The sequence below is a fragment of the Cyprinodon tularosa genome, unplaced genomic scaffold (genome assembly GCF_016077235.1).
Source record: "Cyprinodon tularosa strain WSP-4 unplaced genomic scaffold, ASM1607723v1 ctg453, whole genome shotgun sequence".
Taxonomy (NCBI): Eukaryota; Metazoa; Chordata; class Actinopteri; order Cyprinodontiformes; family Cyprinodontidae; genus Cyprinodon; species Cyprinodon tularosa.
The window spans coordinates 53,833-125,921 of NW_024039178.1; the positions used below are offsets into that span (position 1 = coordinate 53,833).

Below are 72,089 nucleotides of genomic sequence, written 5' to 3' on the forward strand. Positions count from 1 at the left end.
GTGGCTATAGTAGTCACATTTTTTCCCCGCAATTTGTGAAACACGGAGAGCGTGAGTCAAGTGTCCATTTCCAACCAGGACCCACTGTATCTCATCTGCTAAGCTGTGCTTGTTTTCTGGATCATGCCCTTAAAGCAGCTGCTATTGGTACTTACCTTGAAGTTTTCTCTCATTTCCAGTGAAGTCCTGGACCAGTGCTTCTGTATCCATTTTTATGTAAGTGCCTTGTCTGTTTCAACACTGAGTCGGTCGTGGCAGAATTTTATTAACCCTGAGCATCCTTCTGGCTCAGATCATGCAAAAACACTACCAGCTTCTGGCTCAGATCATGCAAAAACACTACCAGCTAAGTTTAGGCTCTGTTGCTTAGTTGGTCAAAGTGCCTGTCTAGTAAACAGGAGATCCTGCAATTTCCTGATTCATATATTTTATAAAACATCTGAACTGACTGTTTGTTATTTTCTTTCTTTTTTATGGCTTAATGAGAGCAGTGGGCTTTAGGCTGCCCTACAAGGCTTTAAACCTGGGTTTGAATGGAGAAAAAGCCATTCTCAAGCACATATGAAGGAGCCTAGATTTATATTTATTTTTGATTATGTTCATGGTGACCCCACTTGGGACAAGCATGTAAAGAAAATGGATGGATGGATGTTCATGGTGTAGAATTCTGCTTCACAGCAGCAGGTTGAGCCAGGTTGACCCTGCACATTTTGAGGGTCTGCCCCTCAAAATCTGCCCCCGGACCAGCCAGGTCAAGATCCACTATTGCATTCGCACCAAACATAAAAAAGGATGGCGAGAAGATCTGGGTCGTTAAATTAAAATATAGTAACAACAGATCGGTAACTACAAATTTAAGCATAATTCCTATATATTTCAAAAAACTTGCACCAATTATTTAAAAGATTGGATGGAATTTCAACAGACCTGGAAGCAGATTTCTCATCTCCATCAGAAACCGCACATATGCTGGATGCTGATAGGGATTTTTTTAATATGTCATTTAATTAAGCATTCATTTCTGCATGTTTTGCTCCTACAAATTTAATGATAACATTGCGTATTCTCTCCTTGAGTTCCGGGGAGAAGTCAGAGCGCAGCAATATGGGAGAAACAGCTGAGGCTGTAGGCCTAGCTTTGCGCAGGCGGTCTGGAGCCGAGTGGTTATGGAGGATGTTAGATTTCTGGGTAACAGGAGAAGTGGTGCAAGTGACGTCTAGACACTGTTGTCGGACAACATGCGGTAATTCATAAATGTTTTGTAAGTGTTAAATGTTTTGCAGGTTGGGTCCGGATCCAGTCTGCTAATCTGTGACTTCTAAGCTAGAGGATCTAGCAACTCAGATCGATCTTCACCTCCTCGAATGGCACAGAGAGCGGAGAGCCCAGCAATAAACAAAATCTGGCTCTACCCTTCCTCCTGCGCCTGTGGCTAATGTATCCCATTTGACTCGCCTCAAACTTCTGGTCCAGAACCGAGGCAGCTGGGGCGCACCCGTCTTTCCAGGATGAAGAGAGATCGACGCTAAAGCTGTGCCTCTACTGCGGTGGAGAAGGACACCGGGTGAGATCTTGTCCAGTAAAAGGACAGGCTCAGTAGGAGGGGGAAGAATCCTGCTGAGCCACTCCAGACTATCTGTCTCCCAAGAATCTCTTCTACCTGTGACAATATCTGTCCATTCTATTAGTCATAACCTGTCAGCTTTCGTGGAGTCTGGAGCTGATTCTGAGTTTATGGATGCCAAACAATTTGGCATTAAGCTTCTTCCTTCACTGGAATCTCACAAGGTTTTAGCCTCTGATGGTCATCTACTGAATCAATCCTTTCTCATGACTGAACCGACTGAGGTTGTGGTGGGTGGTAACCATGTTGAACAATCATCCTTTCTAATCATTGATTCACCTCAGTGTTCCTGTTATTTTAGGTTTAACCTGGTTAATGAAGCACTTAATCAGAAATGGGAAAAATACATCTCCAAAGCCAGTGCAAAATTTCCAAGGTGTTCTGTTATGTTTTTTGTGGGTTCTTAGAGAGACGAGGCACAGCCGTGTTCAAGATGGGACGGAACAATTCTTTATTTTTCCCCCTGGAAACATATCAACAAATTGGTTCCTACCTTGATACCACTACATCCCCCTTTCTTAACAGGAACAATACATTTTTAAAACATAGGTGACTCTTACACAGCACTGAGTCCTAATTTACATTGTAAACCATTGTTTCTGCTTTTTTCCCTTTTTTTTACACGTCTGTATTCAAACTAGTTTTATTTATAACAAACTCAAAATACACTTTTTTTGTTGTGTGTGTTTTTAACAGTTAACTTTCTATTTACCTGCACTTCATAACAACCTCTTTACACCAACATTTCTTGAACAGATTAGGGGATGGGTAGATGGCCCAGACCCCTGGACCAAAAATGGGGATTATTCTGCCCCATAACCCATCTCGAGTAACATAGTCTTTCATGTACCCTGGTGGTTTTCTGACTCTTGTAGGATAGCATTTCTCAGGATGTGGAGACTGTTGACTGGAGTCAGGGAGTCTCTCAGTTCTTGGTTCAGTCTCTGTCAGATGGTTTTCTGCCGATGGAACATTAACGTGCAGCTGTGAAGCCACTGGTGTTTCAGATAGATGATACCTGTTTCTCCTGAGGCTGCCAACTGGTGTCTCAACGATGTAAGACCTGGGAATGCCTGCAGTGGACACCACCGTTCCTCTCTTCTGTATGTCCCTGACCCAGACATGGTCTCCTGGTTGAAAGCTAGCATGTCAAAAGCTCTGTGTCTCCTGATGTAATTCTGTGTTTGTCTCAATCTATAACTCTTTTCTGTCTTTCTCACTATTCCTAAGTAAGCTCTGTTTGGTTCCAGCTGTGAAGGAATCAAAGGGACAGTAGTGCGTATTTTATGTCCCATAAGTAGTTCTGTAGGACTATACCCATTGGCTAAGGGTGATGCTCTATAAGCCATCAGAGCTAAATACGGATCACTGGACTTTTTAAGTAAATTTTTTATCGTCCTGATTGCATGCCAGGCATGGGCAATGTGGAGTCAACAAGTCATCTCCATGTCATGTATTTAATCTACCCAGCCAATTAACCAGGTGAGTCCAATCTGCACAGGTTAATTCACAGTGAAGATTGGACTCACCTGCTTCAGTGGCAGGGTAGAACCAATACATGACATGGAGATGACTTGTTGACTCCACATTGCCCATGTCTGTTGCATGCTGTACTTCACCATTGCTTTGTGGAAAGTGAGGACCAGATGTAATATGTGAAAAGCCCCAATTTTGTGAAAACTTTTGGAAAGCTACAGAAGCAAATTGCGGACCATTGTCTGAGCGCACGGTTTCTGGAATGCCATGTCTGGCGAAAATAGATTTACAGTGGTCAATAACAGCCTCTGAAGTGGTAGATGAATGTTTTGCAATTTCAAAGAACCTGGAAAAGTAATCGACCAGTACTAGGTATTGATTCTTGCCAAATTGAAACAAGTCTGCACCAACTTTACACCATGGATGTAAAGGAGAGTCTGAAGCTAACATGGTCTCTTTGTTCTGAATTCTCTCACGTGCCAACGTGTCACAGTTATCGACTAGTTTTGACAGATCTTTGCTGAGACCTGGCCACCACACAGATTGTTTAGCACGTTCCCTGCATTTTGTGATGCCTAAGTGGCCCTCGTGTAGATTGTTCAGAATATCAAGTCTCAGTGACTTTGGTATTACTAATCTACACCCATGTAATAATAGAGCATTCTGAACCGTAAGCTCACCTGCAAAAGGTAAGTAGGGTTGAAAAGTCTTTTCAATGTCAAATTTGTTTAGCCAACCACTTATACAAAACTGCTTCAGTTGTTGCAGAACTTCATCCTTGCCTGGTGCATTTGTATTTCTTTGAGTCTCTTCTCAGTGGCTGGGATGCTTGCGACTATGGCGTCTGCGTAGAGGTCAATCTCCTCCTCGTAAAGATGATCCCCGGAATATGCAACTGGTCCTCTTGATAGAACATCCGCAGTGGCTTTTTCATTGCCTGCTAATGTGAGAATGTGAATGAGAATCTCATGAGTCTCATTCTCAACGCTGAGTACGTGGAGGAAGTTCATCCAGAGTTCTTGAGCCGAACAGTGGAACAAGTGGTTTGTGATCGGTTTGAATGTAAAAATCTTTCACAATCAATGTTAGATTTCTGTTTCTGTTATGTTTTTCTTTTGCTCCTTGATTTCTAGTGTTTAGTTTTCTCCCATCATGTTTCATTATTCTAGTTATTTGATTATTATTATGTTGTTTACTTATTAGTGTTAGGTTCCTGTTTCTGTTTTTCTTTTGAGTATTCTGTCTCTCCTTGATTTCTAGTATTTAGTTTTCTGTTCACCATGTTTCATTATCCTAGTTATTTGATTATTATTTTGTTTTCTTATTAATTCAATTCAGTTTATTTATATAGCGCCAAATTCACAACACATGTCATCTCAAGGCACTTTACAGTTCAACCAGATCATACAGTCAAATTGATACAAAGTTTTCTATCTAAGGAAAACCAGTTGATTGCATTGACTCTTTGACTCAAATACAATCCCTCAAACTAAGCATGCTTGTAGCGACAGTGGAGAGGAAAAACTCCCTTTTAACAGGAAGAAACCTCCAGCAGAACCAGGCTCAGTGTGAGCGGCCATCTGCCGAGGCCGACTGGGGTTCAAGGAGACAGAAGCAGAGACACAAAAAGCAGCTGTAAAAGGCGGCCCCGTCCAGGAAACACACAGCCAGGCAGACGAGCTCCGAGCCAGCTCCCATGCCAGAGGACGAAGAGAGCACATCCACTCAGTCACGGTCAGAGAAACAGGACCACACTGGAAAACAGGCCAATCTCCAACATTATTAGTTCCTGTCTTCCAGCTTTTCATTTGTTATCTTCTGCTGCCCTCTTGTGTCCTCTTTCTCTTGATCTGTTTTCTGTTTTGCTCTCACCTGTTTTCAATTTCCCTCATTAGCCTCTCCCTGTCTCTGTCCCCTTTAAAAGCCCTCCCTCTTCAGTTCCTGTTTGCTGGATCGTTGTCTAACTTCCCTTCAACCTCTGATCAATCTTCTGTCTGTCTTAGTTCTCTTCCTGGTTCTTAGTTTTGGTTTTTCCCTGATGTCTCCTAGATTCTGGTTCAAGAGATATTTTAGTTGGATTTTTGACTCCTGCTTTGTGAGATATTTTTGTTAGATTTTTGACTCCTGCCTCTGCGCCTGTGAACCACCAGCCTATGTGCCTGAGAACCTTAATTAAACTACTTAAATTCATCTCAGTCACTCGTCTCTGCATTTGGGTCCTCACACCAACACCACCATTTCATGACAGAATGATCCAGCCAACATGGACCCAGCAGAACCATTCAATGGATTTCTTAAACTCCTCAGACAGTCCATAGAAGACCTATCCACCATCACTCCACCCTGGGAGTGGATTTCAGCAGGAAGTTCACTTCTCACCGAACTCAAAAATTATCCAGGACACCAGATCTTTCGTCAACAAACCGGATACATTGATCAAATTAATTGGAACATTCAGGGCACCTTTGCAAAACTATCCAATAAACCTTCACCACCCAGACCACCTCTCCTAAGATTAACACAAACCTCCGAACCCGTACCTCCATCTTCTGCTGCTGTTGGTTCCCCCCTGCCATCTGCCTCCTCCAGGCGTAGGAACCGCCACCGGGGCAAGAAGACCACTCCCTCTCCGGCGGGTCAGCCTGGCGCTTCCACTCCTTCTTCGGCGGGTCAGCCTGACGCCTCCACACCCTCTCCGGCGGGTCAGTCTGGAGCCTCCACTTCCTCTCCGGTGGGTCGCCTTGACGCCTCCACTACCTCTCCGGTGGGTCGCCTTGACGCCTCCACCCTTCTGGTAGTTCAGCCAGCTGCAGGTCTCAGTCCCCATCCTCACCAGGTCAGTTCCATCCGTTTCCGTAGCCACCTTCTAGATCAACAGTTAGCACCATCTATCAGAAAACTCAAATTAGGTCCACTAGTCAAACCCCAAGCAGTCAGAGCTCCCCATATACCAGAGTCAGACCTCTGGAGCTTCTTTTACGGGGAGAGGGAAGATCTTTTCCCCTTCCTGCCACCTCCATCAGCTCCCCGCCAGTTAGACCCAGCTCCAGAACTCGTTAGCATTCCAGTTTCCTTAGCTTCAGAGCCCGTCAGTGTTCCAGTTTCTCCAGCTTCAGAGCCCATTAGCATTCCAGTTTCCTTAGCTTCAGAGCCCGTGACCAATCCTGTTTTTCTAGCTTCGGAGCCCAACAGCGTTTCAGTTTCTCTAGCTTCAGAACCCATTAACAGTCCTAAATTCCTAGCGCCTGAACCTGTTAGCGACCAGTTAGCCTAGCGCCTGAATCCGTTAGTGAACCAGTTAGCCTAGCGCCTGAACCCGTTAGCGAACTCGTTAGCCTAGTGCCTGAACCCGTTAGCGAACCAGTTAGCCTAGCGCCTGAACCCATTAGCAAACCAGTTAGCCTAGCGCCTGAACCCGTTAGCGAACCAGTTAGCCTAGCGCCTGAACCCGTTAGCGAAACGGTTAGCCTAGCATCTGAGGCCATTAGCAGGCAAGTTATCTTAGCTCCAGAGACCCCTGAGCCTGCTCTGTGCCGTCCAGAGACCCCTGAGCCTTCCCTGTGCCGTCCAGAGACCCCTGAGCCAGCTTTCAAAGAGGCTTCAGAGTTCTTGGTATGTGGAAGTACACCTCCAAGAGTCCCTCTGTGGGCGCTCCAAGCCTCCAAGAGCCCTCTGCGGGCGCTCTAAGCCTCCAAGAGCCCTCTGCGGGCGCTCTAAGCCTCCAAGAGCCCTCTGCGGGCGCTCCAAGCCTCCAAAAGACCTCTGAAGGCGCTCCAAGCCTCCATGAGCCCTCAGCGGGAGCTCCAAGTCCGAGTCTGAGCCTGTTCCGGAACCGCAGTTGGTGGCCCCCTCAGAGCCTGTTCCTGAGCCGCAGTGGTCGGCCCCCTCTGAGCCTGTTTCTGAACCGCAGTCGGCGGTCCCCTCTGAGCCTGTTCCTGAACCGCAGTCGGCGGCCCCCTCAGAGCCTGTTCCTGATCCGCAGTGGTCGGCCCCCTCTGAGCCTGTTCCTGAGCCGCAGTTGGCGGCCCCCTCTGAGCCGGTTCCTGAGCCGCAGTTGGCGGCTCCCTCTGAGCCGGTTCCTGAGCCGCAGTCAGCGGCCCCTTCTGAGCCTGTTTCCTGAGCCGCGGTCGGCGGACCCTTCTGAGCCTGTTCCTGAGCCGCAGTCGGCGGCCCCCTCTGAGACTGTTGCTGAGCTGCTGAAACGGAGGCGGCGTCCTCCTCTGAGGTTCCTGCCGAAACTGAGACGTTGTTCTTCTCAGAGGTTCCTGCAGCAACGGAGATGTCGTCCTTCTCAGAGTTACCTGCAGCAATGGAGACGTCGTCCTCCTCCGAGGTTCCTGCAGCAACTGAGACGTCGTCCTCCTCCGAGGTTCCTGCAGCAACACAGACGTCGTCCTCCAATGGCCCCCCTTCGTCACCTGACCCACAGCCGGCCTCCAGAACGTCTGCCACGCCTCCGGCCCTGCGGCCGGCCTCCAGAAGATCTGCCATACCTCCGGCCCCGCGGCCGGCCTCCAGAACGTCTGCCACGCCTCCGGCTTAACACTGATTTATTGATTTGAGTGAGATCCGAGCAGATTCTCACCTGTTCACTTGTGCGCTTTGGAACCACCACCATAGCTGCACACCATTCTGTAGATTGCTCCACCTTGGAGATGACTCCTTGTTTTTCCATTCGATTCAGCTCCTCTTTTACTTTTGGCAGTAGAAGGAGAGAGATACGACTGGGTGATGAAACTGAAAATGGTTGTGCTCCAGGTTTAAGAACGATGTTGTATTCTCCTTTCATTGTGTCTAGTCCTGAAAAGAGCTCGGGAAACTCCTTTTTAATAGTCTCTTTAGAGTCCAAAGTAGTTACATCAAGCCTTGCAACTAGTTGAAATGCTGTGGCTGCTTGCCTACTCAGCAAAGATGTATTTAGTCCTTCAACCACATAAATGTGTTTCATTACGTGTTTGTCTATTCTTTGCAAAGTAGCTTTGAATTTTCCTTAAACCCTTAGTTGTGATCTACCTGGTCCCATGAGCACTTTTTTAGTTTTCTGTAGTTCACTGTACAGTCCCTTCTCATACATATGTGTTGGGACTGCAGTCACATCAGCACCAGTGTCGATTTTAAACACTGCACTGTTATTGTTAATTTTTAATTCTATCATCCATGGACTGTCTGCATAATAACTTCACGATGTTCCTAAAACTGCAATCTCCTCTGAAGAAGCATCCTCTGGGTATGCTGCCACATGTACTTCATGCACTTTCTTTGATTTGCACACCCTTCCAAAATGTCCTTTCTTTTTGCAGTTATTGCATATGACTCAGTGGCGGCTGGGGAAAAATATTTTTGGTGGGGCTGATATAGCCTAGAGTATGTCTCCAACTAATCCGGAATAAGAATTCAAATAAACAATTGGACAATACATACAATTTAACAGTAATGACTTAATTTACTATATAATAACAGTAACAGTGATGATTTGGGTCACTGTGACGGGGTTCTTTGGCCTCCAAGATCCAGGCTCAGTCGGGTTACCGGTGTTGGTGATTTATTGTGCTCAAAAACTCAAAACAGGGTGCAAAAGAAACTAAACATGTACAAGATACTCTGGGCCTCAGCCTCCCTCCAGTTACCAGCAATGTAACAAAGAAACAGAAAACAAAAATGGCCGCTTTTCTTCCCACAGCCCTCATTAAATAGTTTAAGCCCCTCACCTCAGGCTCTCTTATTTCTGATTTCTTCTCATTAATCAGTTTTGTCCACCTATTACCTCCACAAACAATTGATATACAAAAACAAATAATTTTTACAACTTAATTCTTTTACACAGATTCATTGACTTATTCAATTACACCAAACTGGGTTTGAACCCAGCAAAGACGCAGCCAGACTGAAGATGACAAGTCCCTGTAGCATAAACACGTACACACACACACACACACACACACACACACACACACACACACACACACACACACACACACACACACACACACACACACACACACACACACGGCTAACCCCACTGAAATATTAAGTGTGCACCCTCAATACGCCAGCAGGTAACCAGGAACAGCTTGTGTGTTTTAAGTTAATGGAGCTACTGGGCTCAGCGCGAGTGAATTGGTCCTCACAAGCACAATATAACAGGAATGTGTGTGTGGCGCGCAAAGTTAGAGGATGTTTTAAGCGACGAGGTGGATTCGTCACAGTCACAATAACCATGACATGAAATTTTCCTACCCTATAACTAGGGTTGGGAATTGAAAAGATTTTCACGATTCCGATTCCCTTTTCGATTCTATGAAACGATTCGATTCTTAATCGATTCTTTTTTCGATTCCAATTTGGGGGAAAAAGGAGAACAAACAGTTTGATTATCAGAATCAACTTTGTTTACTTAACTATTGCACAATCTTACAAACTCAAAAAGATCAAGATGTCCACAGGAAATGTGAAACTGGAGTAACATCTGTGTTTAAATGAAAAATGAATACAAGAACAAACTTAATAACCAACAATGTCTAATAACAAATGATGGGATAATAACCTATTTTAAATAACAAAAAATACTAATTATAAAACAGTAGTAGGGAAAATTAACAGTTCTTTTGCAGAAAGATGAGCATATCTGCTTTTTCTGGAAGGATACGGGATCTTTCAGCGCTTATGGTGTCTCCAGCCGTGGAGAACACCCTCTCAGATGGGGTGGAGGAAGCCTGCACACAGAGGTAGTTTTCAGCCAGTCCAGATAGCAAGGGCAGCATATCTTGCTTGTTCCACCACCACAGTGTGGCGCTATCCCTGCAGGGGATGGAGGGCAAGCTTTTATAGAGCTGGATTTCCTGATCTACCCTCTGGGCTAAGGAAAGATGGGGCTTTGATTCACAAAGTGACCGCAGCACGTTGTCTTCCTCCTCGAATAGTTCTTCCAACTTGCGTAAGTTGCGTAACTTACGTAAAAAAACGTGACGTAAGTCGTGCTCCCCAGAGCCGGCGCTCTCGGCTCTGGTGCTGCGGGAATCGAAAAAAGAATCATTCAGCGAGCTGCCAAACGATGCCATGGAATCGAAAAATACGGAACCGGTTCTGAACAGGAACCGGTTTTCGATTCCCATCCCTACCTATAACAGGGATGTTCTTCTGGCAAACGGGTAGATAAATAAGGATCTCACCGAATTTGGTGGAAGCTGCATCTCGTTCGTTACATTCGCCATCGTCCCTCTAATTGTCTGCACCTGCGCTTGGGTGCAGAAGCCTGTTAAAGTGCAGTATTTTCAGAGACCCAAGACCATAAAGTTCTGAGACGCTGATTGGCCATTAAATTCACCTAGCAATAGTACATGATTGACAGATTCTCTGCAAATGTGGGGCTGTCTGATCACAGCCCCAAGACAGAGACGGTAGGAGTCTGTCTGTGGAAATCCACAAATGAATGACAGTAGATAGGGAAATGAAGTTTATATAATTTGTTTTGCTTATAGGTACACACTCCAGAGAGTAAAACTGACATTTATGAGTTAATTTCTAAAAATATAATTTACGTTTCTCTCTTCTTATCAGGGAGGGCGGTGCCCCAGCGCCCCCTATGGGCCGGCCGCCACTGATATGACTTCTCTTGCTGGACATTGGAGAAATGCGTGACCTTTTGCGTCTCCGCACCTTGTGCAGGATCAGGCTTTTTTAAACATCTGATTTGGTTACTATTTGTTTTGTTTGACTCTGATGCCCCCTTGTGACCTTGAGTGCACACTGTTGAGCTGCGTATTCACAACTTCTGCATTGAAGTTTGTCTTTAATAGCTCTTGCTGCTTCTTAATGAGTTCACTCTGTTTAACTTTTGCAACTGCTTTAATAAGAGTTAATTCTGGATCCATTTGTAATTGTTCTGAAAAACGCAAATCTCTGAGACCGACCACAAGCCTGTCTCTCACCATCTCGTCATGTAGTGGGCCATATCCACAGTGCTCAGCTAAACAATGCAGCGCGGTGATGAAGCTGTCTGCCGAGTTGCCCACCTCTGGCTGCCGCTGATTAAACTTTACTCTTTCGAAAATAATATTTCTTTGAGCTACAAAGTGAGTCTCAAATCTTTGTTTGATTGTCTCGTAGTCACTTGCTTGTTCTGGACTGAGATGTAGGGAAACTAAAATATCCTCTGCTTCTTCCCCTACACAGTAAATTAGCGCATTTACTTGGTTTTCGTCGGCTTGTATATCCAGACCCGACGCCACCCGAAATCTTTCAAAGCGTTTTATCCACTTCGTCCGATCTTCTGCCTTGAATTAGAACTGCTCTGGCGGTTTTACTTGATATTTTGCCTTTTTTAAATTTTTTTTTTATTTATTTTTTTTATAGCCTGTGGTATTTACGCTCTTCTTTTCAGCCCTTCTTCTTGAACAGCACTCCTAAGCACATTCTGACACCATGTTCTGTTATGTTTTTGTTGGTTCTTAGTAGGGGTGGAACGGTTCACAAAATCAAAGGTTCGGTTCGGTTCACGGTTTCGTGGTCATGGTTTCCGGTTCGGTTCGGTATATGTTGATTGTTACACCGAAATCCCATTAAAATTAATGAAAAAAAAAAGAATTAATGAATTGTAATTATTTTTAATGATCCGCAGAAACCCTGGATCATTTGCTGCTTTGAATTTAATCATCTCGCGCATGCCCTCTACGATCTCCAAGGAACTCAGAGCGGAGCGGACGGGAGCCACAGCAGAGGCTGTAGGCTTTGCTTTTTGCAGGCGGTCTGGTGCGCAGAAGGGCGGAGCGGAGGGGAGCACGACGGAGTATGTGGGATTTTGGGGTTAGCATGACATGTTGGTCATGTTGTTGTTAGCATAAACAAAACGTGTTGCACAATGCTTGCACACTGTTGCACATCTGGAACTCCCTGTGGTGACAGCAACATTGCATGTCAGCCTCTGGATTTTGACTGAACTATAAGACCAGGTTAATGACTCACACATTTGTTATCATCCACTTCCAGAAAGATGTGCTTTCTAACCTGCTGTCTCCACCCACGGAGATTGCTGCCTTGGACGCCGTTCCATCCAGTTTAGTTTTCAATTACTGGGCTAAGCAAGAGGATAAAGGATGAACTTTGAACCCGCGACTACCCTCAGACCCTGAAACAGCTGGAGGACCTGGCCAACCGGATTCATCTATGTCTCACTGAATGTTGCATAGAACAGAGAGCTCTAATGTCAGCAAGCCTTCAATCGGCTCCTCACTCCGCTTCCATTGCAACTGTGGCATTTCCTGGTCGGGCTCTGGATTCTGTTCAAATTCTGCTTAGCCAGAAGAGTCGGTGGAGAAGGAGAGAGAGGAATATTATCTAGATCTTTCAAAAGTTCCAGAGAATTACCATGAGCTCAAGGAAGTCTTCAACAAAGGCAGGGCCACTTCATTGCCCCAAAATCAGCCCTACAATTGTGGGATTGACTTGTTGCCTGGGACTATGACCCTTAGAGGGAGGTTATATTCCTTATTGGCTGTTGAATCCGTGGTTATGTGGAAGTATATTTCTGATTCTCTGAAGGCGGGGATCCTTCTTCCTCCGCTGCAGGCACGGGGTTCTTTTTTATGGAAAAGAAGGACGGCTCACTAAGACCCTGTAGAGATCATAGAGGAGTTAAAGAAATATCAATTAAGAATCATTACCTGATTCCTCTGATTAACTCTGCTTTTTACCAGATTCAGGGAGCCATAATTTAGACTAAGCTGGATCTCTGTGTCACTCTCCGAGGGCGGCACTGCGTTAGAAGGAGGTGAGGCAACGCAACAAGACTTGGTGGAATATGTTTTATAGGTGCTGCAGTTCACCAATACACCGACACCCATTTTCTTTTACTGCCAAGCACAGCAGCTGGGTTTAGCTTTTGGCCACTCCCACTCCACACCAGGTGAAGGGGTGACAAAACAACCATAAATTATTTACAAACCCAACACAAAATAAAGGGTACAAATAAATATTTACATGCATGCAACTTAGAAACAACTAATCCTAAAGTCAATCAAGAAATGAAATCAAACTTAATATAACTTAACTTTAGAGTATTATCCTTCTTAGCTCACATGGTATGCTCCACCCTTCTAAGGAGACACACCAGGAAGGTAAACCCCAATTAACACAACACAAACTGAAATAAAGAAATGAAACAAAACTATATGTTCCATAAATAAATATCAATTAATAGGGATGGAGCCTCTGCTCTCCATCACACTCTGCAATGCATACCATTTGGTTACGCACTTGTGAAGCAGGTGAATGGAAGACAGCATTCAACAGCCCTACAGGGCGTTATGAGTACCTGGTTATGCCTTTTGGACTCACTAACACTCCACTTGTCTTTCGACCAGTGGTGGCTGGCCAATAGAGGGTGCAAGGGCGCTACCCCACCCATCCAATGACCTTGATTAAGACATAAAAAAACAAACAATATTTTTAAATAAAATTTTATATATTTTGAAATATATTTCTTTTGATGTGCAAGATAAATATTTAATCTTTGATGATGATAAAGCTGTTTCATTCATCGGAGTGGTGACGTATTTGAGCTCTGTGGTGCAAGAATCTTTGGCCATTGACTCTCGTTAAAAGTTGAACATGCGCAGTCACTCCTCTGTAATGCAAAAGGATAGCTCACCTTTAGCTGACAGGAACTGTCTTCACAGACGTAGTGTGGCTGACTGACAGGTCGAGTCGCAGAAGTAAAGTCCCTTAAGGCAAACTTAACAAGAGAAGCTGGATGTGAAATAGTTTGGACCTTCATTAGCTAAACATCAAAATTAATCAGCAGCCCAAAGACAGATGGAGACTTTACACTCTGTCTTTTTCCAGGACCTGGTTTAGCTACAAGGCTTAGCTAACTGTATGCAGCAAGGCAACGGTTTATTCATTTCAATTTCATTCAGCTCATATATATATAGTGCCAATTCACAATACATGCCAACTCAAGGCACTTTACAGAGACAGTTCAACCACATCATCCAGTCAAATGAATTCAAAATTTTCTATCTAAAACCAGTTGATTGTATCGACTCTTTGACTCAAAGGCAATCCCTCACACCAAACATGCTTATAGCAACAGTGGAGAGGAAAAACTCCCTTTTAATAGGAAGAAACCTCCAGCAGAACCAGGCTCGGTGTGAGTGGCCATCTGCCAAGAACGAATGGGGTGCAAGGAGACTGAAGCAGACATACAGAAAGAAGCAGAGATACAAAGGAACTTGTCAACCAGTCCACAGGCAGCCCCTTCCAGTAAATACACAGCCAGGCGGACAAGCTCTGAGCCAGCTCCCACATCAGAGGATGAAGAGAGCTCATCCAGCCAGTCACATTCAGGGAAACAGGACTACACAAAAAAAAGGCAGAGCTCAACCATCTACAAACAAAGGTGTTAATGGGAGCAGCACAGCTGATATTTCTCTCCAGAATGGTGTCACACCCAAACAGGAAGAGGCCAGATGAAGCTACAATGACAAAAAAGCAGAGAGAGCATAACGTTAGAGAATGAACTTGTCATGATGTTACAAAGTTCAGACCCAAATGCAGAAAACCGAACAGAGAGACCAGGGAAAAGGTTTCATTGAAGAAGTTAAACAGAGGGAGAAGTGTTGCTCTGAACACTGCTCAACCGGAACTGTAAAGTGAGGGGAAGACACAGCGGTTAGTTCAGGCTCAGTGGGGAATTTTACTCATGAACTTCGAGAAGAGGATTTGGTTGCCGACTCACGGTTCCGGAGAAGTTGATGAATCCCTGAATCCTGTTTGTGTGCCGTGGTTCCATTTTTTTCTGATTCGGTGGAGGGCGGAACAGGATGCGGAATGCGGTTGATAGTTGGTGAACGGAGAAACTGACTGCCACTCAGATTTCCTGCGGTACTTGAACGGGTCGTAGTGGAGAATTATCCCTTTCTCAGTAAGAAGCTCAAACAATCTCTTGGGGAAAGTGGATCCAAACCTCCTGTTTGAACCCCACCTCAGTTTGAAGCTCAGTTGATCCTTCCAGGGAGTGAAGGTCCAAGAAATCCAGTTTGCAGGATGACTTCCTGCCAAGAGGCAAAGACAAAACAAAGTTAAACTCAGGTTGACAAAAGCTCAGCTTGACTCAGCAAAAACTCAGCTTGGCTAGAGTACCCTAAACTGGCAAACACTCTGGCATCGAGGTAGTGGCAGTCAGCAGCTTAAGAGCACTCCGTTTTAACGAGGAAACCATCAGCAGGTGTGTGAGGAGGCGGACCAGAACCAGGCTTCTCCTGGTGGATGAAGGGAGACAAACACAGAAACACAAACACAAAAACAGGAGTCCTGACAGAACTAACAAATTCTGTTTGAAGGTCCAGAGGCTATTCTGTCTGGAGCTTGGCCATTTAAGGCTTTATGTGTAGGATTTTAAATTCTATTCTGGATTTAACAAGAAGAAAATGAAGAGAAGCTAGAATAGGAGAGATATTATCTCTCTTTTTAATTTTCATAAAAATTCTGGCTGCATTATTTTGGATCAGCTGAAGGCTTTTAACTACAGTGTGTGGACTTCCTGATAGTCAAGAATTGCAATAGTCAAGCCTTGAAGCAACAAATACATGGACTAGCTTCTCAGCATCATCCTTGGAATTGAAATGACAGGTCCTGATAAAAAATAACACCAAGATTTTTTAGTTTATTATCTGAGCTCAATTTAATCCCATTCAAATTAATTGATTGATTAATCAGCTTCCTTTTCAAAGACTCTGGTCCAAAGAAAGTCATCCAGGCTTATATGTCTTCAAGACATTTTTGTAATCTACGTAATTGATTAGCTTCATCTCGATTTATGGACAGATACAGCTAAGAATCATCAGCATGACAGTGGAAATTAATCCCATGTTGTCTAATAATTCTACCGATTGGGAGCATATATTGTAAAGAGAATTGGTCCTAGCACTGATTCTGCTTCTTTGGCTGCCTGCCTCCTTTATAAATAAAGACACTTATGATTGATTTAAAGCACTTTTCAGAAAAGGCAAAGAAGCATGAACAATCTGGCTTTCGCATGGAAAATACTATAATATAGTGTATCTTTTTTAGTTTTGTCACACCATATTGGACCATGCAAAACACAGATTTGTCTTCACAAAGCCTCAGAAGGGTAAATTTTATGTACAAAAAGTAAACCTGTTCAAGAAATTACGTTTTTTTGTTTTTTTTGATAAAGGATTTTCATAATGTTTGTTATTGTTGGCATTCATTTAAATATACTGGTTTGATAACTCTTATATGTTTGATTTGATTTGATTGTTTTTGGTGTACGTCTATTTTGAATGTATAGCTCCCCCCGGAGTGATTATCTAGATGAAATTATCAACTACTCACATTATCTCGAGTCCCACGAGAGCAGATGTCAGATCTATTTTGTTGTACAATCTGCAGAATCAGCTTTGTGAAATTTAAAATTTCATACATAATTATGACTATCCTAGGTTTTGTGGTTTCTCTGGACCATATACTGTAGCTATGGATCCGACTAAGGTGAGCACAGTTACTGACTAGCCTTATACGAAATTACAGTCAAGTAGCTGCACCCTTTCAGGCCCTCACATCATCTAAGATTAAGTTCTGTTGGAAGGAACAGGCTGACCGAGCAATTCAAAAACTGAAAGACTTGTTTACTTCAGCACCTGTTCTGGTTTCCCCCAATCTAGATAGACAGGTCATCATTGAGATGGATGCCTCCAGTACTGGAGTTGGCGCTGTCAGTCAGGAGGCCAAAGATGGCAAAATTTACCCCTGTGTGTGTTTCTCCATGATACTTACAAATCCTGAGAGGAACTATGATGTGGGGGATCGAGACTTTTTGTCAAGCTGGTTTTGGAAGAATGGAGACATTGGTTGGAGGGGTCCAAGGTTCCTTTCTTGGTCTGGACTGATCACAAGAACTTAGAATACCTGAAGTCCGCCAATTAACTTAACACTAGATTGGCAAGGTCGGCACTCTTCTTTGGACGTTTTACCACTTTCTTTGCATGGAAATAAGAATGTAAAACCTGACACACTGTCCAGGGTGTTTGAAGCGGACGAGGAGAGTTCCATAGTGCAGAGGAGTTTACTTTAATCTGTAAGATGTGCTATTCCTATGGTTGATTGAGAGAAGGAAGTTATGGTGGCTTTCTGTAACCATCAGCCCCCGTAAACCTGTCCTATGGATCGTCTGTTTGTTCCTGAGGTTCTGAGAAAGAAGGTTTTACATTTCTGTCAAGGTTCTTGTTTATTTTGCCTTCCTTGTTTAACCAGAAAAATTGGGGTTATTCAGGCACAATTCTGGTGGCCCTCTCTGTTAACCAATGTACAGAAGTTTGCGGCAGCTTGTCCCAGTTGCAATCCAGCCAAAACTTCCAAAGACCCCTACCTACTAAGTCCCATCCCTTGTCCACTATTGCTATGGATTTTATCACCGGTTTACCCAATTCCGAAGGCGATACTGGCCATGATCTAGGCACCCCAGGTTGGGTTTTTCTCTTTTTTCTCTTATTTGCTATGCTCCCCCCTGCACTCATTATCTCTGATCTGATCCATCTGATCCTTCTGCTATTTATGCCACCGGTTCCCAGCCATTGGTGCTAAATAATCGAGCATCTAGCAAGACTACTTCTAACGTTCCTGAATGTGTTTTGTTCTACCTGTTTCTGACCTTTTTTCTGCCCCTGGACCTCTGAGTTTCCGGCTACCCTGTTCTGCTCTGTGTCTTCCTGTCCTGTGTTTCAGGACTGTTACCTAAATTCTGCCTGTTGCCAACCTTTGAACTGTCTTCTCACCACGGCTTGGATTTCCCCTTCTGGATCCCTCGGTTCCACCGCTTGCTCTGGCCGCTGCTAAGCGCTGCTTCTCTTCTTTCCTGCATTTCTGGTACTGGCTCTTGAGTTCTGCCCCTCTGCACTTCACTCCTTCTTCTCAGGTCAGACTGAACTGTGCCAGTGAGCCCACCTCAGCTAAGGAGCAGCCACATGCTGTTTTGAATAAACGCCTTTTAAGTTATCGCTGTCTGTCTCGTCTGAATTATGGGTCCTATGTGCTGAGCCTTCTGACAATACTGTTATTCTTACCATCATCTGTAGGTTTTCCAAAGTAGTCCATTGGTTCCACTGCCCAAACTCCTGTCCGCTAAGAAAATTGGAGGAATTCTTGTGTGAGAGGTTTTCCGCCTCCATGGTCTCCTCAAGGACATAGTCTCCGACTGAGGTCCCCAGTTCCTGTAATACTGGAAAGAATTCTGCGCTCTGCTGGGGATCTCTGTCAGTCTATCATCAAGATTCCATCCTCAGGCCAACCAAGAGGTGGAGACTACACTTCTTATACTCTGTGTGTCTGATCCTACAAGATGGTCCAGTCAATTGCCATGGACTGAATATGCCATTAATTCTGCTCCTTCTAGCACCACTGAGCTCTCTTCATTTTTTATTGTGTTTGGTTTCAGCCACGGGTATTCACCATTCAGGAGAAAATTTTAAGCTTCCGTCAGGCCGGTGTTCTGCTTTGAGGTGCCAGTGAGCTGGCACCTTGGTTCATCAGGCCATTACCCATTGCCAAGGCGGTGAACCCAGTGGATGTCCACCACCAACCCCTCACTCTATGAGAAATCTCCCCACTTCTCATGTGTCCTGGAACAAACACTTTGCCACTGCCTGTCCCTATTCTGATCTGTTTGCCTGAACTGTTTTCAGACTTCTGACAGATTTCTGCCAGTCTGTGAACCCAACCAGGAAATGTTTCTAGACTCCGTTCTGGATTTTCCTTCGGCTCCTCTTTGGACCTCTCATCGGCTAGTCTGCCCGGTTCTGATCTCCTGCCTGTCCTCCATCCTTAGATGTAGCATTTAATTTTGTCTCAAACTTGATTGGATTAGTTAAAAATGTGAGCAGTCCCGGGCATTCTCATCTTCATACTTTGGACCTTGTGCTGACATATGGCATTGGATGTGAAGAAATAAAAGTAACTTCTCACAATCCTGCCCTCTCAGGCAACTTTTTTTGACAACCTTCAAAATTACTACAAAAGAGTTCTCCTTCTCTAAAAGAAGGTTTCAAAGGTTATGATTTTGTTGATGGGGTTGGTAGTTCTCTGTGCACTTTGTAGCAACATGCTAGGAAATTGCAGAGAAAATGGAGCTCTACATGCCTACGGGAATCCTACTTGGTCTCAAAAAAATGTGCTGCTGTATAAATTTACTCTTTTTAAAGAGCAGCACATTTCTCCTCATTAATAGAAGAAAGTAAGAATGATCACAGCTTTATTTTTAATACAGTTGCCAAACTCACCCAGAGCCATAGCCCTGTTGAACCGTTCATCCCACCAGCTCTTTATCTATCTGCACATGGCATTCTTTATAAAAAAAGATTCTATTAAAAATGAGATCAATGGTGTCATGGTCTTGCTTTCTGTTTTTCCTTTGATCTGTGTGTTTCATTGGTTTATTTCCTACTTTGTGTTTCTAGATTTATTTTAGTTCTCAGGTTTTTCTGTTTTTGTACTCTGTTGCCCTCTTGTGTTTGTTCCTTTCCCATTGGCTTCCCCGTTGTCTCTATTCACACCTGCTCCTTATCAGCTAGTTAGCCCTGCCTTTGTCTCACCCCCAGATTCCACATACTCCGTCAGCGCTCCGCTCCGCCCCGCTGACGTACGTCGTGCGGAGCGCTTGTCTTTCATGGAAATCAATAAGAGCTGTTCCACATCCACCGCTACTCCTCCGCACGTCTCCGTCCACGTACGTCTTTTCCGTCCGTCACCGACAAATTACGGAGCCGAGCTATTTTTTGCTCCGCTCCGGTCCGGCCAGATCAAGATCCGCAATTGCAATCGCACCAAACAGGAAAAAGAACCTCGACAAATTCCGGTTCGTCAAATTAAAATATAGTAGCAACAGATTGGTGACTAGAAATTATAGCACAATTCTTATAAATATCTAAAAAGAAAAAACTAACACCGTTTATTTAAATGATTGGATCCAAACTCTTGGTTATTCACCAACGAGGAAGCAGATTTCTCATCTCCATAAAAATATTTATTTTATACCGAGGGACTTAAAGTTTAATCAAATCCATTCAAAAGAAACTTCTTATTACAGGAATGAAAACAGATGCTGAGTTGTAGAGAACAAGTTCATTAAAGTTTTGAATTATCCTTATCCCCGTTACAAAAATCTACAAAAATATATATATATATATTTGGGCAGAAACTGAACATATGCTGGATGATGGTGGGATTTTTTTAATATGTCATATTAAATTAAGCGCTCGCAGGGTTCATACAGGAATGAGTGACTCTAATTTAATGCTATTTTAATGCTATTAGAAATTATTTTAATGCCATCAACAAGAACCATGTACACAAGTTATTAGTGTACATGAAATATGAAGGAGCTGTAAGCACAGTTCCATGACTCCTGTATGTATGTAAACACACACACACACACACACACACACACACACACACACACATATATATATATATATATATATATATATATATATATATATATATATATATATATATATATATATATACGTATATATATTCTCTAGCTTTTTCTCCGCCTCGAGCTTCCTTTCCGAACATACGGCTTTATAAACAGTTCCACGCAAATTAATAGCGATATAATATATCTGACGAAATTGTTTTAGAAGCATTTTTATTAAAGAATCATAAATGCAACGATAAACATATTTAATTAATTTTAGTGCCGATTAAGGCCTTGATTAAAAAAAGAATTATGAATTGTAATTATTTTTAATGAGCAGCGGAAACCCTTGTTCATCTGGCGCATGCCCTCTACCATCTCCAAGGAACTCAGAGCGGAGGGGACGGAGCCACAGCGGCGGCTGTAGGCTTTGCTTTGTGCAGGCGGTCTGGGGCGCAGCGGGGCGGAGTGGAGCGGAGCGCAGACGGAGTATGTGGGATTTCGGGGTCAGTCAGCTATATATACCCTCCCTCTGCTGTCACTCCTTGTTGGTTCCTTGTTTTTTACTGTTCCTGTCATCGCTGTTATCTTCTCACCTAGTCACTCCCTAACTCCTCGTGCTTGTTTTCCCCTGATGTCTCCATGGTTCTGCTCTGTGTAACATTTTAAGTTGGATTTTTGGATTTCTCCTCAATTGTTTGTGTTAACCATTAAAACTACAAGAAATCACCTCAGCCTCTCTGCCTCTGCATCTGGGTCCACAAAAACCTTCAACACTACCCTGACAAATGGCACCCCTCTAAATATGATTGGTTTATCTCTGGAAAGTGAGGCAGCATCTGAGATAACTATAAAATCTGAAACGTGCTTTTTATCCCGTTAAACTCTTAGAGTTAGCAAAACTATTATGTTCATCTAAGCCTTCAACTTTTATGTTAGATCCAGTTACAACCAGATAATTTAAGGAATTATTCCCTTTGATCTCTGCCTCCATCTTAGATTTGATTAATCTATCCCTGTAACAGGGGTATGTACCTCAACCTTTTAAGCTAGCTGTAATTACACCCTTGTTTAAGAAACTGCCTCTTGCTCCGATTGACGTGATCAATTATAGATGTATATCCAGTATTCTCTCTTATCAAAAACTGGGACCACTTACACCATAACGAACCTTTTGAAGAATATCAATCAGGTTTTAGAAATCATCATAGCACTGAAACAGCTCTGTTGAAAGTAACTAGTGATATTTTCATGGCCTCAGATAAAGATAACTTGTATCTGTGCTTGTCTTGTTAGATCTCAATTCTGCATTTGATACAGTTCATCATAATATTCTTTTAGAAAGACTTGAATATTTTGTAGGAATTAAAAGAACAGCACCAGACTGGTTTCAAGGATATATATATATATATATATATATATATATATATATATATATATATATATATATTTATATATATAATTTGTTGTTTTGTTGTCAAGAATATGGCCTGAAGGTGTCTATCAATAAATGACTTGAATATTTTGTAGGAATTAAAAGAACAGCACCAGACTGGTTTCAAGGATATATATATATATATATATATATATATATATATATATATATATATATATATATATATATATATATATATATATATATATATATATATATATATATATATATATATAATTTGTTGTTTTGTTGTCAAGAATATGGCCTGAAGGTGTCTATCAATAAATGACAGTTTTGCCAACCTCAGGTCAAGTATGTCGGCCACATTGTGTCTGCTTCTGGCATTGCTACTGACTCAGAAAAAATAAAAGCAGTTCTTAACTGGGAGCAGCCCACAGATCTTAAGAGCCTTCAGTCATTTTGGGGTTTCTGTGGCTACTACAGGAGATTCATTGCTGACTACTCATCCATTGTGAGACCCCTGACAGACTTAACCAAAGGCTACCCTCCTGTTAAAAAAGGAAAGAAAGTAGTTAACTCCAACTCTGCCTACCTTAAGAAATCTGAACCCTTTGGAAACAGGTGGACTTTGGCTTGCACTACTGCTTTTAAGAAGATAATACAGTGCCTTACCAATGCACCAGTCCTGGCATTTGCAGATCCAACTAAGTCCTATATATTACATGTGGATGCCAGCTTTGATGGGCTAGGTGCTGTACTCAACCAGGAACATCCAGAAGGCTTGCGTCCAGCAGAATTTGCCAGTCGAAAGCTGAGAAACTCTGAGAGAAATTATCCGGTCCATCAACTCGAGTTTCTTGCCCTCAAGTGGGCTGTTGTCGATAAGTTTCAGGATTACTTGTACGGAGCCAAGTTTACCGGGAGAACTGACAACAACCCACTGACCTATGTCCTTACTACGTCCAAACTTAGTGCTACAGGTCACCGATGGTTGGCTGCACTGTCCACCTATGATTTTGGCATACAGTACAGGCCAGGCAGGGAGAATGTGGATGCCGACCTGCTTTCCAGGAATGCAAACTCCATAGAGGAGGGGTGGATACCCCCATCTGGAGTGAAAGCCCTATGCAAAACTGTAAGTGTCTCTGGGCTCTCTGAAAACATGCGGTGTGTGGATCAACTGGGTGTATCTCCATCTGCTATTCCGGATCTGTATGTGTACCCCATCTCTCTTGGTGAGAACCCAGTGCAACAGTTCAGTATGACAGACCTAAAAAATGAGCAAGACTCAGAAGACGCTATTGGAAGGATTAAAAAGGAGATAAAATCTGGACATTGGCCCTGTAGTTTCCAGACAGATCATCAGGAGGCCATGCTGCTACAGAGAGAAAAGGAAAAGTCGCAGATAAAGAATGGACTGCTGTATAGGAGGACTTCAAGGCCTACAGGGAAGGAAGTGTTCCAATTGGTGCTTCCACTAAAACATCGGCCTCAAGTATTAAAGCAGTTGCTTGATGACTTTGGGCACCTTGGTATTGAAAAAACAACGAAGTTAGTGCGGGACTGGTTCTATTGGCCCAAAATGGCACACGACATTGAGCATTATGTCAAGAATTGTGGGTCGAGGCCCACTAGACCTGGTCTGCATCGACTTCCTGTCAATCGAGCCTGATTCTCGTTGGGTTGCCAACGTTCTTATTATCACCGACCATTTTACTCTGTATGCTCAGGCAATACCTACCAGCAATCAAAGAGGAGATGCCCATGATGCTTGGTTAACACATACTCCAACAGTCCAGAGATTGTCCCTTGCTAATAACAGATCGGATGTCATCTCTGAAAAAGATCCTGGTGGATCAATCATGTCATACAATGAAGATTTGTTGCTTGACCATGATGCAGCTGTAGAAAAGGACACCAGTGGTGTTATACTTTCATCAGAGGACCCTGTGATGGTAACAAGGCTGGAAGTGGGAGACGTCCCAACATCTAGTGTGTCTGATGAGGAAGTTGACTCTACCAGTGTTTCTTCTTCTAAACGACTGGTTAAGCCAGTCATCCATTTGAGCTACGACGAGCCTGAAAAGCCTACAGACAGGCCATTGGTCATTGTTCACCGGGGAATGAGGATATATATATAGCCAGAGAGGCTGAGGAAGGTCCTAATGTTGCCTGTCGTGCACCCTGCAATGTCCCAGTTCACAGAGCAGGGTGCAGTTTTGAGAGTTTACAACATGCAGATATGTCTGATGGGGACATCTAGATGTTTATGACGGGGAGGGTGTAACCCATTGGGCTCCCACCTGAGAGAGTTTAACTCTTTTATCACAAAGAGAATTGTCTGATGGGGACATCTAGACATTTAGGACAGGGAGAGTGTAACCCCCTGGGTTCCCAGGAATATATATGTTGTTGTTTTCAACAGATTTATTAAATAACAAATTTAATTTATGCAAGTTAATATCTTAAAATAAGATATAATAATTTCCAAGTATTTTAGTAACAGCTTGAAATGAGCAAGAGTTCAATGAATAGAACATAGTCACTGTTAAAAAAGTATATGGCAATTGTTGTTCTAACACACAATTGTATTGTAATCCGACTCAGAAATATAAATTTGACATCTAACAAATAAATACACGTTTGCCCAACTCAAATTCTCAGAAGTTGGTTTAACAAGGAGTTTTAAATCGCCTATACAAGATTTTTTGAGTTCCCTCAACTGTAAACTCATGGGCATGCGCACTGCTTATGTTCATGGACACGCCCACTACGGTACGGGGTTTCCTATCCCTTTCTTCAAGTGCACAGCCGTTTTCCCTCGTGTTTGAGAAGATTGGCGGACATTGTGATTTTATGCATCTGGAGAACCACGGAGGAACGACCCTGGGACCTACCAGTTTTCTGAATCTTTTCTTTTCCCGGTGAGTGCTGCAAAGTACAGACAGTTAGAGGTTAGCTCCGTGAGTTAGCATTCCCTTGTGGTGTATTGCCACCGAGTTGAAGCATGAGTTTACATGTTTTTCACGTTCTGATGAAAGGAAAAGCCGCGCATGTGCGCGTTTATAATGCGCGTGTGCGCGTGCGTGTTTATGCCGCGCATGTGCGGGTGAGTGTTTATGCATAGAGAAAAGAGTGTGCCTGTTATTTTCATTGTACAAATGAAAAGAGACATTAAGTTGAGTGTAATAACTTATGAAATTTCTAAATTTTTTTATGTAGTGCAGTGTTGTTGCACTCAGGCACAGAATATTACAAGACTACATTATTTTACTTTCTTAATCCGATGTGGGTATTTACTGTTATTTACATTATTTACATGTGGATTTTTGGCTTTCATGATTTTATTTGCTTTACAAGAAAAACAGTGACATTAACATTTTATATGTTAACCCTGTAATGCAGCAGTTAATTCGTAATGAGTTAGAAAATTTACATTACACACTGAAATGTATCATACTTGGAGAGATATAAACTGTACAGTTAAGAACAAGAAGTGAATGGATTTAACTAAGCCCTGTTGTGCTATGCAGGCCCGGTTTTTTGGATACCCTGGATTCTGGATTCTCTCCTTAAATGGAGATGGCGTGCCAACCGTGTGAACATCTGGATTTGGACTGAAGAGAAGTATTTGGACTGAAGAGGACTTTCTTTTCTTGCATTCATTGTCCTGTCGGAGTGGTAGGACTAAAAAGAAAAACTCAGAGATAAAAAGGGAAAACCTTTTTCTTTTTCCGTTGGGAAACAAGACATTTTATTTCATTTTTTTTTTTAAAGGGTGCACCCAATTTAAAGAGACTACAATTGAAAAAAACAAACTGAAGGCCGTCCAAATTTGTAAACCTGTTATTTTTTCATATATGTTAATACACTTACTTCACAAAAAACTACCTGTTTGTTTTCCTCTTACTAAAATGGTGTCTTACTGTTTTTTCCCTCATCATCACTCTTACGAATCTAGAACATTCTGGTCCAGTGTCAGGTTACTTTGATCTGTGCAGTTAAGATTATGTTGTTGAACATGGTTTTATACTGTATCTATTGATGCAATGTTTGGCTTGAAGCAATAAAAATGTTGCATTAACATAATTTTTTGTGTGTTGAATGATTGGTAGTGAAGACGATTGGTAGGACTAAAAAAACCGAGTTGATAGAACTCAACTTGCAGATAACACTACAAAATCTGAGTTTGTAGAACTCAAAATCTATATGTCAAACTCATAAAACAAAGTTGATAGAACTCAGAACTTAAAGGTGAAACTCAAAAACCTAAGTTGGTAGAACTCAAAATTTCTATGTAACACTCCAAAAACCTAAGTTGGCAGAACTCAAAAATCTTTGTAAACTCAACCACAGTGAATTTAAGTAAGGAAAACTCAAAAAACCAAATGCATCACGTTGCCTAGAAAATTTAAGTTCTGTCAACCTCTATTTTTTTTTCAGTGTATAAAAATGTTGTGTTCTTTCACTTTAAGAAGGGAAAATATTATATAGGTTTTATGCAAAGTACAGTTCAACACGTATGGAAGCCCATTAGATTCATAATTAAAGAAATAAATAAAAAATTATGAAATAAATACAATTTTGATAAATAACAAACAAATATATAATATGGTCATGAAATAAAAACAAGGTAATGTTATTATGAAATATATATTTTTATTCTTTAATATCTACTTATTATTATATTTATCATAATTGAATATTTCATGATAATTATTTTCACAATATCAAAATATCAATATTTATACAATATGCTTTTTTAAATAATTACTTTTTATTTCATTTTCCAAGATTTTGGAAAATAAAGAACTTTTTTCCAAAGTTTGTCTTTATTCCATAATGACATTCTCCACAATGGCCTTTTTTATTTCATAATGTTGTTTTTCAGCAGAATGACCTCGTCTGTCAATCAAAGCAGGCAAGGCAGAGCCAGTTAGGTGATTGGCTGCTCCGTTACTAAGACATGAGCAGCAGCACTTGCAGTATCGATTCAAGCGCAGAGACTTATCACCAACTGGAGGCCAGGAGTGAGTGGCTCGTTAGCGATGAGATGGCAGCTGGAGAGAAGTCAGTTGCAGAATTGCTCAGAGAAGTTGCGAATAGATTGGATAGTAACACGAATCCTGCACCTGAGCCTGAGAGAGGAGCGCTGCAGCACTGTGTTTCTGACCAGGTGGTGCCTGGACGTTCACCTAACAGTGCAGCATCAGCGTTCCAAACTGCTCGAACTAATCGATCTTAAAGCTGAAGTCTGTAAGTTTTTAAAAATCACTTTTTTGTCATATTGGCTAAAACTGTCCCTATGCCCAGACAGCACTACATGTGATATGTAACCTGTGAAAAAAACTGCTTCAATTGGTCCCGCATACTGCCTGTATTTCAATCTGGAAAGAATAATTCGGGACGAGTCAAAACAATCAATCACAGCCAGAGGAGCGTCTGATGGAGTGTCAATCACAGCTCCCCCCCCCCTCACCGCTTAACCTGCCGCAGCGCCCGGCTGCCGCAGTCAGGAGGACGCGCGTGGAAGTCATGGCGGAGAGACAGCCACCAGCGAAAGAGAAACTGCCCTTACTGCCCCTGCCGACAACTGCTTACACGGCAGACTTCGGTATAACCGGCATCTTATATCTAGCTGCTTGGAGGTGAGTGTTATCGCTCTTACCGGTTCACACTCCATGCCGCGTACGCTGCTTGGACGCTTCTGGTCGCATGCGGTAGCCGCGCAGGTGCTTTGAGAGGGGTGGGGCTTGGAGGTGGGGCATGAGTGAAGCAGAGAGGGTGGGGGAGTGGCGTGAAACCTGTTTTTCTTCAAATTTTCAGTCGAAGTCTGCTCTCTTCTCAATGTTACAGACTGCAGCTTTAAAGGACCCAGCGGAGGTCCAACCCCTTAGCTTTGATTGACAGACGAAGTCATTCTGCTGAAAAATGACATTATGAAATACAAAAGCCCATTGTGGAAAATGGTATTATGAAATAAAAAATGACTTTGGGAAAAACTTTTTTATTTGATAAAATCTTGGAAAATGAAATAAAATTCTTAAAAAAAAAAAAAAAGTATGATATGAAATAATTATTATGAAATATTCAATTATCATAAAAAAAATAACAAGAAGTAAATACTAAAGAATAGCTATAGCCTATGTATTTCATAATAACATTACCTTGCTTTTTATTTCATGGCCATATTATAGCTATATTTGTGTGTTATTTATCAAAATGGTATTTATTTCATAAAGTTTTTTATTTATTTAATTATGAATCATTCGGGGTTCCATAAACACGAGGTGCGAAAGATTGCTGTTTATGTGTTTTTTTGGTTCTGCCTAAGGTCAGTTGCTATTGGGTGATTACACTTTTCCTGAATTCTGATTGACTGGGGGGCGGGAGGAAGAGGAGAACGGAGAGAGAAGAGACTCGGTGAAGTTGTGCGGGAACTTTTATGAGCCGTTTTTATTGGAAAATCGGGTAAAAACTGTGCAAACACTGAGCTGTTGCACTGGCGCCAAGGGACAGCTGACGGACCGAGAACGGAGCCGCGGTGAGCTGGATGCTGAAGGTCTGCACCGGGGTTGGTGGAGAGAGGGAGAGACGAGCTGCACCTGCGCTGAGACGGCCGGTTGGATTTGGCTGCGTTTCCCTCCGCCTTTACCGAGAAAGGCGTGGATTACCTGACCATCTGAAACAGGCATCCCCAAAGTTAGTCCTCGAGGGCCGCTGTCCTGCGGGTTCTTCTTCTTCTTATGAGATTTTATGGCGGTTGGCAAACTTGTGAAATGTGCATTACCGCCACCAACTGATATGGAGTAAAACAAGGAAACAGGAAACGATTCACCCCCCCCAAAAAAAAAAAAAAAAAAAAAAAATACAATAAAATAACCTGTGTAACTTAAACCCACATAATACTAAATTATACTAAATTACATTTGCCCGTATAATTTTAATTTACTCTAGGTCATCGTACCTCTGCCAGTTTCTGATGGTCCCATTGGTCTTTCCATCATGCTTCCAACCATCTCCCAGTTCATATCTTTAACATCCAGATATTTTTCTGCAGCCTTCACTATTATTTTGATTTTTTCTGTTTTTTTTGTCGTCTGAGCAGTACAATTAATCACTTCCACCATGAAAAGAACAAAATTTGTCTTTTTAACAATTAGTGAGTCTTCATCAATTTTTGGAGATTTCTCTAGAGGTTTGAAATTTGCCGTGTGTTGAACTGTAGGTTTGGGTTTTTCTGACTGAGATGGGATCCTTTTTGCAGCTTCAGCATAAGTTATTCCAAGCTCAAATTTCATTTTTTTTATTTCTTCAGACCTTTTGCTTGCTTCACAGCCGCGATAAGCAGCAGTATGTTCTCCACCACAATTACAGCATTTTATTTTAGCTTCTTTTCCACATTTACCATATTCATGTTCTCCTGCACACCTTCCACACCTCTGTTTCCCTTTACAAACTGCTGCAATGTGTCCGAATTTTTGACATTTGAAACATCTCAATGGTGGTGGATTGTAGATTTTGACATTGTAACTGATGTAACCGATGAATACTTTGCTTGGTAATTGCTCTTCCTCGAATTTAATTAGTACAGATAAACTGTCAGATCTTTCTCCGTTTCTTGTTGTTTTTAACCGTTTTACTTCTTTTACTTTTGCACCGCTTATGTTTTCCAGAATCTCTTTTTCAGAAATTTTCAGAGGAACTCCTCCAATGACTCCCCTGCTGATCTTTTTGTTCTCCATTAGGCTGCACTGAACTCTTATCCCGTCAATTTTGTTAATACGTATTGCTTTGCCTTGCTGGGCGCTGTCTCTGCAGTTAATTAGCAGGTCTCCACTGTACAGAATTCTGGCACCTCTGACTTCTCCAACAAGTTTATTGATGGTTTTTGTTAAGTGAACCGGATTCCAGTTTGTAAAAGAGTCTGCCTGATTAACGACTTTGAATATGACTTTGAATTCATTTTGTTGTGCTGTGGAATGTATGGATTGATCATCACTGGATTGTTCTGAACTAGATTGTCCTGCGGGTTTTAGAGGTTTCCATGCTTTAGCAGAGCTGATTATGATGATTGCAGTTGAGCAAAACCCTGTTAATCAGCTTTCAATTAAAATCAGCTGTGCTGGAGCAAGGAAACCTCTAAAACCTGCAGCAAAGCGGCCCTCGAGGACCGACTTTGGGGATGCCTGACCTGAAAAGACGAGGCATCAGGAGTTAATATAAATTCGTCACTGTGGATTGAGGACCAGTGGTGAGTGGCGTCCATATTAGGCCTGCAACGGAGGTCATTGACTGTAGTGCCAGCTTTCATTTGTTTTATTTTTTTTTTAGGTGGGCCCACTAATTAAAAACTGTCATTTATTTTTCATTGAATGAAGTTAGTATTCAAGGACTCATCGGTGGTCAGGACTGTTAAGAATTATTTTATTTAGAACTCCAAAAGCATTTAACAGAAGAGAAAGTCCCTGTTTATAAACCAGGTGGTTGACAAAGCCTGTGGTATTTTATTTGTATTTTGTTTTATTTTTCTAGTTTGCTGGGGAAAAAAAAAAAAAAAAAAAATACCTGTTTTCATTTATAATTATTCAGTTCGACAAAGGGAAATTCTAAAAGTTCACATGTGGTCTGCTGTAATTTGCATTCTGAAGTTGGTCAATAAATACTTTACCTTTACAAAGTCTCATTATTTGTGGGTCAGACTTGGGCAGTTTGTTACAGTTTAATTCTTTATGACAAATCATCACCTGGGGGTTCACTGTGAAAGTTTGTGAAATTTCTTTGTGGGTAACATTAAATAAATAGAACCCAGTGCGCTAGATCTATCCGTAGATATAAGAAAGCGCGACAATTAGATAGCATGGGATTCATTTTAATTGTGCTGATATCTGTATATAAGTCCAGACAAAACTAACCTATTACATCGCCTTGTCTTGAAGACTTAAAAACCTGGGTGAGTCTTAACTTTTTGCTTCTGAATGCAGACAAAACAGTTATTTTCTTTGGACCAGAACCTTTAAAAAATAAGCTCATTTGTCAGTTGCATCATTTGGATTGGATTAAATAGATCTCAGATAATAAAAAGATCTTGGTGATATTTATGATCAGGACACATCATCTAAATTCCATATCAAACATGTTTCTCAAATTTCCTTCTATCAATATTACAAAAATTAGAAATTTCTTTTCCATGCTCTTGCTGATAACTAGTGTTAATTCAAGGCTGGGCTATTGTCAGGAAGTCCACAAAGTGTAGTTAAAAACCTTCAGGTGATCCAAACGCTGCAGCCAGAATTCAGAAATTAATGTCAGTGCTCCCGACCACTAGTTAGGACTGAAGAAACCACTTGGATGAGAGGCAAAACATATTCTAGAAAACTTCATGTCCAGTTGTCTAAAATGAACTTTTTTCAAATTTCAGAATTCTGATAAAAAATTCAAAAGAGAGCATATTTCTCCTATCCTTTCTTCTCTGCAATTGCCACCTGTTTGATAGAATTTAAAATCTTCCTCAAATATTAATGGCCAAGCTCCATCAGAAATATGATTGTTACTTATTTTCCTAACAGAGCACTTCGCTCTCAGTCTGCAGGTTTACTACAGTGTTGTTTTTGACAGCCATCTTAGATTTAGTCTTAGTTATAGTCTTCAGGACGAAAACTGTTATTAGTTTTAATCACATTTTACTTGTTACAATATGTGATAGTTTTAGTCAGTTTTATTCAACTACAACTTAAAAAGGTTTTGTTTAGTTTTCAAAAAAAGTTAAGTTTTACAATTTTTAATAACAACCGGATTCTTTAGCATTAAAGGGATTTTTTTACGCTTGGCAGAGGGTGATCAGCCCCATAATTTTTTAAGTAGTGAGGACAGGAAGAGACATACTACTGAGAGCGAACCATCAGAGTGGAGCGTGAAGCGCAGACTGTGAGCTACCCGCGCAAACACGCATTTCTGCACTAGCGCAGCTAGAAGAGCAGAGTTTGACATAGGTAAGCATGCAGTACCAGTTGAAGCTTGATTATATTCCCTGCCCCTGCTGCCATATGCATCTGTGGTCATGCAGAATGTGCACCTCTGCTTGCCAGGTGGTAGTGTAACCAGACAAGAGGCAGCAGCACGGCTGATACTGCTTAGCTGATTACAGCACGATGATGCAGTTTAAACCCTTAATCAACCACCTGCTATTTTTTTATTTAGTCATGTCTAGTCTCATTGGTGAAAACTCCAACCTATGACTAGTCATGTCACAGCTATCAACAGCACGACCCATCTCTCCCCCTTGATGTCATGGTCTTTTTTATGGTTACTTAGTTCACCATCAACAGATTTGAATTTAATTTTACTCATGCTCAAGACTCATTATTAGGTTATTATAATTTTCCGGGTCAAGAACAATGTTTTATGTCATGAGGCAATATTCAATCAATCATATAGCATAATGTCACAGGCATGCACCCAGCCCGAGCCAATCTGGTATCTACACTGGTCTACTTTTAGGGCTATGCTTAAAACATTTCTTTTTGATACAGCTTATACCGTAGTTAGAGTAGCTTAGGCTATCCTGAGCTATCCCTATAGTTATGCTGCTACAGGCTTAGACTGCTGGAGGACAAAAATATCCTATTAATCATTCTCCTTCATTCTCTTTCTTCAATTCTGAAGTATTTGTTAGTTCAAACTCTAACATTAAGCTCTCTCTGCTCTTTATCATATTAGCTTCATCTGTTCCCGTTTGGCTGTGACACCATCCTGATGAGAAATATCAGCTGTTCTGCTGCCATCGACACCTTTGTTTATTGATGTTGGAGCTTGGCCTGTTTGTCAGTGTAGTCCTGTTTCTCTTACTGTGCTTAATTGTATGTGCTCTCTTTCATCCTCTGACATTGGAGCTGGCTCAGAGATCGTCTGTCTGGCTTTGTCTTTCCTGAGCGGGGCCGCCTGTGGAGCTGGTTGACAGTTACCTTTTGTTTCTCTGCTTTTTTTTCTATGTCTTCTGTCTCCTTGAACCCCAGTCAGCCTCTGCAGATGGCCACTCACACTGAGAAAGCAGTTTTTCCTCTCCACTGTTGCTACAAGCTTGCTTGGTGTGAGGGACTGCTTTCGAGTCAATGAGTCGATGCAATCAGCTGGATTTCCTTAGATAGAAAACTTTGAAGCAGTCTGGATGTATGATCTGGTGAAGTGTGTCCATAGAGTGCCTTGAGATTAAATCTGTTGTGAAATGGTGCTGAACTGAATTGAAACTGATCAAATCAGTTATCCCAGACATTAGGCCCTAATAGTAGGCACAAGTTTCAATCAACACAAAGGCTTTGGGCACCTCCCATCTGATAAATCAAACAATGATAGATTAAATTTTTCCATCCCAAGAGTAATTTACGGTTTCACAGTTATTGCTCTGCTAGCTCTTGGTGAGAGAAAAATAAATGGATTATGAAAAACTAAAACAGTTAATCTGTAACCTTTATAGGAATATTCTTTTTGCGTTTAAGTATTCAGAAGGATAGTTGATGGATCTCTATTTTCTCTAATTGCACATCTCTCTGCAACACTAAATAAAGCATATATTGAAAGAGGTGATCCCTCAATGCCAAAAGTGTGTTTCCCAGGTCTTTTAAAAGTATTTCTGTGTTGACCAGTGACTAATTCTGCTGAGAATTTGTACCATCAATAACTGCGCCTTCACTCGTTTTTTCTGGGTTTTTCTGCTTTCAATCCTCCCAAAGAGCAGACGCTCTACTAGACCCTTTTAAACACACACACTTTAGACTAGGGGTGGGTATTGCCAAAGAAGTCAGGATTCGATGCGAATCACGATTCACAGGCCACGATGCGATTCTATCACGATGCATGAATTATTGCGATGCATTGCAATATTTTCTCCTCCATGTTTTGTTTTTGAATGACTCGGCACAGTATCCCGCAGCCGGAAATGCTTGTGACACAAGGCAGCGTGCGTCAACACATTTGCAGCGACATCTACAGGACTGGAAGTTGTATTACACTTTTTTTTGGCTGATGTTCGCCAACCATTCATGCAATTTTATTTATTCATTTTTTTAAATTAATAATCGATGCAGTAGATCACGAAAATTAGAATCACGATGCATCATCATCGCGATTATTTTGCACACCCCTACTTTAGACTGAGTCACTGACAGGATGCAGGTGGAAATTGTCACAGCAAGCTCATCCAGGAGGAGCATGTCTTCCTTGACAGAAACTTTTAATCACTCTGACTGTATTGTCTCTGTATAGTACCTTAAGATTACATTTTTTTGTTACTTGGTGCTATGTCAGGTCTAAGCACCTAGAACATCATACATACATACATACAGGGAAAGAAAGAAGGCACAGAGACAATTAATGTAGTTACTCGCTAGGAGAATAGGAAGGAGACTGCAGAGTTTACAAATCTCCAACCCATTCTGCAGTCTTCAGCTTTCTCCTCGTTATTTATTGAAGAAAATGGGATGTCCCTAATTACACCAGCTGAGGTTTAACTCAGGGAAACAAAAGGATCTTACTTTATACCTGAGCACATATGTTAAAACAAAGCATGCGGTTGTTTTACAATTGAATTGTTCCAAGAACACGTGTTTACAAGAAACATATGATAGAGGCTGTTGAGGCCTCTTTTACAACCCAGCATGTGATAGAGGATGTTCAGGCCTCTTTCACAACCCGTCCGTTGCATGACCTTTATCTAGAACAATCTTAAGCAAGAGTTAATAAAAGATGAATAAGACATTATACATCATAGTAGTTAATTAGAAAACAACCCATGAAACACAAACGGAGTATAAATAAAATATTTCTAACATGCTATATAAATGAACTAAATTTATTTGAACTCAAATAGTGTCAATAGCACAATCACTTTTGCTAGATCATCTACATTATAATTAATCAAACCAGCATGCCAGAAAGAAGAAAATGATTGGCTTTGAGGAGAGCTATTTTTTCAAAAACAATCAAGGTGAAGCAGATAGGGAGGAGTGATGGGAGGAGGGTAGAACAGACGGGGGCAGGGTCACTGTGGTGCCAGGTAAGCTGCCTTCCCAGACAGAGTGGCTGTCTTATTCTCATACCTTTTTTTCCTTATCCATTTCTTCAGGATCACAGTGTCTGTGGGGAAGGTCCTGGACTGCAAATAGTCCCAAAATATATTTCAAACCATAACTAATAAGACCGTTAAGTGGCAGGACAGAAAGAGGAATACACGGATGTAATCACGCAGCATCTTCAGTCGGCAATAAGGTTGGCAACACGTTTTTTTCCCCATGTGAGTTTTGTTTTAAACAGACAAAAGAGTTTTCCAGGTGTATTAGAACGGCTCTAATATTAAAAAAAGAATAGTCAACCATGTCAATCTATGTAAAACTTTGTTTTATCATGACAAGAAAAGACCAGAGAATCACATAAAGATTTCTAACATGTATGTTTAACCATTTGTCTCATGTCCCAAACAACAGACACACTCAGATTTATTGTATTAATTAAATTAAAACAAGAGACTGTGATCGTTTAGTGGTATTTAACATGAATTTACATAATTAAGGCACATTACTTATCTTAACTTAAATAGCAATGAATATATATATTTTTAATACAGGGACAAAAATCACACATACTCTATGTTTAAAATTCAACAATTATCCCAAAATTGGTAACTGTGAAACATAACGTTATGTGAAATATATAAAAGATACCAAACAATAGAGAGAATGAAGTTAGTACAACATCAGTCAAGCAGCTTCTTCTCCTTTATACTAAATATAACGCAATAAATAACATAAACCAAACTACAGAGCAATCGTTCCCAACAACAGTTATAAATGTTATGAAGTTAGACATATCAGCTGTAATAGTAAAAAACATGCAAAAAACATGAGGTAAGATTACGCATAAAACTCTGTAAAAAATATATAAATTTTTTCTAAAACATACTTTAAAAAAAATAGATGTAAAGACAGAGCAGATTCTACTGCATACCAAAGTTACAGATGGCCAGAGAAAAAGGAAACGCGCAGTCATTTCATGGTTTCTATATTAACCGCCGACTGTCAAGAGCAGCATAACATAACTTATATCCTACCTGTAGATATCAGGAGAAAATAACTTTTTAACTTCAAACAATAATTTAAAAAATTGTTGATCCAATCAATTTATCATTATTTTACTATGTTATTATTATGTTATTAGAGCTTTATCAGTTATTATGTGAAATAAACTGATAAAGCTCTGATGACCTGCTATTAGAATAACAAACAATGTGAAGAGGTGACTAAGAAAGTAATTACCAATAAATAACAGTGCATATTGTACAGTGAATACTAAATGATCTAAACCTTATTTCTGACCCTTAAATAAGTGATCATTAGTGATCTGACTGTAGGATCGGGTCTTTTCCTCCAGACAGCTTGAAAGGTTTTAGTGAAAGGGTAAGGTGAGGGACACAAGTATAGAGCATAATTACAACCATATAAAATATCTTCAATAAAGCCAGTTAGGAATTAGAGGCAGATATTTTATCAGTGTTTCGTTGTACCTTACACTTGATACCTTTTCAGTTTTATTGCTTATCATTAACTCTTATCCTTATAGCTTTGTTCTTTCTGTCAGTTCAAAATCTCCCATTAACCCTTTATAGGGCTCTCAGTGAAACACTAAAAATCTAAATTTCAAGCCAGTGGTGTTATTGGAATCCAGGACAACCCCTTACTACCTTTATAACATTCAAAAAATCTGGATATTTTGATGGCAAAAATTAATAACAAGTCAATATAATAACAATAAAACTCCTACTTTCCCGAATATATTAAGAAAAGTAACAAAAGTAAAGATGGAAAAACACACGGAGTGAAAAAAACGCAGTTTATTTGCTACAACATAACCTTAGATGCATTTTAGTTTATAAACCTAAATATAATTGTTAACTTTTTAACTTTTCAATTAGCTTTTACCTTTTTTTTCTTGACTTGTTAATTTTTTTTAAAGCTTAATTTACATTAATTTAATTATATATCATTCAAGAGCTCATTTATTTGATCAAATGCCAAAATAAGATGTACAGCCATGGAGCAGTATCTTTGCTGAATCACTGGATATAGACCTCACCGAAGGACAGAGGGGGACTCCATTTGTAAGGGGTATGCAAGAGATCAAAAATGGTAACTTTCCCTAAAAGGGTTAAGCAGGATATGTGGAAAAGATTCATATAGGGATTTAATGTATCCAAATTTTATATATCTTTTTCATTTTGTTAGTGAAAACAAGACAAGGAAGATCTAGATTAATTAAAAAAGGAGAATTGGTTGCAGTCTGGGTTCTCTGTTGAGGTTACCAAGGAGTCAATTTTTTGTCCCATTGAAGTCTTCCATTAATAAGTCACTTTTGGATCATCTTTCTGGCTATCTTTATCTTTGCCGGTATATATTGCATTATTTTCATACTGTTCAGTACATTGAGTGGAGAGAGGATGTATTTATTGCTTATTGTTCTACATATTAGATTTATTGCTGTCAGCTTGTTTGGTGCTAATTTTGTTCCCAATACTGACACACCTTCAGGAAGTATTTCATGGAAGTATAATTTAAATAAAGCCTTGAGTTTTACTCCTAACTTTTGCAGCAGTTTAAGAACCAATAGAGTCAAGAAAAACAGGTACTAAACCATCATAAAATATAATTCCTCCGGTATAAACATCATCTGTTCACATTTTAAAAGGCATTTCTTTTATGATGTATTGTATTTGTTGTAACCCTGTTACAGATACTAATGCCTGTGAAAAACATATAAGTAAAACATTATTCAGGAAAAAAAAATGCTTTGTTATTAAATAAAAAGGATGATATATGTTATTCTAATTCTAATTTCATTTCACAAAATTCTTTACTTCTATTCATTTTAGTAACTTTTTGAATCTATCTCACTCAAGTTTTAGTTTTTGGTTCCTTTATTGGACTAATTTTAACATTTATTCTTTGGTATTTATCCAAATGCAGCATGCATATACATATTTAATCAATCAGAAAGGCAAAACTTTAAAGTCTTGTCATCTTAGAATGTCATTTGAGATTATTTTAATAAGTATGGATATGGTAGCAGGGTTGAATCTAGAGTGACAGCGTTGCACAAAGATTTCAATGTAATGTTTTTTTAGGTATTGGATTTTTTTCCCCCTCATAAATTAACAGGTTGGCTCATATAAAACACAGAACATCTCAAAATGTACATTTTTCAGATCTAGTTAAATACTTCAGTAGTTCATTTTAAAAATAGTCAAAATGTTGCTACACAACTGCCATAGAATGAATTGCTATTACAATAACAAAAACTGAGAACAGCATAAACTGAGGAGGTAAACATGAGAATAATTACCAATAAATAAAACTGCACATTTTACATTGAAGGATCTAAACGTTATTTCTGACCTTTAAATGAGTGATCTGATTGTATGATCGGGTCTTTTCCTCTAGACCGATTAAAAGGCTTTAGTGACAGGGTTGCTCATAAGTTAAGGGACTCAAGTTTAGAGCATAATTACTACCATATAAGATATTTTTAATAAAGCCAGTTAGGACTTAGCAGCAGATATATTCTACCTTATACTTTAAAGCTTTCAAGTTGGATTGATTATAATTACCTCTTATCTTTATAGCTTTTTACTTTCTGTCAGTTTAAAATCTCTCATTAAGGCCACAAAGTTTTCCTGGTAACATAATACCGTAAACAATGGGGCTCATTGTAGGCTATGATGTAGAGAATTGATTTGAAGATCATGATCACAGAGGTAAATTTTTTCTGCTATTGAAGTCCTTCAGTTGGTTGATGAGGGATTGCCCTCTAGTCAATGACTTGATTCTATCAACTGATTTTCCTTAGATAGAAAACTTCAGAATCAATTTGACTGTATGATCTAATGAACTGTAAAGTACCTTGAGATGTGTGTTGTGAATTGGCGTTATATAAATAAATTTGATTAAATTGAATTAAGTTTCTTTTGAATCATCTTTCTAGCTATCTTTATCTTTGCTGGTATAGACTGCATTTTGTTTTTACTGTTTAATACAGTGAGTGTAATGAGGTTGTATTTGTTGCTTATTCTGTAACATATTTGATTATGTTCATGTAACCTTAGTCAATTTATGTAGCCCAGCATTTGATCTTATATAGGCTATAGTATTGCCAATACGCACACATTAAGTTTGGTTTTGCTATCATTATGGGGACTTTGCATTGACTTTATTCATTTCTTTGGCATTAACCAGACCTTAAAATAGCAGATCATGCTAATAATCAGGCTTGAAATTCTTTCTTAGACCTGGGAAAAAGTTAGGACATACAAGTGTTGGACAAATTACTTGTAAATTTAACTAGTTGAAATTACTGGTTACTTCTCTAAAAAAGTGACTGAAAAGTTACTGAATCCAAAAAAGTAGCTAAGTTACTAACTCAGTGAAAGTAACTAATTAAAGTATGAAGTTACAGTGGCGTTGGATGTAGGAGTTTGCCCTGTAATCGGAGGGTTGACGGTTCAAGCCCCGACTCCGACTTTCATTGTCGTTGTGTCCTTGGGCAAGACACTTCACCTGCATTGTCTACTGATGGTGGTCAGAGAGCCCGGTGGCGCCAGTGTACGGCAGCCTCGCTTCTGTCAGTGAGCCCCAGGGCAGCTGTGGCTACAATGTAGCTTGCCACCGTGAGTGTGTGTGTGTGAATAGGTGAATGAATGTAGTGTAAAGCGCTTTGGTCAAGTCTCCTAACTTGAATAAAGGCTCTATATAAGTACATGCCATTTACATTTTATGTTGTAAAATATCAAAGAATTTGGAAATACTTGAAGTAGAAAAGTATAAAGTAACTTTTTAAGTAAGCTCTTTTAAAAAAACAGCCAGATGCCACTATATGAATTGAAAGCTAAATTTTTCAAATATGCGGAAAAATTCTTTGAGATAGGGCCAAGGATGAGGGAGGTCTTGTTGGTCTCCGTCTTCATCCCCAGATATGTTCTTGCCTGTGTCCGACCTTTCAGACATTTCAACATCTTTTTCTGAAATCAGACATTGTAGCATGGCATAGATAATTCATGTTTGCAGTTTGAAGAACACCTGCTTGCTTCTGATGATTTCCTTTAGCTAACCAATGAGTGTTTGCGTTCTATGACTCATCCAATTACACTAGTTTTCACTAGATGTGGATGGAGCCAATGATCTGCAGTGAATGGCGCACATGATGTGAAATAAATATTTATAAATATTAAACCGTGGTAATCAATTCAAAATCAGCAGGGTCTGAATAAAAAAATCATCAACTACTAAAGGTCAGGAGACATTTTTAATTATAATTTGTTACTTTAAACAGAATTTAACACTGAAATAAAATAAAGTGTTTATGCATCAATGTTATACATTGAAGTTTTAGAAAGAAAAAGAAAAAAAAAAAAAAAAAATATATATATATATATATATATATATATATAGAAAATGTTTTCATTTTAAAATCTAAAGTATTTTTTGAGGTAGTGAACAACAGTCTTTTAGTTTGGTATAGCTATAGACAATTTCCTGATTCCCATATTTTATAAAACTAAAACTGACCATTTTTTTTTCTTTCTTTTTTATGGCTTAATGAGAGCACTGGGCTTTAGGCTGCCCTGCAAGGCTTTAAACCTGGGTTTGAATGGAGACAAAGCCATTCTCAAGCACATATCAATCCAGTTTTCAATTTATTTTATGTACATATTTTACAACAAGTCATCTCAATGTACTTTAAAGAGACTGTTCAATCAGACTGCTTCAAAGGTTTCTCTCTAAGGGAACTAAATACACAACACGCTGCCATTTTATGAGTTTTCAGACCCGTGTGTTGTAAAGCTCATAAAATGGCCGCTCCTACCATCTGACCAAGGGGAAGTGATGGACTACAAGTGTAGGCACACAATGGGTTGTAAAACTCATACAATGACCACACCTTCCATTTTGTCACAACTGAACTTAAAGTGGCTCACAATCCTCGAAGTTCACTTTCAACACACTACTTTCAGGACAAGAAGGATCAGGAAGACAAACTGAAGAAAAATAACCCAATTGCAGCCAGTCACACACACATACTCATTTATACTATGAAACTGGAGTTCTGTTTTGAACCCTGTTAGATGAACCATCAGCTTTAAAATCAAGAATTTCAATAAAACCACAAACAAAAACAACTAACTACGCTTGCTGAAGCTAAGCACCTTAATTGAGCATCAGATGGGAATAAATGAAGAAGGTTTTAGTGTGTTGACTCTAGATGGGAGGAGGGGGAGGCAACATCTGGTTCAGATCCGGTCAAGTTCACAACTAGTCCGTTTCCAGATCTCTCGGGGAGATTTGAATTAGTCTGATGCAAACAACAAGGGAATTTGATGGGCTTTAATAGATTTGATACCTTACAGTGTTCTCAGAGGGCATCCCTGCTGATGGTACCAGGCAGGTACATTCCAATGGCAGGATAGTTTTGGTTAACCAAGGCGAAAACTCTGTTTTCTCATCCGCTTCACATGGGGAAGGAATCGCAATGATACAGGATCGCAGAAAAGAGAGGCCTGTGGACAGGTGTCTAAGGAGAAGGGAGCGAGGGTAATCCACATAGAGGGATTCTAAGGATTTGATGTGGAGATGTTTCTCTTCTTTCAGGCTGGGATCCCTGGGGAAAACAGGGCAGATAATCACAGAAATAAGCTTGTATGATAATGAAAAAATTCTACCTTTTGATATATTTTTCTTTAAAACCAAATTATTTTTGGGAATTTTATTCCCATTTTTGTCCTTCTCACCTAATCCTTACCCAATCCCAAAAAATGTTTTTTTTAATTGACATAACCTTACCCCAAGACACTTTCGTAACCCTTGGTAATCCACCATACATCCCACCCCAAATATAATTTTAATTAATACATCACTTAACCCTGACCACTTTTTCCAGCCCTAAAGTCTCAACCTACTTCATTTCTCTTCACCCAAAGCCTTCACCTAAACGTCTTTTCCCCAATAAAATGCAGGTCTCAAACATTTCTTATATAATCTTATTTGTTTGCCCTGCCCGTACCACTTTCCACTAACTTACAGGAAGAGCGGTTTATCTCTGTTTATTGCCTGAGTCCAGATTAATAAACCTTTAAATAATGAACCATAACCTTCCCTTAATCCCACCCCACTCACCCTATCAAATGAAACTTTATTGCCTTTTACATCAACCTATGTAATAAACGTTACAACAGTTCTTAACTAATATTTGAATTCAAACATTGCTTTTCATGTTAAACATTATTCAATATTCACCGTTTTATATCTATGGAGGAGCTGTTAGTAGAAAGTGTAAAAAAAACATCGGAACTTGATGTACCTAAGTATTAAATAACCTACTTACAGAAGCCAAATTCCTTCACAGAAGAGGTGGATGTATAAAGAAAAAAAACTTGCTATCATTTTGCATTCTTTAGGAAAAAAAAAAAACTTGGCAAGAGAGTCCTTAACAAATGTGACTTTAACATTTTTTTATATAATAACTAGCATAAAAGATCTTGCTATGTTTAAGACTTAGTACAGTCTAAGTTTAAGAAAAAAGTGATAACCTTTTATTGATTTTTCAGATCAATCAGAAATCTTGAATAAGGATTTATTGTTTCCATGCATTTAACTCTAATGGAAGAATATTTTTTCAGAAAAAACATTTCTCTTTTAGCTTTGTAAATTAAAGGATAAATAAATGTTGTGTCATATGCCATAATCATACTTTTTGGACATGGGAACCAGTGTCCATATTTCATCTTGACATGATGTGGAATCAGCTTTGGAATCTCTGCAACAACCCCCGTTTCAGCCAAGGTGTGACCAAGGTGTACCAGTTTAAAAACTGGTATAACATTAGTGTTCATGTGTTCCTCAGATGCTCATCATGCTGCTAATTATTTCAAAGAGGGTAAAGAATCATTTAACTAAAGGTTTTTGGTTATTGATTAAGCAAATCCTTTAATAAAACATTATTTGGCCAAATAATGTTTTATTCACCTCATGGATTTGCATTGTGAATTGGTCTGAAAACATTTAAATTTCTTTCAAATTAGTGAAAAGCTAATTTGATCATATCCCAAATTCTTCCAGATAAACTTTGGTTTAAAACACAAAAATCCATCTTAAACTGTAATGTTTTTCAACTTTGTTCCCCTTCCTCTTTGTACATAGTCGTTTAGTTTAGTTTAGTTGAGTTTTACTATTCTTAGTTGAGAGTGTTAAACTGAAATATGTTTGACTTGGAGCTGAATGATTTTTGTTAATAAACTCTTTGGACATTTTGAACAGAAGTTGTGGTGAATTTATTCCATGTATGTGCAGAATTAACTGTTTGACCATGATAAGGGCTCGAAATTACTCTATCATCTATTGTTCTAACACACAGCTAGTAGGACTGTGTGTCATAAACAATGTATAACAGCTGAAATAATATCTGATTAAATAAGGTATTTTACCACCACTACAGGGGAGGGCAATAAACATCTTAAAGTATCAGAAATATAAATTCCCAGCTGAACAATAGAATTGAACATAAAATTACAACATTAATAAATAATTGCAAAAATTTACAAAAAACTGATCTTTATATTCCTCGCAGATAGTGAGGTGAACCAGTGGGACATCGAAGATGGCAAAGAAATACAACATTATGTCTGTTTTGCTGATTATGTTACCATGGCTGCTCCTCATCAGTGTTTGGCACCAGAGCAATATCACATCTGTCATTTTTTCTCAAAAAGGTAAATATCAATGTTTGGTTGATGCTTTTCAGAAATACCTTTTTCAAAATATATTATTCTTACATCATAGGGTTGGTTGGTTCTGTAGCTGCCAAGTTGAATGTATAGGTAATATCAGCTATACCTCACAACCATAAAACACTTGGTTTGATGGAAAACAAAGCTGACAGGCTTTTGAGCCCTCATTGCTTTTGAGCCCATTTGTGTCACGATTTGGTTGAGGTTAGAGGACCCAAATGCAGAGGCTGAGAGGCAGGTGTGAGTTCTTGCAGTTTATTTAATGAATAAACCCAGGTATCAGAGGCAGGAACCCAAAAACCCAAATTAAGTATGTAAAACAAACCAGAACCATGGAGACATCAGGCAAAAAGATGAGGTAATGTGAAGTAAGACGAGGAACCAGCACTGAGGAACTGCACAAGGAGTGTATTTATGGGAGACTGAACAAAGAGAGGACTAACAAACAGATTGGGGGCAGGTGTGAACAGAGCAACAAAGGAAGGAGCTAGGGAAAAGGAGACCAACACAAGAGGGCAACAGATAAAACAAATAAAAACCTTAGAAGTCAAATATATCCAGAAAATACAACAAAATAAGAACCAAACCAACAAAACTAGAAAACATGGAGCAAAGGAAAACATAACAGAATCAAGACTGTGACAGTATCCCCCACTTAAGGGCAGATTCCAGATGCCCTAAAATGTCCAAAAAACAACCCAGCCAGGGTGGGCGGAGGGGGAACCAGGAAGGAGGGCAAGAAACAAACAAAAAAAAAGAGTCCAAAAAAACCCTACCAAAGGTGGGAGAGAGCAACCGAAAGTCTCTGGAGGCCGGCCATGGGGTCAGAGGCGAGGCAGAGTATCTGGAGGCCGGACGTGGGGCTGAAGGCGAGGCAGAGTATCTGGAGGCCGGCCGTGGGGCCGGTGACGAAGGAGCACCTCTGGAGGACGCCGTCTCTGCATCAGCAGCAGCCTTGGGGGACGCCGTCTCTGCAGCATCAGCATTGGGGCAAGTAGAGCCCTCTGAGGGCTCTTGGAGGCTTGGAGCGCCCTCTGTGGGGCCTTGGCGATTAACTCTCAACAAGTTCCAAATCTGAGACCATTTCATTAGTGTGCTCAGGGGTCTCTGGATGGCACAGAGCAGGCTCAGGGTCTCTGGACGACACAGAGCAGGCTCAGGGGTATCGGGACGGCACAGAGCTCGCTCAAGGGTCACTGGACAGCACAGAGCTCACTCAGGGGTCTCTAGTTTACTAATAGACTCTGGATTTAGCCAGTTAATGGGCCCTGAATCAGAATCTGGCCCGCTAATGGGCTCTGGCCCGCTAATGGGCTCTGGGGCTAGGGGAACTGGCCAGCTAATGGGGTCTGGGGCTAGGGGATCTAGCCCGCTAATGAGCTCTGGCCCGCTAATGGGCTCTGGCACTACGGAACTGGCCCACTATTGGGCTCTGGCACTAGGGGATCTTTCCCGCTAATGGGCTCTGGCGCTAGGGGAACTGGCCCCCTAATGAGCTCTGGCGCTAGGGTATCTGGTCCGCTAAAGGGCTCTGGCTCGGGATCTGACCGCTAAAGGGCTCTGGCACGGGATCTGACCCCCAATTAGCTCTGGCAAAGGATCTGACCTGCTAATGGGCTCTGGCTCGGGAAGTCCGGGCTAGTGGGGAGCTGATGGAGGTGGAAGGTAAGGGAATAGATCTTCTCTTTCCCTATAAAAAGAGGCCCATAACTGAGACTCCTCGAGATAATGAGCTCTTACTGCGGGGGGTGTACTATGAGGACCTGGTTTGAGTCTTTTCATAGATGGGGCTAGCAGTTAGTCATGGAAGTTACGACTGAGACTATGGGTAAATCTGACCTGTTTTGGAAGGGGAACTGAAGCAGGTTTCAGGCTGACCCACCGGAGAGGGAGTGGAGGTGTCAGGCTGACCCGCTGGAGGGGGAGTGGAGGCGTCAGGCTGACCCGCTGGAGGGGAAGTGGCCTTGTTCCCCCAGCGGCGGTGCTTATGCCTGGAGGAAGCAGATGGCACAGGAGGACCAACAGCTGCTGATGGTGGAGGAACAGGATCGGAGGTGAGAGACAGCAGGGCAGGTTGGTGACATAGTGATGGTTTGGGTGGGGAAGGTTTATTGAAAAGCTGAGCAAAAGCATCCTTGATATTCCACTCAGCTTCTGCAATATAACCAGTCTCACAAAGAAATTTATGGAGTTCAGGAAACTCTTCCAGTCTCTTCTTTACCTCCACTGCTGCACTTGCCCACTCCCAAGGAGGACTGATGAAGGGGAGACTGTCACGTGTGGATATGATGATTGAGAGTAATTTTCCTGCCACATTGGTTGGCTCTGCAGGGTCCATGATGGCTGGTTCTTACTGTCATGATTTGGTTGAGGTTAGAAGACCCAAATGCAGAAGCTGAGAGGCAGGGGTGAGTTCTTGCAGTTTCGTTAATGAATAAACACAGGTAACAGAGGTGGGAATCCATAAATCCAAATAAAAAATGTAAAACAAACCAGAACCATGGAGACATCAGGGGAAATAAATCAGTGGCCATGGTAAGATGAGGTGAGATGAGGTAAAGTGTAGTAAGATGCGGAACCAGCACTGAGGAACTGCACAAGGAGTGTATTTATGTGACACTGAACAAAGAGAGGGCTAACGAGCAGATTGGGAGCAGGTGTAAACAGAGCAGCAAAGGAGCTGGGGAAAAGAGACTAACACAAGAGGGCAACAGAGGGACACAAATAAAAACCTCAGAACTCAAATATATCCAGAAAATAAAACAAAATAGGAACCAAACTAAAGAAACTAAAAAAAAACACAGAGCAAAGTAAAACATAGAATCAAGACCGTGACAATTTGTCCTGTGAGTCAAGGTGTGGGAAGGAGATAAAAAGGCAGATGTGGAGCAAGCTGTGGAAATTATAAAGACCAGAAGACTTTTGAGTCTGGCAAGTTATCGCTTCACCGGACGATCAGGCTAAACGAGCAGATTGGGAGCAGGTGTGAACAGAGCAGCAAAGGAAGGAGCTAGGGAAAAGGAGACCAACACAAGAGGGTGACAGAGGGACACAAATAAAAACCATAGAACTCAAATATGTCCAGAAACTGAAACAAAATAGGAACCAAACCAAAGAAACTAAAAAAAAAAACATAAAGTAAAACATAGAATCGAGACTGTGACAATTTTGTCCTGTGAGGCAGATGTGGAGCCAGCTGTGGCAATTATATAGACCAGAAGACTTTTGAGTCTGGCAAGCTAGCGGTTCACCTGACAAACAGGCTAAAGGGCTGGTTATACTCCCAAGGCAGTGTGTCGCAGTGAGCTTGTTGCAGGTATGACGCAGATATTTTATGAGTCATGCCCAATTTTGAAGCGTGATCTGTGCTGTTATTCCGTGTCACAGCGTAAGAGGGACAATCAGGGAGTAGCTGTGGGTCTAGATACGGCCAAGACCAAGGGTGCTTTACAGGGGAAAAGTTAGAAAGATTCTAAGGGCCCTTGACTGAGGCCCCAAAAGAAGAAGACAAGATCTGTCCCGCTATAGTATTCAAACACAAAAAGAAAATTCAGCATTGAAATAAATTAATTTGTGTTCTTCGTTATTTTTAAGCAGTAAACAGTGTAACAAAGCATGATATATTGACCAAAACCCCTGTCCTGCATCGCATCAGGTCTCCCCGTTCTGAAATTTTGCTCGTACCAGGGCTGAAGTGCCATGCATGCATAATTTTACATATTGATAACGAATTAAACAAATCAATGCACCTTTATAGAAGTTTAAAAGTTTACATAGATTTATTCTGTGTGGGGCCAAATATCTAAGGCCCCAAAGTCCTGGCGGCGTCCCTAGCTGAGAAGGTGAGGAAGTGGGAAAAAACAAAAGGGGCAAGATGTGCGACAACAGAGGGACATGAGGGCGAAAAAGAGCGGGGATGAAGGTGGAAAAAGGGTACCAGCTTTCTTGCGCACCTCGCTCTTCTAGCTGGTCCATCTTCACAAATCGCTTTCCACAATGACGGTAATACAAACAAAGCAAACAGGTGAGGTACCAAACAGGAAATACGCATACTGCAGAATGAATTTAGATTTCACCAATCAGAGGCCTGCCGTCTGCGGTCACCGACAATTTCAGAGAAGTGCAAGTCTCTTGTGTCTGCGAAAGGGGTGGGGGCACATTTGCCTTAACTGCGACACACACGCTGACGACCTGGTTTCTTAAACACATGGTTTTAAAGCTTGTGGTGGAAAATAAATTAATATTAATATTATTAATATTAAGTTTATAAATATTTGGGCCATGCCAACTGAAGATTTCAAACAAACACATCTCAAAAACATTTAATTCAGTTCAGTTTATTATATTAAACATCAGTTTGTAATCTCCCGCTGACCCCTAGAAACATTAAGTCAGAAGTTCTCTGTCCTTCATCTATTTGGGTTGAGACCAGGAATTAATTCCAGGTTGATCAGACACTTGATGCCTGATTAGCCGCACGTTATATGGTCCCAGTCAGTCAGACAGACTTCATTAATGTGGGCACCGGTGAACAGTAGCCACACCTACACCAGGTAGAAGGGCCAACCACCTCCACCCCAAACACCTGTACTAGCTCCACATCTGCCCCTTCTCTCCATCCAACGGTTCAAGTCACACTGCAAATGGGCTCAAAATCATAAGCATAGTTTCTAACACATTAATTACTTTTTTTATTAAATAATGTTATGTTTGATTGCAATGCTATGTGTTTAGTTTAGTTTTTTGTCTTATTCATTAAAACACCACAATTCGTAAATTTATATCATTTTTAAAAGTTTAGATCAGATTTTGTGATAATGAATAGCAATTGGATCAGTTTCTCAGGTTATCTGAGCATCTAAACAACACATTTTCACATTACTCACTACAAAGACAAGCTAAGCTTTAGCTAAGTCTCTTTTTGCTCCTTACCCTGTGTGGTTACTTTCAGAGCCTTAAAGAAATCTTCTCTTTATAACTGGTATTTCAGCAATGGCTCGCAAAGACTATGTTTACAGCCGGCCCCCGCCCTGGTCCAAAACTCTTCCTACTCTCCACATCATCACTCCCACTTACAGCCGCACAGTGCAGAAGGCTGACCTGACTCGTCTGGCCAACACTCTCCTTCATGTCCCCAACCTGCACTGGATCGTGGTGGAGGACTCCAAGAATAGGACTGCTCTAGTTAGCCGCTTCCTTCAGGAAACAGGGCTTAAATACACACACCTCAATGTAGAGACCCCTTCAAACTTTAAACCCAAAGGAGAGACTAAAAGTCGCAAAATACCACGTGGTACGTTGCAGAGGAACCTGGCCCTGCAGTGGCTTAGAGAGACCTATTCTGTAAACTTCAGCCAGCCTGGAGTCGTTTACTTTGCTGATGATGACAACACATACAGTCTGCAGCTGTTTGAAGAGGTGAGGTGATACATCTTTAAAAGTAAATCTCAGTTAATTTTGTTTTGTGGGCTCACTGTTACATGTCTTAATGAAATGCCTGCTTTTAAGATTGAAGCGATAGTTCCTGTAAATTTCTGGGAGTAATACGTATTTCTCTTCTTTCATCTAACAGATGAGGTACACGAAAAAGGTGTCTGTGTGGCCCGTGGCATTTGTGGCGGGCATACGATACGAAACACCCAAAATAAATGACCTAGGCAAGGTGTATGGTTTTAAAACTAAATTTGACCCAACCCGACCTTTTGCCATAGACATGGCTGGGTTTGCAGTGAACCTTAGCCTGATTCTGTCCAAACCTCAGGCTAACTTCCAGCTGCAAGGGGTGAAAGCAGGATATCAGGAGAGCAGCTTACTGAAGGAACTGGTGACTCTCAGTGAATTGGAGCCTAAAGCTTCAAACTGCACTAAGGTAAGAAAAGTGATCTAAATGCTAACAATGAATTTTACAGATACTTCTACAGTGTCATGATGGGTTACTGAGAGGCCCAAGATGCAGAACACCATGGAGACAGAATAAAAGTTTAACAGGTTTATTGTTTCACCAAGCACATGGAAATAACACTGGTACTGGTTCAGGCCAGGGGGCTGGTTCACTGGAGTCTGTGTGGGAGACAGTTCAGTTAGCGTTGGCTCAGTTGAGTTTGAGTTTTAACGTTTTTCAGGTTTGTACCTTGAGGAGTCCTGATAAAGCCTTGAGGGAGGAACTGTTGGGTCCAGAGATTGTTTTGTTCAGCAGAGTCCGATAACTGCTTCAGCGTCTTACTTCTAGCGTGAAGGCAGACCTTGGTTCTGAGTTTCCAGCTCTTAGTCCAGAGTTGCATGGGATTCCAAAGAAGGGTCTTCAGGTTTGGCTCAGAGGGCAGGCTCGGCAGGTTAAGCTCTTCCTGAGCTTCACAGGAGAAAAAACAGGTTTCCTGAAAGCAGAGACAAAGGGTTAGAATCCAGTCTGGATTCAATGGCAACAAAGGTTCTCAGAAGATACTAGGCTTAGGTGCTAACCAACTGGATTTAACACTGCGGCGTCGAGGCAAGGTCTGAAGACAGCTTATATACTCCTCTGATGATGAGATGCGCCTCAGGTGTGTCGAAGGCTCAGCTCAGGAGGATCCATGGCGGACTCTGCTGGAGAGAGATGGAACTTCTCCAGCTCCCAACATACAGCTTATAACCATCTCCGTTGGTTGGTCTCAACCATTCTGACTTTCTGTATCTGAAAGTCCTACAATATTTTACCTCTATCAGTCTCCACTACATTGGGAGGTGGTTCCCATTCTGACCTTGTGGGTCTCCAGTTTTGTTATGTACCAATGTTTCTGTTTATTACACAAGCCACTTGGTTATGACATTCCATGTTTTCCTTTAGTGCCAGTATCTAACAACCTGCTTTTAGATGCTGAATTGTTTTTGGGCCTCTTTGCATAACCTGCACCTGGGATCTTGCCTTGTATGGTAGATCTGAGCCTCTATTGCTCTTGTGCTCAAGGTCTACTCCTCTGTGCCGTGATCAGAGCTACTGTGCTGTTTTAAGCCTAGACTTCTCTAGCCCTTGGTAGGATTTGGTCATCTAAGCCACGTCAGCTCTCTGTTCATGGTACATTGTAGGTATTTGGAAGTTGAGGCTTTCCCTTTTGACCTCTATATTACCCTACCTCCCCTTGTCACCATCCAGCCACATGTTTACAGCTTGAATGAGATTCCGATGTCCCTGCTATACAGGCTTGGACTGGTAATTTGTGATACCCGGCCCGGTGGGCCGGTCCTAATTTCAGCGTGCGAGGGCCGGCCCTCCTTAATTCATACTGGCCCCAAAACTTACTCTACGGCCGAAGCACCTACCTGTTACAGTAAATAACTCAAGGAGCTCAAGAAGTAATACAATGTTAAATGCCTTAATGATGCATGCAGTATATATAGCCCTTTCTTGTCATGCACATCCTTGTGATGGTTGGCATATGCGGTAATTTTCTATTTCTTCAAACTGTAAAATCCTTGCAGCAAACAAAAGTTCAATAAAACTAAAATTCTTTTCTTTAAACCAAACTATGATGTTCCTCTTATATTTGGCGAATTTATGTTCGAATATTTTGCAAAAATATTTTGCAGTGCATGATGGGGTTTTGCATTTAAAGGCTAACTGTCATGATTTTATCTAAGGCTCGGACCCACATGCAGTGAAACCAAACAGAGACACACGGATGAAAAGTTTGACTGATGTTATTTAAGATGTTAAGCTCAGTGCAGAGTTTCTCTGAACTCTGCTAGGCCGGACCTGGAAGATGAGGGGAAGACAGACTATTAGTTCAGGCTCAGTGGGAGATTTGATTCGTTAATTTGAAGCAGAGGATCTGGTTGTTGACTCATGTTTCCAGAGAAGTGAAGGATCCTTAACTCCAATCTGTGTGTTGGTTTTCCAGAGTTTGTCTGACTCGGTGGAGGGCGGAACAGGGTTTACCCAGAACTCGGACGGTGTAGGGGAAACGGAGAAGTTCATTGCCACTCAGATTTCGTGCAGTACTTGAACAGGTCGAGGTGAAGATGATTCCCTTGCTCAGAGAGTAATTTCAACGTCCTCAAAGGAGACTGGATCCAAATCTCCTGTTTGAATCCCTGGCTCAGTTTAGACTCAGTTGATCCCTCCTGGGAAAGGAGGTCCGAAAGGTCCAGTTTGCAGGATGACTTCCTGACGAGAGGCAAAGACAAAAAACAAAGTTAAAACTCAGGGAGACAAGAACTCAGTCTTACTCAGAGAAAACTCAGCTTGGCCAGAGTACTAAAAACTGGAAAACACTATGGCATCGAGTTAGTGGCAATCAGCAGCTTAGGAGCACTGCGTTAATGAGGTAACCATCAGCAGGTGTGTGAGGAGGCGAACCGAAACCAGGCGCCTCCTTTTGGTGGAAGGGAGACAAACACAAAAACTAAACAAACACACAAACAGGAGCCCTGACACTAACATTTCCCGCTGTACGTGCATTGTTGGCAGGTTGGGATGTTTCCCAATCTGGCAGTTTAGGATGGACGTCTATGGGTAAAAAAAAAATGTCTTTAGATTTATGGCCTAATAGATCAATAGACTTTGGTTCAAATTGGGCAAGATTTTGTATATCCAGGTGGTTTATGAAAATTTTTGGGGCTCGAAAATGTGAGTCAGTGACATCTGGCAGCCCTGCTGATGTGGTGAGTGACGACGTTACACAGCAGCAGTCACTGTCGTGTCTGTGTTAGTAACCAAAGCCAGTAAAACCTCATTATAGAAGCCTTGGTTCTCGAGTGTTGCTTGAAGATAGATGGGTTAATCCACAATGTGCATTCGTATTGTGTTTCAAATTTGAGATCCACGCATTTGACTGTGCTTCTATTAACATTTTTTTTTTCTCTGGGTGGGGGGTCGATGGGCCGATATAGATGGAAAAATGCCATGGCCAAAAATCGTTCCCAGTCCAAGCCTTATGCTATAGATCCTGGTTGTGTGCATCAGTTACTGTCTCATCTGATTTTAGAATATTTTTTCGATGACTCAAAAAGTCAGATTCCTTTTGATTACTCTCTGGGAGACATGAAGTAGCATATTGCCATTTCCACTGCTAAATAATCTGCATTTGTGTTTTATAATTTTGACAGGATTTTTTGCTTATCTATATCTTTCTGCTTCTCTGCAGGTATTAGTATGGCACACACGGACTGAGAAGCCTACACTGGTACGTGAGGGCAAGAAAGGATTTACAGACTTAAATGTGGAAATATGATTTCATACATGGGCGGTTCTAGACGCGCAAACGGCGGCCAGTGCCCCTGTAGATCATGGCCTGTTATGGCCCTTGTACTGAAGACATAATACATAAAAAGAAATTCCAATGATGATATGTGCTGGAAAGACATGGTTACTGATAGGTCCTTTGGATCTATTTCGTTTTTTTTCACAAATTCTGTTATACTAATTATTTAAACACAATAAGGAGATAGCTTCAGTGGTATTGAGATAGGATCCCAGTTTTCATCTGCAAAATGTTTTTTTTCAAAACACATTTTTAAAAAATAATAAAATTTCTAAAGCTAAATTTATCAGTTTTTCTTGAGTTCTAATTCTGATTTTGTAGAAAATAGTTATTTTAACTTAAATGAAATGAGAAATATGTAAAATTACTATATTATGAATGTAGACATATAATTTTAATATAACCTAATTGAATGGAAATTTCACTTCAGGCAGCCCTCTTAATACAGTAGGGGAAATAAGCATTTGACCCCTTGCTGATTTTGCAGGTTTGCCCACTTACAAATAATGCAAAGATCTATAATTTTAATCATATGTACATTCTAACAGTGAGAGACAGAAACCCAAAGAAAATTCCAGAAAATCACATCATATGAATTTATTAAAACAAGTATTTGACCCCCTGGACAAACAGCATATTAATATTTTGTAGAAAAGCCATTATTGGCCAGCACAGATGTCAAACAGTTTTTGTAGTTGGTGACAAGGGTTGTGCACATTTCGGCAGGGATGTTGGCCCACTCCTCCCTGCAGACAGCCTCCAAATCATTCAGGTTCCGAGGTTGTCGCCTGGCAACTGGAATTTTAAGCTCCCTCCAAAGATTTTCAATTGGATTCAGGTCTGGAGACTGGCTAGGCCACTCCAGAACCTTGATGGGCTTCTTCTTCCGCCACTCTTTTGTTGCTTTTGCGGTGTGCTTAGGTTTGTTGTCGTGCTCAAACACCCATCCTCGACCCATCTTCAGCTCTCTCACTGAGGGAAGGAGATGTTGGTCAAGAATTCCACGATACATGGCCCTGTCCATCCTCGCCTCAATACGATGGTGTTGTCCCGTCCCCTTGGCTGAAAAGGACCCCCAAAGCATGATGTTGCCACCACCATGCTTGATGGTGGGGATGGTGTTCTTTGGGTTGTACTTGGTGTTCTTTGCCCTCCAAACACGACGAGTTGAGTTGAGGCCAAAAAGTTCTATTTTGGTCTCATCTGACCACATCACCTTCTTCCAGGCCTCTTCTTAGTCGTCCAGGTGGTGAATGGCGAACTTCATGCGGGCCTGTACATGTTTCTTCTTGAGCAGGGGGACCTTGCGTGCGCTGCAGGATTTCAATCCATGACAGCGTAGTGTGTTACCAACCGTTTCTTTGTGGTCCCAACTGCCTTCAGTTGATTCATCAGTTCCCCCCTTATGTTTTGGGATGATTCCTCACTGTTCGCATGATCACCCCACGAGGCGAGATCTTGTGTGGAGGCCCAGACCGAGGGAGGTTGGCGGTGGTGTGGTGCTTCTTCCATTTCCTGATAACTGCACCAACAGTTGATCTTTTCTCTCCAAGTTGCCTTCCAATTTTCTTGTAGCCCATCCCAGCCTTGTGCAGATCAACAATCTTGTCACTGATGTCCGTAGAAAGCTCTTTGGTCTTGCCCATGGTGGTGATGTTGGATGCTGGTTGTTTGGGTGTTAACATGTGTCTTTTATACAGGTAACGAGGTGAGGCAGGTGTATTTGATGTAGATAATTGGTTGGGATTGGGGCTGTGTCTTAAAGAAAGACTAACTGGCTTGTAAGAGCCAGAATACTTGCTGTTTGGTAGGGGGTCATATACTTGTTTTTCCTCATCAGATGGTTATAATTTTTTATAAATTCATATGATGTGAATTTCTGGAATTTTTTTTTGGGATTCTATCTTTCACTGTTAGAATGTACATACAGACCCGGCGGCATGGGCGGGCATTGTGGGGCCGTGCCCGCCCACGGAGGCGCCCGTGCCCGCCCTGGACTGGCAGCCATCTTTTTTTTTTCTTTTTTTTTTTCCTTTAACTCAGCGTAGCCAGCTTTCTATTATTTCTCTCTCATTCTGTCAATCATACAATTCAACCAATCAAACCGACGACTAAAGACAACATCCAATCGAACAACAGAGGGGGCGGGAGTCGCGGGACACTGAGTCAAACATAGGCTACTTAACGTTCGCACATGCTTTAAATACGTCTGGTCACCAGCCAGTGCACGTCGGTATGGATATTCGGGCTTATTTTCAAAGCAATAGAAGGACTATTACTGAAAACAGAGCAAATGAGAGTGGCCAGGGAGCAGTTTCTGCTGGAAATGTAAGCAAGACAGTCAGCACTGAAGTAAATAAAACGCTTTTCCAATCAGTTTATTTTTAAATAAATCAAATGATGACAATAGAGTTTCAGGTGCAATATAGTCATTCCAGCATATATGTCATCTATGTGCCTGGACTGGGTCCAGCTTGAATTTACACAGAAAAGGTTAGCAAATACATCAGCTTTACATTTTCTAAAGCAAACCTATTTCAGTGCAAAGCTCATCTAAAAAGGGCTAATAAGATATATGAAAGTCTTAATGCTGTTTGTTTACCAGTGTAAATATTATATATTGCATGCTTTCTCTTTCTCCTGCAGGATAATTTGTGTCTCTTAAAAGAAAAAATAAATGAAATGAGCACAGAACATTTAAACCTGAATAATGCCCCTGACTGAATGATTTAAGCTCAAAGTTACACGTTACTGTGTTTTATGAGGTCAGATTTTATAACCCGCAGTCAATATTGCACTCAGATTTCTAAATAATTCACTTTGAAAGACTCTGATTCAAACTTGGAGTTAACTTTTGAGTTATTTGAATGGCCACAGGACTACACTATTGTTTATTTTTTATATTTTGTGGATCTTTGACTATTTAATCTGGACCTAATTGTACCTAAAATTTTATCAATAACAATGTTCAATAAATGTTTTTCAACAAAATACAGATGTAACACGTATCCAGTTTCTGAATGATTGTAAAAAATCTTGTTTCTACCAGCAGCTGGGGGAGACATTAGAACATGGTTCAGAAAACCTGTCGGGACACATTTTTTTCTAACACTAAGAATCAAACAAATGCTAATTTCTAATTCAGCAAATTATTCTTAAAAGATTTTAAAATAATTTTAATAAATGTTTTTATAAAGATTTGAGATTTCTTTTACTGAATGAATGGTCACAAAGCTAGTGTTAAGCTTGAAGTAAATCAAATTTTTGCTGAAAAAGTGTGCCCCCCCCAAAAAATGGAATGCCCCCCCTTTAATTTCTTTCTGCAGCCGGGTCTGTGTACATATGATTAAAATTATAGATTGTTGCAGTCTTTGTAAGTGGGCAAAACCTGCAAAATTAGCAAGGGGTCAAATACTTATTTTCCCCACTGTATATTTAAATCCCTTGCCTGGTTTTTTGCTTCATGCTTTGTGTGCCCCCATGAAATCACATTTTCATCTATGGCCTCTGATTGTTTTTTTTGGTAGGGGTTGACAGACTCTATATTTATCAAAAACAGACAGATTGTGTGAATCTTCTTTAATTAATGTCAGAATTAAATAAAGTAATCATTCACAAAGTCACCTGTATGTCAAGTCCTTCAAAGTGACGAAGGATGTAGCATCCTGTTTACTTTGACTATATGTTTTAACCATTCCTCTCTCTCTCTTTAAAGTGCCTTAATTGACATGTGCTATAAATAAAGTAATCTGAAATATAAGGGATTTGTCATATTTTTTCAACTTTCCATCTCTGAAGAGCAGTTATCCTGTTGTGGATGCTGGTTCCTAATCATATGTGTCAAAAGAGATAATTGGCAACTAGCAAAAAAAAAAAAAAAAAAAAAAAAAAAAACATCAAATAAAACAAAAAACACTTAGAAGGTAAATGCAGTGTCCCCAGAAAGTATTTACAGCTATGCACTTGTTAAAATGTAGATATATTATTCCTACTTTATCAAAAGAACCGTTAAAATATTCTCTATCCTCACAATCCTACACACAATATCCCAATATTGCAATGTTAATATTCTCTATAGCTTTCGCTGTAGGTATGCTGTGATAAACTATGGCTGCTGGAAGACATAGGAAACACTTTCCATCATTTGATTAATTCTATCTCTATTATACAATTCTGCAGTAATTGTTAGTTTAACCCTCGAACTCTATGTACTCTTCCACTGAAGGTGGTTGCACCTCAGAGCTTTCTTTCCCTGGAGGCAACCACTTTTTTTTTTTTTACCTCACTTCAAATAACTTTTCAAAGAAAAGAAAAGAAAAGGAAAAAAGCAGAACTTGAAGTTTAACAACAAATTGTATCTTATCCAGATGGAGAAGATTATTCAGATTACAGAACTTGGCTCCTGTTACTTTCATAGAGAATAAGGAATATAGAATGAGACTTGAATAACGTTAAAAGCAGCTTCTTACAGATCAGCAGGGACTGTGAGAGCATAAAATACACACATTGTTTGTAGGATATATTTATCGCAAAAGCTAACTAAAAGCTTATCTATCACATCTGTGACATACACGTTAGTGAATGATGTGTTCATTCATGTCCCAAGTAACGGTCTTCAATAGCTTCATATCATATCTAAAACTACCATCAACAACTTTGAGCTAGGCATGTTTTTTAGTTTCTAGATCTGTTTCTCTCCTGTTTCTTTTTTTTTTTTTACTTTTTTCACTGTGACTAATTGTATGTTCTCTTGTTCAACCCTTTTGTATCAAAACTGGCTCAGAGCTCAACTGGTTAACAGTTTCTTCCATGTAAAAAGGGAGTTACTCCTCTGCACTGTCACTACACGCATACATCATGTGAGGGATTGCTGTAGAGCCAATGACACAGTAAACGTAAATCTACTCTCAGCACAAGTTCATCCCAAAAGAGCGAGACCTGTAAAGACAATGGCCCAATGCAATCAGCTGGTTTTCCTTGGATAGAAACCTTTAAACCAATCTGACTTAAGGATGTAATGTAAATTGGTGCTATATAAATTAACAGAATTTACAATCGAACTGTTATGAACAGAACAAACAATTTACTTTTGAAGACTCTTTATTTAAAGAAAAACTGCAGCAGGTCGTAGGGTTATCTTCAGCGTGTCTGGCAGAATCCTCTGGAACCACAGCAACATCTGAGGGACCAAACCAACTGTAGTAGATAGAATAGTAATGGTCACTGACCTTCTCACAGTCTGAGGTCCGGTGGGAACAGTGAGTGCTGGCTCCAGCTGGTTGACAGGCACGCCAACAATCCCTGCTCTGATCAGGGGAACCCTTAGATGGTCTCCAGCTTGTACTCATTGGTAAGGAGACAGACAGGGGATCAGAACAGTGATGACTGAATAACGATGACTGGTTAGAGGTCCAGGAGGAATTTCCAAAATCCATAGTCAAGATTAGGTCCATGATTAGAGCTGGATGATCCAAAGTCCAGAGAGAACCCAGAAGGAAATCCTTTGCATAGTCAGGGTCTGGTTTACAGATCAGATAGGGATCCGGCTGGCTCAGATAATCGGGAGAGAGAACAGGTCAAGCAAACTAGCAGGCAATCAGATCAGGCAGGGGTCAGACAGGCTCAAGTATAAAGAGACAGTACAGGTCAGGCAAAACAGGCAGCAGGAAGTCAGGAACAGACCGCAGGAATAAATCTCACCAATGACTCGAAATAATGTGCCACTGATTGCTTGTCTGAATGCTGCTTATATACTTATAGGTGCAGGTGTGAAAGATCAGTGGTAATGAAAATGAGGCAGAGCTCAGCAGGTGTGTCTTGTGAGGAATCAAACCTGCATCAGCGCCGAGATCATGACAGAAGGACATGAGGGTATGTCTGGGATGTACAGACAGTTCTTCGAGCAGCTCTCAGGGACATGTTTTTTACTTTCCTAACCTCCCTCCCTCTCCAGGTCGAGCAAGGTGATGGAAGATATCACAGATTCTGGACGAATTAAGTCCACAGCACCACTGAAACTCTCCTTTCCTACATCGAACATCGGAGACAGGGTGTCAGGTTTCATGTATGGAAGTAAATATGTGCCATCAGAATTTGAATAAAAAATACCTCTGAAATTTGAATGTTGTATATTAGTGCTTACTTTTTCAGTATTAAAATAAATTTAGAATATATTTTTAACCTAAAAAAAATTCAATGTCATTATTTGTACATTAAAAAAAAAATTCAGTGTAATTTTTTTTACATGGTGTCAATTTTCAGTTATTAAAAAAATTCACATTCCTATTTCAAAGTGATAAAATTTTCAATATACATATTTTTCACAGTTTAAATTTTCAGTGTTAAAAAATTCAGCATATAAAAAATTCAACTTTTCAAAATTCAAATGCAATAAAAACAACGGCCCAAACCAGTGTTTTAAATCAGGCTTTAAGATAATGTATCAAACTTCATGCGCAAAATAAAATATACTACAGAAATATGAAAGCATTAAACTCACCGCTGGGTTTGAGTTCGCCTCCATGGTCGCCAGCCTGGGTGATACTGGTACTTCTTCAATATGACGGTTGTGTCACGTGATTAGGTGGATGTTGGAATCGGACATCCATTGCTAATGTCTGTGACCTGAAGTAACCTTGGCCATTTTTACAGCGAATTTTTAGACGCTGAATTTGAGACAGTGAATTTGAGCAAGTTGAAATGGAGGACAACGAAAATATTGCATTTGAATTTTGAAAAGTTGAATTTTTTATATGCTGAATTTTTTAACACAGAAAATTTAAACTGTGAAAAATATGTATATTGAAAATTTTATCACTTTGAAATAGGAATGTGAATTTTTTTAATAACTGAAAATTGCAACCGTGTAAAAAAAAATACACTGAACTTTTTTTTTAATGTACAAATAATGACATTGAATTTTTTTTAGGTTAAAAATATATTCTGAATTTATTTTAATACTGAAAAAGTAAGCACTAATATACAACATTCAAATTTCAGAGGTATTTTTTATTTAAATTCTGATGGCACATATTTACTTCCATATTCATGTTCTCAGCTCCGTAATATAAGGTGAAGTTGAATCTTCCAAAGATTAGTGCCCACCAGGCCTACTTTTGACAGATTTATTTTTTTTTTTTTTGTCATTTCGTGTACATGAATATTAAACAAAAAGAAATTTCATTAAGAACAGCTCTGCAGACAATTTCATTTTTTTCTAAAGAGCAGCCTTGAAAACAGTAAAAAAAAAAATAAAATAAAAACAGTAATATAAATGATATGTATATTTACAGTTCTAACATCTCAGTTTTTTTGAAAATAATAAAATAGAATAAATATAATAAAATACAATAAAATAACCCATTTTACAAAACAGTCAGCAGTCTAATGCCAGTGGGGAAGAAACTGTTGGAATCTGCTGGACCTGCATGCTTCGATGTCTCTTCCTAGAGGGCAGCAGGGAAAACAATCCATGGTGGGGGTGTGAGGGGTCACTTTTGATATTACGTGCTTGGGACATGCAGCACTGAGATGAAATGTCTCTAATGGAGGGAGGAGAAGCCCAGATGATCTTCTCTGCTGTTCTCACTGCTCTTCTCACCTTCTTCCCATCATGTGTTGCGCTGTTTCAACCCACAATCAGCAACGGATTACCATGGTTGAAATAAAGTTAAGGTGAAATTAATTAAATTAAAACACGGCTGAGAGGGAGTACAGTACTTGGTAGTTGTAGGCAGTAGTCTGAGCAGCGGTAAAGGAGGCCATCAACATGGCGGCCACGCAAAGTAATTACGTCATGACGCCCAAGCCCTATTTGTTGACATCCGTCCGTAGCACGCCGCAGCTTTTTAAATGATCAAAAATGTCTGTATTTAAAACATTTCATGACTGTAGCTCCAGCAGGCATTGGCGATCATAGATGCGGGTTTGATGTCAAGTTTGTATCGTATTTAGCAGCATATTTTGTGAAATTGTTGAGGGCAGCTGTTCTTGGCTGCTGCTTTGGAGTTCCGCCATGGTAACCAATAACATATACCAAGGGGTGCCCAACCGTTTTCAAACCAAGATCTACTTTTAAAGTTGATGGCATGCCGAGATCTACCACGCCAAACACAAGGGATGGGCAGTACTTGTTTTTTATTTGCACAGGTGGAGAATAAACAGTAAGTCCAACAAACGAGGAAATTATCAATTGTGTCAAAAAATAGGTTGCAAAAACAGAACTTAACAATCTCATAAGAACTTCACACCATATCACTCACTCACTCACTCACTCACTCACTCACTCACTCACTCACTCACTCACTCACCAAAACTACTGTAAGGGGCAGTCAAGATCTCCAGACAAAGGCATTGCAGTCAAAAAATCTAAATAAATAAAAAACGTTAGAACTGTAAATTTACAGTCATATGTTTATATCACTGTTTTGATATATATATATATATATATATATATATATATATATATATATATATATTATTTATTTTTTTACTACTTTTCAAGGCTGCACTTTAAAAAAAGATGAAATTGTCCAGAGAGCTGTTCCAAACAAAATTTCTTTTTGTTTTACACTTGTGTAAACAAAATGACAAATAAAATCTGTCAAAGTTTAAGATCACTTCAAAGCAGGAAGAAGGAGAAGGAAAGTCCACTGTTTCAGAATGATAAACTTCTCTGGGCATTGGCATCGGCAGAGAAACTGGCAGATGGATTAAAATTCAACTGGAAAACAGATAAAAATAGGAAAATACTAAGTACGACTATGTGGATGTAAAGATGTAACATACAGCAGAATGGGTTGTTGGCTGTTTCAGAAACTTTTTAATTTCGGGCAAAAGTTCCAAATATCTTTTGAAAAATCTACCACGGCTCAGCCACCTGACGTTGGTGTGCACCAGCAGATCATTGTGACCTGCACCTCCCTCCTAGAGCTGTGCATGGAATAAACGGCTCTGTAAACTCCTGGCCCGAACAGAGCAAACGAACTTCATCGCAACGTCCATGATATGCTACATATTTAAAATACTGCTGCACAGTTGTTGTTGATGAATGATGCAGTGGAAGCTCCAAAAATCCTGGAAAGTTTCAGACAGCTTGAACAGAGCAATGAATCGAGCAGTGCGCCCAACCATAGATGGAGCCGAATCAGTTGTGTTAGATGTCATTATCTCATTATCTCTTCAGATTCCTCTTTGCGCTTTAGAGTCCCTGATAACAATCATGGCAAACCATGCCCAGCAATCAGCATGCATAAAAAAAGGTTCCCTGCATACTTTTTTTATTATAATGAAAATATATATTGGCCTCTCTTGATCAATGATTTGATTAGCGTTTTTTAAAACTTTTTTTTTGTCTTAGCCATAATTAGGTCTACATTGTAAAACCTCTTTCGATCGACTGAAACTCCGCCCACGATCAACTGGTAAACCGCGATCAACTGGTTGGGCACCCCTGACCTATACCAATACCTGGGGTTCAATCTCTTGGCTGTCTGTGGTTTTTCCACACTAAGAAAGGAAGCTTTGACCCCTCCAACCAGTGTCTCCATGCTTCCCAATCAAGTTTAACTCCTGGTCTCCCACAACGTAATTTTGTTTGGCACTGGAAAGCTTCCTGGAATAGAAGGGACAAGGGTGAGTGCTAGCTTCCTGACTCAGGACGGCTCCATCTCCAGTACTTGAAGCATCCATTACAACTTAGACTTAGATTGGCTTTATTGTCAATTTGTACACACAGTGTGTATACAAAAATAAATTTTGTTTAGTACAGATCTCAAGACATTTTCATTTTTAAAGTGCAGCAGTGATAAAAAGTAAGCAACAGTAATAAAATATAAACATACAACTGTATTTGATTTACAGTTTTCAACATTGAGGGTTTTTTTGTTTTGTTTTTAATAAACCCCATTTTATACAACATTCAGCAGTCTAATGGCAGTGGGGAAGAAACTGTTCTGGAATCTGCTGGACCTGCATAGATGCTTCGAAGTCTCTTCCCAGAGGCCAGCAGGAAGAACAGTCCATGTTGGGGCTGTGAGGGGTCATTAATAATGCTGCAGGCTCAGGACGCACAGGGCTAAGATGAAATGTCTTTTATGGAGGGAAGAGGAGCCTCGGTGATCCTCTCTGCTGTTCTCACCACTCTTCTCACCTTCTTCCAGTCTGACGCTGCCTCCACACCACACAGTGAGACAATTGGTCAGAATACTCTTTATGGTGCTTCTGTAGAAGGTGGTGAGAATGGGTGGGAACAGGTGGGCTCTCCTCATCCTCCGCAGGTAGTGCATAAGCTTTTGTGCCCGTGTACTTCCCATATTTTCAACTATGAACTGTTTCTCTGGATCAGAGGAACCTTGCAACAAGAAAACAGTGCGATGTTCAAACTTAGTTACTTCAATCTAAGTTTGTAAACCATCATGTAATTATGTTTTCTCTTTTTTTTTATTTTTCGAAAAAGGCAGCAGTTTTCAATTCAGTTTATTTATATAGCGCCAATTCACAACACGTCATCTCAAGTTCATCCGATCATCCAGTCAAATTGATTCAAAGTTTTCTATATAAGGAAAACCAGTTGATTGCATCGACTCATGGACTCAAAGGCAACCCCTCACACTAAGCATACTTTTAGCGACAGTGGAGAGGAAAAACTCCTTTTTATTAGGAAGAAACCTCCAGCAGAACCAGGCTCAGTGTGAGCGGCCATCTGCCGATGTCGACTCGGGTTCAAGGAGGCAGCAGCAGAGATACAAAAAGCATCTGTATAACTCACCCCGGTCCAGGAAATACACAGCCAGGCAGACGAGCTCTGAGCCAGTTCCCATGTCAGAGGATGAAGAGAGCACATCCAGCCAGTCAAGGTCAGAGAAACAGGACTACACTGAAAAACAGGCTGATCTCCAGCATCTACAGGTGCTGGTCATAAAATTAGAATATCATGAAAAAGTAGATTGATTTCAGTAATTCCATTTAAAAAGTGAAACTTGTATATTATATTCATACATTACATACAAACTCATATATTTCAGATGTTTATTTTGTTTAATTTTGATGATTACAAATGACAACAAATGAAAATCTCAAATTCATCATATCAGAAAATTAGAATATTGTGAAAAGGTTCAAAATTGATGGCCCCTGGTGCCACACTCTAATCAGCTAATTAACTCAAACCACCTGCAAAAGCCTTTAAATGGTCTTTCAGTCTAGTTCTATAGGCTACACAATCATGGGGAAGACTGCTGACTTGACAGTTGTCCAAAAGACGACCATCGACACCTTGCACAAGGAGGGCAAGACACAAAAGGTCATCGCTAAAGAGGCTGGCTGTTCACAGAGCTCAGTGTCCAAGCACATTAATAGAGAGGCGAAGGGAAGGAAAAGATGTGGTCGAAAAAAGTGTACAAGCAAGAGAGATAACCGCACCCTGGAGAGGATTGTGAAACAAAACCCATTCAAAAATGTGGGGGAGATTCACAAAGAGTGGACTGCAGCTGGAGTGAGTGCTTCAAGAACCACCACACACAGACGTATGAAAGACATGGGTTTCTGCTGTCGCATTCCTTGTGTCAAGCCACTCTTGAACCACAGACAGCGTCAGAAGCGTCTTGCCTGGGCTAAAGAGAAACAGGACTGGACTGCTGGTGAGTGGTCCAAAGTCATGTTCTCTGATGAAAGTAAATTTTGCATTTCCTTTGGAAATCAAGGTCCCAGAGTCTGGAGGAAAAGAAGAGAGGCACTTCATCCACGTTGCTTGAAGTCCAGTGTAAAGTTTCCACAGTCAGTGATGGTTTGGGGTGCCATGTCATCTGCTGGTGTTGGTCCATTGTGTTTTCTGAGGTCCAGGGTCAACGCAGCCACATACCAGGAAGTTTTAGAGCACTTCATGCTTCCTGCAGCTGACCAACTTTTTGGAGATGCAGATTTCATTTTCCAACAGGACTTGGCACCTGCACACAGTGCCAAAGCTACCAGTACCTGGTTGAAGGACCATGGTATCCCTGTTCTTAATTGGCCAGCAAACTCTCCTGACCTTAACCCCATAGAAAATCTATGGGGTATTGTGAAGAAGAAGATGCAATACACCAGACCCAACAATTCAGAAGAGCTAAAAGCCACTATTAGGGCAACCTGGGCTATCATAACACCTGAGCAGTGCCACAGACTGATCGACTCCATGCCACGCCGCATTGCTGCAGTAATACAGGCCAAAGGAGGCCCAACTAAATACTGAGTGCTGTACATGCTCATACTTTTCATGTTCATACTTTTCAGTTGGCCAACATTTCTATAAATCCTTTGTTTTTATTGGTCTTCAGTAATATTCTAATTTTCTGATATGATGAATTTGAGATTTTCATTTGTTGTCATTTGTAATCATCAAAATTAAACAAAATAAACATCTGAAATATATGAGTTTGTATGTAATGTATGAATATAATATACAAGTTTCACTTTTTAAATGGAATTACTGAAATCAATCTACTTTTTCATGATATTCTAATTTTATGACCAGCACCTGTATAAACAAAGGTGTTGATGGCAGCAGCACAACTGATATTTCTCTCCCGGATGGAGTCGCAGCCAAACAGGAACAGACGGGGCAAAGCTACTTTGAGAAAAAGCAGAGAGAGCATAACGTTAGAGATTGAACTAACAGATTCTGCAGAGTGGGAGAATAGAGAAAGAATGAAGCAGAATTATGAAATGGGAATGGTGGCGTCTGGTGCAGGATTGGCAGCTCTGATCTTCCTGGCTTGCCTACTCTCTACAGCCACAGCGATCCGGTTTGCCGCGCAAGCTTTGGCACCTTTTTGGACAGCGGATCACCACATTCCTCTGTCTTGCTCCCATGTGTTGTGGTCAATTTTGAAGGCCTTCAACGAGGCTTTGAGTGTGTCCTTGAAACGCTTCTTTTGTCCACCTTGGGAGCGTTTTCCTCGCTGTAGCTCGCCAAACAGCAGTTTCTTTCGAATGCGGTCATCAGACATGCGAGCTACGTGTCCTGCCCATCGAAGCTGGGACTGCATCAGGATGGTGTAGATGCTTGGCAGGTCAGCACGGGTGAGGACCTCGGTGTCTGGGATCTTATCTTGCCACTTTATACCCAGAAGTTTCCTGAGGCAGGTGGTGTGAAAGTGGTTCAGCTTCTTGGCATGACACTGATAGACTGTCCATGTTTCACAGCCATAGAGTAGTGTGGTGAGAACAACAGCCCGGTACACCTTGATTTTTGTCTCTGTTGTGATACCTCTCCTGTCGCCAACTGTGCTTGGTCTTTTGTCTTTCAGAGATATGATAGCCTCCAAATCTTTTGGGTCAATCCTGACACCTTAAGCTGAGACCAACCATCCTACATACCTGACCTCTGGTTTAAACAGTTCGCACTTTGTTGGTCGGAGCTTGACGCCGTGGGACTGTAGAGCTCTCAGGACTCGTCGCACTGAATCGACATGGTCAGCGAAAGATTTGGAGTAGCAGAAGATGTCATGGAGGTAAGGATTGCAGCAGTTGTCACGCAGGGAGTCCAGCATTTCCTCCATGCTACGCTGGAACGCAGCAGGTGCATTAGAGAGGCCAAATGGAATTCTCACCCACTCATACAGACCCCAAGGCGTGATGAAAGCTGTCATGTGCCGTGATCCTTCTGCCATAAAGCCCTGGTGGTAGGCCTTACCTTGGTCCAAAATGCTGAACCAGCTGTGGCCCCCCAGTGTGTCAATGAGGTCTTGAATTCGACACAACGGGTGGCGGTCTGGTACCGTTTTCTGATTCAGGAGTCTGTAATCAATACATAACCTTAAGGAGCCATCCTTCTTTCTGACACACACCACGGGTGCGGAGAACGGTGACTGTGATTTGACGATCCACCCTCTGGCGAGCAGGTCTTGAATGTATTCTTTTACCTCTTTGTACAGAGGCTCAGGCACAGAGGTGTACGTTCGCTGGACTGGGAGGTTATCCTCCAGGTTGATGGTCATTTTCAGACTCGGGATGCAGCCAATGTCCCTATCATCTCGAGCAAAAGCCCCTGACTCCTCATAGAGCATCCGTTTCACTTCCTGCTGCTCCTCGTCGGTCTGGTGGCTAAAATCCACAGGTGGATGCCACAGCGGAGCAGTGGGCTGTTTCTCGATGCAGCGGGGAAGTGTGGAAGGGCCAGCGGCATACACTCGACCTTGCTGCCCTCCGTCCAGGTGGTCTGTCTCAATAACTTCATCAATTATTTCAATATTTCCAAGAACAGTGGAGGTGGGTAGTGTTACAACATGGTTAGTGTGGTTTGACAAAGGCACCTTCACAAATGGTCTGTCCGTTTGGCAGATATCCATCAGTCCTTCCCCTATGCTCAGTGACTCTAGCTGTACACTTTCACTTTTGGGTTCGAATAGTACAAGTGAGTTTGAGCCACTGATGCCCACTGGCACTTTGCACTTGACATAGGCTATCTGACCAGGTGGAATAACGATCTCTTTCTTGCCTACTTTCAACACCACACACTGTTCTTCCTGGTGCACCTCAGTGCGGATGAAGCTGACTAGCTTCCGCCTTCACACTATCTATATCCATAGCCCCCATTAGGAGGTCGACGAGGATGGATATGACTTTAGGTCTGCTCTCGTTGCACTTTATGAGTTCTTGGACTACATTAAAGCCAACTAACGGCCTCTCGAGCACCAATCGGCTTACTAGAATTGGTACCCTTATGGCTAGGTCGGGCTCATCATTACCCTGCAGGTTCACTACTATTTCCACCCACCCCTCATATGGTACCTTATCCCCAGTGACAGCTGTCACATCAAGGTCTTTGTCCATTAACTCGCTGAGGGGTCTGATGTGCTGTTCGGGTAGATATTTGTTTTTCCAGGAGTGATCAATAATGCTTACATTAGCCCCAGTATCTAGGAGAACAGTTACGGCATAGCCACTCATGCTACACTTTAAGAGAGACTAACGACCTGTCAATGGAGCTATCTTTTCAAGTGGCTTTGATTGGCTGTTGGCTTGATTGCAAAAGGTGGGATTACTTCGCCTGCATTGAGTACTGTCACTCCTTGGGGTCGGGACATCGTCGTTACATCGGTCAGGGGTGGCCCCGTCGCCCTGACCGGCGGTCGTTTCCCGATTCTTGGGCTTTCTTTAAACAGCCTACCGCACGGTGTCCCTCTTGTCCACAGTTAAAACAGTGGTTACAGTCTGGGTGGTCGTCTGCTATGCACTGTGGGCAGCCGTAGCGTTTACGGATCTTTCTTACTGGCCTGGTCTGGTCCGGGTCATATGGTGGGTTGGGTGAATGAGACAACTGCATCTGTGTGGTGTTAAAGAAAAATGATTATTTTTAGTCTTTAATACAGTTAATGTGTAAAAGGTATGTTGAACACTCTCATTTTGAACATATTTCTTAATGTTGAACAAGGTTGTGTTAATGATTTAAAACTAAGCTATTTAGGGGTAAGTATTTAAAGCACCAGGCCATAAAATGAGTATCTCCTGGGGGGCGAACATTATTTGAGCCTGGATGAGAGATTTCTCCCTGGTTTACAGAAGGTCAAAAGTCTTCCAGAATAAACATCTGGGATGGTGTGAAACTGAATCAGGAAGAGGCCAGCATTCCACAACTGTCTGTGAAACCTTATCTTATGTTAGCCAGATGACTTTTGAATTCTTGGAGGCCAGGCAGTAAATTAGGTTAAGCTCTGTTTTTCTGAGTGTCAGAGAGAGCTCCCGGTTGGAGGAGCAAAGGTACGCCTTATGTGATTAAATTAAATACAAGAGGATAAAGCTTTCTACATAGAAGTAACAAATCAGATTTGCTATTGCAACTCTCCAAAGATGTCTTTGTAAGTCTTTGCTTTCTTTTCTTCTCTCCATTTATGTCAGGTAATTGAATGTATGTCTCTGTTGTTCTGCAGTTTCTGGTGTAGGTTTGTGCATTGTCTTATTTCTAAGTTTATGTATTGTCTTATTTTGGATTAAACTCTGTAATTCTGTGACGTCAACACGCCTTGCCAACCTTTTTCCAAAGTTAACTATTTTAGAATATTTTCTTCCTTTACAATGGTCATCTGTTTGAATGCCTCCACGGTCTGTGTCAATGCTTCAACTTGTGCCCTTAGTCTCTGTATGGCAGTGTCCTCCCCTTTGGTTCTTGCCTCATTGACGCTGGTTGTTTTCTCACCTTGTTCAGCGAGGGTGCTGTGCGCTTGAGTCACCTTGCGGCTGGAGCTACGGCCCAATCTGTGCCTTCTCTCGCTTTCCTCTGTTGTGGTCTTTATCACCTGTTTTAACAGAGATTCATCAGAGACGGTGGGGTCAGTTAGAAGTGGTTTCAGTCCTTGCCTTACCTCTTCATATTTCTCACCCATTCCCTGATATATTGTGTTTAGGAAAACACCCTGTGTTGTGCAGGTATCATACCTGACACCTGCGTTGGGCTGTTTGGAAGCACACATTATTTTCTGTTTTAGACCAATCATTCTGTACAGGAACTGCTGTGGAGACTCCTGCTCATGCTGTTTTGCACACACAAGTTCCTGGAAGAGCTCTGTGCTGCTCTTCTCTCCTAGATAGGACTGGAGGAAGCTTTTTAGTTCTGTGACTGTCAGATCTTCCTTGTTGACTAGCATGTCCCTGAAGTTCCCACCTTTTATGACACGGAAGACCCCTCTGATGATCTCACCCTCAGTATGTTGTTCTGTGAGTCCTTCATCAATCTGTTTACATATTGCGTTGTAGCTGATGTCAGACGTTGTGTCAGTTACCTGGCCACCGTATATCTTAAAGTCTTTTCGCTGTAGGAGTGGTAGATCTCTAAGGGCAATCACACTCTCGCCAAAGTGGGTTGACCGTGTGTCAGTATAAGTGTGCGCTGGGTATGACTGGTGACTGCCAGGCTGGCCAGGGGTGGGGAGTTGTGTTCTGGTATTCGGATGAGGTGTGTGGCTGGTGTGGGTGTTGGATGCGTGTAGTGCTGTGGCACTCATATTGACATTATATTAATGTAGTCTTTTCTGTATTTCATCCAAACTAATCAGCAAACCCTGTATGTCAGTCACAGTACCATAGGTTACATTACCAGTATCGGCGTTAGCATCCAGTTGGTCAGATTCATGTTGGTTTTAGTTACCAGTGTCAGGTGACCTAGCAGGTGACAAAGTAACAGTTGGAGCCTCAATGTTTGCTTTAGACAGTACAGTACCCTTATCAGAGTTTGTAATATTCGTACCGACTGTATCTTCCAAAAACAGTAATGTTGCCATGCCCTCATCTTCTTCTTCTAAAAGTGATTGGCTATTCATGTAAAGATGAAGACAAAGATGAAGACAAAGGAGATTGTTGTCAACTTCCAGAAAGGTCCCCGCCGACTCCTGCCACTGACCATCGATGGCGCTGCTGTGGAGAGGGTGAGCAGCACTAAATTCCTAGGAGTGCACATCAGCGACGACCTCTCCTGGACCACCAACACTGCATCACTGGTCAAGAAAGCCCAACAACGCCTCTACTTCCTGCGGAAGCTGAATCAGGCCAGTGCCCCACCAGCCATCATGACCTCCTTCTACAGAGGAACCATTGAAAGCATCATCACCAGCTGTATCACTGTATGGGGCGGGAGCTGCACTGACTACAACAGGAAAGCCCTGCAACGTATAGTGAACACAGCTGGGACCTCAAGGCACCTCTCCCCTCCCTGCAAGACATCTACTCCAGCCGCCTCACCCGCAAAGCCCTCACAATTTTGAAGGATGACACCCACCCAGCACACAACCTGATCCGTCTCCTGCCCTCCGGAAAGAGGTACAGGAGCCTACGGTCCAGAACCACCCGGATGGTGAACACCTTCATCCACCAGGCCATCAGAATGCTGAACTCCCTCCACCCCCTCCCCACACGGTCTGCTCCAGCCAACAGGCAGACAGGAAGCTAAGACTGCCTCTCTCTCTCTCTCTCTCTCTGTCTCTCTCTCTATCTCTCTCTCTCACACACACCCACACACCTCTCACACACACATACACTGTACCAGAGACTGCACCTTACCTGCACTACCTCAGCCTGGAACGAACTATTGCTGCTGTTTTTATTGCTTTTTATTGTAATGTTTATACTTCATATTTATATTTATCTTACCACTGTTACATGTCATGTCCCGCACTTTATGTCAGTTTTTAAATGTCAGTCTTGTATATTTCTTGTATATTTGTATATTGTAGAGAGTAAACATAATTTCATTTCCCTTGTATGTCTTGTACATATGAAGAAAATGACAATAAAAGCTGACTTGACTTGACTAGCAAGCTTTCTATTTTTAATGGTTTTGATTTTCAAAGGAGCTGCATTGTCTAAGGCACTACGCAGAGAACTAGCAACCCGATCAACAAAATCATCAACCTGTGAAGGGGAATAAGCTAAGCTTTTGCACTCTGCAGCACTGCTCAGCTACACAGAGGAGAGAGAAAGTGAAGCAGATTCTTTAAAATGTATAACTGCACTATGTGATAATGATCTACTAAAATTGAACCTTCTTTTGGGGGAGGAGAACTCTGTTAAAGTAATCCTAAAGCTTATTAGAAAGTGGTCAGAAAGGACAGGGTTGTGAGGAAATACTGTTATTTCTTCACATTCTATGCCGTATGTCAGCAAAAGATCCAAAGTATGAAGATGAGAATGTGTGGGACTATTCACATTTTGAACAAAGCCAATAGTGTCTAAGATAGCATTAAAGGCTGCTCTTAAGCTATCATCTTCAATGTCAGCATGGATGTTAAAATCTCCCACTATGATGACCCTGTCAGTATTTAATACCAAATCAGAAAGGAACTCTGAAAACTTATCTAAAAATTCAGAGTAAAGACCTGGTGAACAATTCAAAGTTACAAAAAGAAGAGGTTTTCTGGCTTTGAAATTTGGATCAGGGAAATCAAGGGTTATATGTTCAAAAGAGTTGAAGGTATTAGCTGTTTTCGGAGTAATCAGTAAGTCGGACTGAAAGATTGTTGCTACTCCTCCTCCTCGCCCAGAACTTCTGGGTATGGGAAAATTTAAATAGCTTGAAAGAGTTGCCTCATTTATGCTCACATAATCCTCTTGCTGTAGCCAGGTTTCTGTAAGGCAAC

At 41.1% G+C, this 72,089-nt stretch overlaps 1 protein-coding gene across 1 annotated transcript; it reads left to right on the plus strand.

Annotated features, from left to right (window-relative positions):
* Positions 1-35,037: 35,037 nt before the first annotated feature.
* On the plus strand, positions 35,038-53,030 carry LOC119793458 (galactosylgalactosylxylosylprotein 3-beta-glucuronosyltransferase 1-like). Its single transcript, XM_038300678.1, has 5 exons — positions 35,038-35,190; positions 43,588-43,729; positions 48,738-49,165; positions 49,320-49,616; positions 52,867-53,030. Exons 2-5 carry the CDS (start codon positions 43,618-43,620, stop codon positions 52,951-52,953), a joined length of 924 nt encoding a protein of 307 aa, XP_038156606.1. The 5' UTR covers positions 35,038-35,190; positions 43,588-43,617; the 3' UTR covers positions 52,954-53,030.
* Positions 53,031-72,089: the final 19,059 nt, after the last annotated feature.

What these genes read in the sequence shown, in the direction of transcription:
- LOC119793458 (XM_038300678.1), top strand. Translation starts at nt 43,618, where the DNA reads ATGGCAAAGAAATACAACATTATGTCTGTTTTGCTGATTATGTTACCA. An exon ending in TGTCATTTTTTCTCAAAAAG is followed by an intron (nt 43,730 to 48,737) that starts GTAAATATCAAT and finishes CTGGTATTTCAG; the next exon opens with CAATGGCTCGCAAAGACTAT. An exon ending in GTCTGCAGCTGTTTGAAGAG is followed by an intron (nt 49,166 to 49,319) that starts GTGAGGTGATAC and finishes TTCATCTAACAG; the next exon opens with ATGAGGTACACGAAAAAGGT.